This window comes from Erpetoichthys calabaricus, chromosome 9 (assembly GCF_900747795.2).
Source record: "Erpetoichthys calabaricus chromosome 9, fErpCal1.3, whole genome shotgun sequence".
Lineage (NCBI taxonomy): Eukaryota > Metazoa > Chordata > Cladistia > Polypteriformes > Polypteridae > Erpetoichthys > Erpetoichthys calabaricus.
In genome coordinates, this window is record NC_041402.2 from 133982646 (window position 1) to 134054734 (window position 72089).

Genomic DNA, 72089 nt, shown 5'->3' on the forward strand with positions numbered 1-72089 from the left:
GGATAAACCATAGTGTTTAAATGGCACTCTAAATTGTTATTTCATATTGGACGACTTTTATTTTTATGAGTCTCAAAAAAAAATGTGACTTCTGTGTTTACATGTTGTATTATCATGGAATTCCCATCTCCTTACCCTTTACTTATTTTCTTTAGGGATAAGTGTACTCATCTGGTTCATTACTGGGTTGGTCTACTGTTGCACCTTAAGATTAAGACACACATACATAGCGTGATGAACACCACACATGGGTGGGCGTCCCGGCTGGGAAGGAGGATGGTTCATTAACTGGACAGGAAGCCAGCCCTATGGCACCTCAAGAAAAAGGGCAAAGAACATCCTGTCACACCCAGAAGACAGGCAGAAGATGCCAATGCCAGAATGGATTCGATGGTGTCCAGGCTGGGGTAGATGCAGGAACAATGCCCGGCCAGTAGACCCATATAACAGAAAGACTGGGGAGAAGAATTGATTTGATACATTTCCTTGCCCAGGACGTTAGGTGGCAACCTCTCTGGCTTAAAGTTCCCAAACGGATTCTTGCAAATTATGCCGGAACCTGTAGTTTCTTCATGCAGCCTTGTGGTGTTCTGGGGGGTCTGTCAGGGGGACCTGAAGGGGTTAATAATCCCTAAAAGGTGGGACTTCCGATTGACTTGGAAGTACTTCCATTGGGCTGTTCCCTAGCATTGAACGTACTTCTGGATCTAAGATAAAGGGGCCACTCAATCTCACCCAGGTGAGTCGGAGTCAGGTGGAAGTGGACAAAGTTCACCTGGGAAGAAAAGAAAAATAAACTGAGGAGAATTGTGCTGGTTGTGTTACTGGAACCTTTGTAGAAGGTAATTCTGAAAATAAACTGTCTTTATTTGAATGGAACTTGTGTCTGTGAGGTTGTCTGGGGTTTGGGGCTCTCTGGCACCCCTGGTAGTTCACAATAGATTTACACATGCACACAGACCCTAACCTCAAAAGTACCGTATGAACGACGTGTACTGGTGCCGATATTTAAGAATAAGGGGGATGTGCAGGATTGTAATAACTACATGGGGATAAAATTGGTGAGCCACAGCATGAAGTTATGGGAAAGAGTAGTGGAAGATAGGTTAAGAAGTGAGTTTATGATTATTGAGCAGCAGTATGGTTTCATGCCAAGAAAGAGCACCACAGATGCAATGTTTGCTCTGAGAGTGTTGATGGAGAAGTTTAGAGAAGGCCAGAAGGAGTTGCATTGCGTCTTTGTGGACCTGGAGAAAGCATATGACAGGGTACCTTGAGAGGAGTTGTGGTACTGTATGAGGAAGTCGGGAGTGGCAGAGAAGTATGTAAGAGTTGTACAGGATATGTACGAGGGAAGTTTGACAGTGGTGAGGTCTGTGGTAGAAGTGACGGATGCATTCATGGTGGAGGTGGGATTACATCAAGGATCAGCTCTGAGCCCTTTCTTATTTGCAATGGTGATGGACAGGTTGACAGATGAGATTAGACAGGAGTCCCCGTGGACTATGATGTTTGCTGATGACATTGTGATCTGTAGTGAGAGTAGGGAGAGGGTTGAGGAGAAACCTAGAGAGGTGGAGATATGCTCTAGAGAGGAGAGGAATGAAGGTCAGTAGGGACAAGCCAGAATGCATGTGTGTAAATGAGAGGGAGGTCAGTGGGGTGGTGAGGATGCAGGGAGTAGAGTTGGCGAAGGTGGATGAGTTTAAATACTTGGGATCAACAGTACAGAGTAATGGGGATTGTGGAAGAGAGGTGAAAAAGAGAGTGCAGGCAGGGTGGAATGGGTGGGGAAGAGTGTCAGGAGTAATTTGTGACAGACGGGTATCAGCAAGAGTGAAAGGGAAGGTCTACAGGACGGTAGTGAGACCAGCTATGTTATATGGGCTGGAGATGGTGGCACTGACCAGAAAGCAGGAGACAGAGCTGGAGGTAGCAGAGTTAAAGATGTTAAGATTTGCATTGGGTGTGACGAGGATGGATAGAATAAGAAACGAGTACATTAGAGGGTCAGCTCAAGTTGGACGGCAGTTGGGAGACAAAGTCAGAGAGGTGAGATTGCGTTGGTTTGGACATGTGCAGAGGAGAAATGCTGGGTATATTGGGAGAAGGATGCTAAGGATAGAGCTGCCAGGGAAGAGGAAAAGAGGAAGGCCTAAGCGAAGGTTTATGAATGTGGTGAGAGGACATGCAGGTGATGGATGTAACAGAGCAAGATGCAGAGGACAGAAAGATATGGAAGAAGTTGATCCACTGTGGCAACCCCTAACAGGAACAGCCGAAAGAAGAAAAAGAGATGAACCCAGAGATTAACTTAACCCTGTAAAACTGTAGTTCTTTTAGTTATATTTTCTTTTTTATTGACTGCCTTGCCAATAAAATGAAAATGACAAAATCTGGATTAACATGTAGTTCTCAACGTTAAGCTCAAACTGAAAAATTTACCCTCCCATACATTGCCATGTATGTGTCCTTCCTTAACTTTTTGCACTACTGGACCCCTCCTTTGAGCACTTTTTGGTGTAATCAATAACACTTTTTGTTTTGGAACCACTGTCATTGAAAACCTTTAAACTGGCAGTCCTCCTTCGTAGCAAAACAAGCATAAATAAAAGTGAAGAAAAAAAAATTCTTTTTTTTTGCATGGTCTATACCATATTACTGCGGTGGGCTGGCACCCTGCCCGGGGTTTGTTCCTGCCTTGTGCCCTGTGCTGGCTGGGATTGGCTCCAGCAGACCCCCGTGACCCTGTGTTAGGATATAGTGGGTTGGACAATGACTGACTGACTATACCTACTTCCCGATTTAAGTCTTAAGCTAAATGAACTATGTAGGGAGGGAACAGTGGAAGTGAATAGGGAATGACATCAGTACAATTTGTTTAAACTAAAACCTCCTTAAAATGGCACTAATCATCCCTTTGTATGGAGTTTGTATAAGGTCATTTAAATGATCTCATCAGAATAGAATGTTCTGTTTTAAACTGATGAGCTGGGTGATTAAACAACCCCATCTTTGTATGTCTAAGTAAGTTTATACAGTACAATACATTAGGATTCATTAAATTCATGCTGCTTATGATGTTTATGAAGATGGCAAATCATACTGTAAGGTCAGAGATGGTATCTACTTGCTAACAAAAGAAAGAAAAGTATACTTAGTTTGGTAGCACTGTGGTAACATGTATATCTATTTGCTTCTTAGTACCACTACTGCAGAAAAAAATAATTTAAAGTTTGCATTTATTTTGAACTGAGTACTCTCCCAAATGTAATATGTTTGCTTTCTATGGTTTAGAAAGGCCTTGGATTTTTTCACATATTGTTTTAATTAGTTTTTTTATTGTTTCAATTTTCTTGTTTCCCCTCCCCCACAGAAAGTGTTGGCATAAAAAGAGAGACTGCGTCAGGATGAGAAAAAAAGAAAGAGAGAGAGAGAAAACAAAAGACAAACACAGTAACAACTAGAAGAGTGCTGGAACACAGGGAAAGAGAACCACAATAAATTAATGAAAACAAGCACTCTAAGGACATAAGGAGGGTAAGTTCTTTTGATATTTTCATTTTATTTAAATAAAAATTTGATTATATATTTTATTTATAAAGTTTTTTTTTTGCTGTCAGCAGAACAGTACTCTGATTCTTGCATTTTTCATGTTGATCACCCTCCAGTACAGTTCTTCTGGTGTAGTTTTCTTGGGCCAAAAATTTAAACATGCTATAATATCTCTTGTATACCATGCCCCTGAGCAATCAAGAGTGTAGTTTTTATATAAAGTTGTGTAAGCTTTTGTAAATAATACATTTATGTATTCCAGTTGATTTAAGCCAATATTTTCAAGAAATGTCTACACAGAAAGAAGAGGATATGATGTCATTCCTACAAATATGAAATGTTTAAAGTAAAATAGAAAAGCAAGATTACATTTGTTAGTTTTTTTTTTCTTGTACTTAAAGATACAAAGACAGAGATAAGTTACTGTATTGGTTTGGTCAAGATGTATTTAGTCCAAATGAATATGTTAAATAATGTCACTAAATCCCTTAATCAAAGTGGATACATTTACTGATGTGAAATTGAATCTACAGTACATGTTTTTGATTAAAAAAAACAAGCTGTCAGCTGTAGCATACAGTTAACAACTGAGTAAATTTGCATATATAAAATGCAAAGGGCTATTAGTTTACAACGCAAAAACTAGAAGACTCATTGGCCTGATTGCAGCCTCAGTTACACATATAACACAGCATATAAACTGGATGCTACAAAAGCCATGAAATCCGACTTCAGCCCCATGACACATGGCAAGCAGCAATGCCACAGTGCTGTTCCTGCCAATGGTGTGTAGAGCGTTGGTTTTCCTGTTAACCATAGCTCACACCACTGACAGTACAGTACGGTAAAGGCGTCTGGTCCTTCTCATGGCAGGATGTGACACGGCTGTGTCCCTTATGGCAGGCAGCAACACGGACAGGTGCATTGGCTGACAGCCACAGTGTTTACCGCTGTGACAGTGAGGTACATTGCAGAAGGCTTACTGAGAATCATACACAACCTAACAACTGGAAGTGTGTGCTTGTGATAAAACTTGGATTTAGTTTACATAGGATATCTGTTGGGTGGCATGGAGGTGTAGCGTGTACTGCTGGATTTGTATCCTACTTCTAATTGTTATCCAGGTGGAGTTTTACATGTTCTTCTTGTGTATGAACAGGTGTTCTGCCAGTTACTCCAGTTGTCCCTCCACAATTCCCAAGATGTGCTTGTGAGATTGATTAGTAATTCTAAATTGACCCTGTGTGTGTTTGTTTGCATGAGAAGGCTCTGTGATAAATCGGTAAAGTGTTCAGGGCTGTTTCCTGTCTCATATCCAGTTCTGCTAGGATAGGCTATGCCTAGGTTAAGCAAGTTTGAGAATGTTATGTTATCTATCCATCCATCCATGTTCTAACCCTACTTTTCCAGGACAGGGTTGTGGAGAAGATGAAGCCTATCTCAGTAATATAGTAAAACTCAACACATCTTTATTGCAATTTCAGCATGTGTTAATATAAAGGCTTGACATATTTAGAAAAAACAATGAATTTGGTTGCATGATACATAGATTATACATATATTATAATAGCTAATGTACAACAGTGTGTCACCTATAGCAAGTAGTAAAACATAATTAATAATTAGTTTTTTGTACATTTTTGCATTTTAAATATTATATTTTTGCAGTATTACACATATGCTGACCTTATATTCATGTACACATATGTAAAAGTACTTGCCAAATTCCCCCCTGTGGACAAATAAAGTTCTATCTATCTATCTATCTATCTATCTATCTATCTATCTATCTATCTATCTATCTATCTATCTATCTATCTATCTATCTATCTATCTATCTATCTATCTATCTATCTATCTATCTATCTAATATGGTACCAGGGACCCAAAATGGATGGTACACCATGACTTCACTTCGGTATAGTCACATACCTGTGGTTGGCATGTACTGTTGTGTATTTTCTATAGTTGCATGGGTTTGGTGGCTATTCTTCAACATGGCTCTTCAGACAGTCTAAAACATCCCAGACTCCATTCATTGACTAGTTTGTTTAGCTATTTTTCGCTTATTCTTTGACTGCTTGTTCTCATAGTTATGCCACTCATTGAAAATTTTATTTTGTGCTCTATTTCATTTCTTTTTGTTTACAGCAATATCCATTTGAGATTGTTTAAAATAGGAAGATGCTTGTGCTGACTATGAAAGTTGGGGTGGTTTAATTAAGTTTTGACAAACTCTGTGTCAGGTTGCATTTAACTTCTTTAACACAGTGGTTCTTAAACATTTTTTCCCTGTGACCCAATTTTGAATATTGCTTGTCTTCACGACCCATAACTGCTGCTATCGAGTTCCCCTTGAAAATTGCTGCTGATCGTTTTCCTGGGGGGGACTGTCCTTTGTAGAACTGCCGCTGATTGTTGCCCACCTGCTTGGAGAATTTCAGTCAAATGTTATATGCAGGGGGTTTGTTTCAGCCATACATGTGGCGACCCCTCGCAGGGCTTGACACAGAACGTTCATGACCCTTTCTCATTCACTTCACTTGTAATTCTCGACACAGTGAGCTATCTCATGACCCAACCCATAGTGTAAGAAACCATGCTTTACCAGACTACTGTTAACACCTGTTACATTTTTTGTACCATTTACTATTTCCTTTGTTTTGGTCTTTCTGTACTCTTAAATTCAGGTGACTCAGATCCACCATTGTGCTCCTATTGTCACTGGAATCATAGCCTTACTGGAGCAGATAGTTAACCTTACTAAATTTTCAGAAGAAAAATATTCAGTGTTCTACATAGGACAAATTAAGAGACTTCATGCCTCTCAAAGGATCATATTGAGATTGATAAAACTGGAAGCATAATATTAGTGGTCTTGGATGGGCTGTATTATGATAAGGTGTGAATAGTATATAGTATCTCTAAATTAGTTGTGAAAAACTAACAAGGATAGGAATAAGATTGGTCTAAGCTTTTTTCAGGAACTCAATAGCATTTCCATTCACAGTATTTTATATAATTCCTATGATGCAAAGGTTGTCTACAGAGTTCCTGTCTGCCATTTCTTTGCTTTAGCATTCAGTGATGCCACTTGTTCTTCCAGGATAGTGATCTGCTTGTTATGGCAGTTTATTCGGTCAGTGTTCTATACACCAGTGAAATCTTCTGATTGGCTTTAATTTCTTGTATATTAATTTGAACAGTACTGAGCTCAACTTCTAAGCTGAGCTTCAGAGGTTCATATGTGGTGAAAATCTTTTGAGCCAAAACCTGCTCCAAGTTTTCAAAATGAGCATCTATGTTTGACCCTGGTATGGTCGCTTCTATATGCAGAGACTTCTTTACAGGACTGAAGACTTCAACATGACATTTCTGTAATCCAGATACCATCATTGTATTCCAAAAGGTAAGTGAGAGATTTATATATATTTGTTAAAAAGTTCAGGAGGAGTTGAGATTCTAAAAATAAAAAGTAAGTGAGTAAACTTGGAGAACTGCCAGAGAACTACAGGTTTTCATCCATCATCCATCAGAGATTTTATGGGATTCAATTTCCAAAAAGTCTTTAGTAAAAGATGGTACTAGTGTGCCCACAGGAAACAAAAATACCAAGCATTTTCATCCTTCTTCTGGCTCAGAGGTGAAAGCTGTGAACACCTGGAAAGTGGATTTTTAGACCTTCTCCCAGCTAGGTTGGTGGTGATATCTTTATGGTAAAAAATGTTTTCTTAAGCATTGTTTTATTTTTATATATTACTTATTCCATGTAGTTTACACTGATGTCAGAGAAAAATATTTAAATAATAAAAAATATTTAATCTAATGTTTTCATGGAGATAACAAATCCTCTGCCAAAATAGGCATCTATAGTGACCAACATTGGACAACAGTAAGCAATTTAAAAATGTACACGAAATAAATCTTACTGTGCTCATGTTGCATTATGAACATGCCAAGTCATCCAGTCATATGGTCAAAACAGACAAAACACGTGAGGTTTTGAATTGAAGACTGGACTCTTAATCACTGAATGAGAGGAACATGTGGGTTCCCTGATTTTTTACCTGTATTCTGGTTTTATTTATTTTGTTGCTTATTATTTGGCTTTCATTATTCTCTTCATTTCCTTTATTCATTTTCAACTATCCCACTTATGGCAACACTGTTATTTTTGTTTTGAAACACTATAACTCATCCTGAAGAGTGTTGTATTTAGCAATGTATTTAGCAACACAATGATCTGGGATAAGCGGACAATGTTATCTTCTATGGAATTTCCAGGTAGTTGTCATCCCATTTGGAGGTTATAATATCTCCAATGTATCCTGAATCTTCTGCCAGTGAGCCATGTATTGTACTCCTCAATTTAAAGGCACCAAGGGAAAATTCTATTTGCGTACCAAAATCAGGTCAAATGATTCCTCTTGATCCAGAAAATCAGCTGCTCTACTTTTAGATCCTCATGTTTTGCTAAGCACCTTATGCCATTATAAAAAATAAGCCCAGCAACTTTATTCAGGAATCTCATTTTGGCTGCTTGTAGTAACAATCTCATTCTTTTTGTCAGTACCCAAGGATTGAGACCATTGTTTTTATTATTTTGCATGTTTTATTACTTTTTGATGACCGTAAAACTTTTCTTAATATTTTGCCAAAATCCTGTCATGGGTATGATGTTATACTGCATCCGGCCCTGCAAGTGGTCCTCCAACTTGCACGGAAATCTTGGGGATTGGTGACAGAACTAGCACTGCAACCACCGTAAAAAAAATTTCACGCAGCTCAGAAATGGCAGACAGTCCTCCTTTCTGCTGTCCACGGGCGTCGCTCTGCTGCAGCCACCCATTAGAAGGCTGCTTGCATTATGAAGGGGATGGGGAAAGCTCTTGGAAGTCTCACTTGTAGAAGAGTCAAAACCGTCAGAGAGCCAATGGGATGAGGCCTGTAGGGGATTGGAACTGGTGTGTGCTGAGGCGTCACCCACTGCATGGCAGCACTCGGGTCGCAATCTGAGGCAGCTGATCTGAGTAGGCAAGTGGAACATCTTGTCTCTCTGGCATGATGATCATCTTCCTCTGCTGTTGGAGAAGCTTTGTAAACTGTCATTTCAAAGTCAAACCAAACTTTATTGTCATCTCAACCATATACAAGTATACAGATAGACAAAATTGCGAAGCTCAGGGTCCACAGTGTAACATGAAGTTCAAATAAAAATTAAATTTAAATATAAAATTTCAATGGTGGCACTGTCTAAGATGTGCAGACCTGGGACTGGCCAGATCTCTTTTGGTGTATACACCTTTGTCTGGTAGTTCTGATGGCTGTCATACTCAAGGAGTAGCTGAAGCTGTGGTGGATTGGCTCCTTCCAATGGTGTCTGATGTTGCTCCTTTCAATGAGCAAATTATGAGACTTGGAGTAAAGCACTCTCTGGGTGCCTTGACTTTTATTTCAGTGTATTTTCCAACTGCAGTGAGTGTTGTCTTCTTGATAGGTGCCGGCTAGGTATCACTCCTCTGGTCATGGGTGACATCAATGCAAGGGCTGGCTATGAGGATTGTGTTGGTCCCCATGGGTCCATGTTCCTTGACTTTGCAAAAGGTCATGAAGGTTGCTGAGGGTTGTATTGGTGTAGCTGGTGTTCCCAGAAGGAGGTGTTTCATCTCGCAGGGCACCCTGGATATCATCGAGAGAAGTCGCAGCAAATGGCTGGATGGCAAGTATGGTCTCTACCATGAACTGTGAGGAATGGCTGCGAGGGCCGCAGACATTTGTCAGAGGAATCTGTGAGCAAGTGACATGCTAACTATGGTCTAGTTGACCTATGTCCTGCTTACAGAGGAATAGAAGCATTGCGCAGTCAAATCTCTTCATCAGAGAATCACAGTCAGGGTGGGTGATACTACAACTGTGACCCACTGGGCTGGCTACTTTGAGCAGTTGTTTAAATAGGATCCATGATTACTTGCTCACAAACCAGTGACCAAAGCAGTGTGGTTTTTATGTTTAAGTACTCTGACATCAACCGCATCCTGGAACTCAGGGTTTCCATGGAGCACAAACATGAACATCAGCACAGTTTCTTTGCAGCCTTTGTCGATTTTTGTAAAGCATTTGACTAGGTTTATCAAGCTGCCTGTGGGACATCTTGAGACTATGTGGAATCCTCACACAGTTGCTGGATATCATGGCCACCCTGTACACTGGTACTGTGAGTGCTGTGCAGAATGGAGGAAGAACCTCCACGTTTTTCTCAGTTGATTCTGTGATTCATCAGGGGTGTGTTGTTGCTCCTACTCTGTTTAGTACTTGCATGGACTGGGGGTTGGAAAGGATTGTGGAATCCAGCAGCTGTGGGGCGTCTGTTGGTGAAGAAAGATTCACTGATCTTGACCTTACCGATGATGCTGAGATCTTCGTGGAGTTAATCAAGATTCTGATTGAGACTTTGGAGAGACTGAGTGAGGAGTGTGAGTGCCTGGGCTTACAAGAATCCTGGATAAAAACCAAGATCCAAACCTTTAATGACCTCTTGGGCACAGCCATTGGCAGTGTGTCTGTCTGCAGAGAGAATGTTGACATTGTCAGGAGGTTTACTTACTTTGGCAGTGACATTCAAATCTCTGGTGACTCTTCCTATGAAGTCAGTAGACGGATTGAGAGAGCAAGGGGAATCATGAGGTCACTGGAAAGGGGTGTGAGGCGCTCCTGATATCTTTGCAAAAGGACGAAGGTCCAAGTCTTTAGAGTCCTGGTGCTTCCTGTTCTGCTATATGGTTGCGAGACATGGATACTATCCAGTGCTATCCTGTGACCTGAGACAAAGACTGGACTCCTTCAGAGGATCCTTGGGTACTGCTGATTTGGCTTTGTGTCAAATGATCGGTTTCTCACGTAGTACCAAATGAGGCAAATTACGTGCATTGTGAGGAAGCATTAGTTATGAGCATCATATTCCCCAAAGGTGATCCAACTCACAGGATCCTCATTGTTGAGGACCCGTGCGGCTGGACCAAGCCACAGGGATGCCCATGTAACATCTGGCTGTGGCAGATAGATGGTCATTTCTGGGGGAAGGAACTGGACCACGTATCACCCTGGGGGGTTACCAACCAGGATTCTGAGCTGTTTTGTCGTCTGGTAGATGCAGTAACTCACTTTACCAGTGCATGCTCTCCTACCTGACCTGGCCTTGCCAATGAGCCAATGTTACATTTTGTCATGTTTTGAAATTACTACCAGAAATGCAATCCTAAGGTTTCCAGTCTCCAGTCTTTATCTGTGACTTGTCCATAAAAAGGAAAAAAAAGGAAGAGGAGACAGGTTGCAGCCCTGCCAGAAGTCCAAAAACCACATTAAACAGACTCAGTTAAACAGCAAACACTTCACCTTTAAAAATAAACAAGTGCAAGAAAATTAATAATAATAATGGTAATAATAATAATAATAATAATAATAATAATAATAAAAATACAAAAATAGGCAAAGCAGAACCCCAGAAAGCCAAAATCCTGTGCCAAGCACCACTCCACTTTAGATTTTTTTGGGCCAAGAGAGGGGAAAACATGTTTATGTTCATGGTTAATGCTAATTTGAAAGCGTTAACAGTGCAGATAATGGGCTTCATAACCACAAACAAGACCGTTAAAGTGCTGAGAAACATTTTCAACCAGTATGTAAAACCTGAAATCCTTGTTATGAATATTGAACCACAATTACCAGCACAAGAATTCACAACATTTCTAGAGGCAAATATTTGCTTTGCTCCATACCATATGACCTCTACTGAAGCTGAGACATCTATACAAACTCCTTTAAGAAAGTAAGTCCTCTCTGGGCTTGAGTAGGCCTACTTTCAACATGGGGTGGATATGTTTTTTGACACACCGCAACACTTCACAGTGTGTGCCAAAAGGCTCTCCTGCCATGCTTTTTAATGGTCATCGATTATGCACTCATTTGGATGCACTTGAGACCCAGCCCAGTTGGCAGTCTGCTGTGATGCACACATAGGACTTCCAAATCCTACACAGTCCAGACGTAGAGAGTGTACCATTGGTTAGTCTGTACGTGCTCAGGATTATAGAAGGGGAGTAGACCTCTTAAAGCAGACATCTTGGATGTTAGAGCTATAGAGGATTTGTCGTATCATATAGATCAAGTTATGCCTCAGTTGAGCCAGTTGGATCCTTAAAGGTCAGCTGAACCTAAGGAGAAGGAATCATCATCAGATATTGCTGTTGTGTTGTCCAATAAACAAAGGTGGGTTTTACTCACCACTAGCTGCTTTAATGAACAAAAATAATGTAAAATCCCATTCTTTTTTTGAATCTTATGATATACAGGACATGAACTGCCCACTCCTCACTGCACTGTTTTGAAAAATATCAATTGAATGTAATTTCCACCATTAAATAATTTTGAATCATTTAATAGCATTACCAATAACAAACTTCAATACTTCTTCATAGCATTAGCAATTACAAGCTTCATTTCATATATCAGTTTTTGGTAGACCCCTCCATATTCTCCCAGAATGCTTTTCCAGTCATTTTATTTTATTTTAGTTATTTTTATTTTCTTATAATTATGAATGTGATGTTAGCTCCATGCCATATTGTTTTTATGGTTGTCACCATTTTGAATTGTTTTTAATAGAAGCAGCATTATTTATAGTAACAACACCCACTGCCAGTTATGTGACACCAGTATTATATAACATATAATGTCATCATATCCTGCCTCACTAAGGTAAAGATCCTCTCAGTGTAGTTTCCTAACTTTGACATTTTTTCTGATTTACTTCATTTTTGGAGGAGGTAGTTAAAAGGTGCCACCAAGAAACAATTGTTCATAATTTTTCAGTCTTTTCTGACATTGTTTCTAATGTGCATACTGGGATTTGACAGTCACCACTCTAACTGTTTTTCTGGGTTTTTGACTTTCTGACTGTTTCTGAATAGACCCCTGCTCATTCCTTTTAATGTGTTTTTTTTCCTGTCTAAATTGTCTATACTCTTGCAGCAATCTGAGCCATAACATTGCCTGTTGCATACCACCATTCACTGAAGATGTGAGATTCTACTATGATATACATGGTGAAAATATTATTCTTCAAGTATAGTACACTATACAGTGAATTTGGAAAGTATTCAGAACAATTCACTTTCTGCAAAGTTATTGTGTTGTAGGTTTAATTTTTAATGGATAAATTTGCCATTTTTGTCATCAATCTACACTCATAGCCCATAATGTCAAAGTGAAAAACATATTTTCAGAAAGGTCTGCAAAACTATTAAATATGAAAACTGAAATTTCTCAATCATGTAAGTATTCAGACCCTTTGCTGTGGTACTCCAAATTGTGGTCAGGTGCATCCTGTTCGCTTTAATTATCCTTGAGATGTGCCTAGAATTTGATTGGAGTCAATCTGTAGAAAACTGAATTGATCAAACATAGTTTAGAAACGCACAGACCAAAGAGCATAAGGTTCATAATTCCCACTGTATTTCAGGACAAAAACCAAGTCATGATGCCTAAGGAACCCACTGTAGAAATTTTCGAAAAAACACTTTTGAGATATAGTTCAGTACAAGGGTATTAGCCCATTTCTAAAGCTTTAACACTAAAATCCCTGAAGCCTACAAAAAAACTTGTAATCCTGGGCCACCTTAAATTCCCTTGTACCTCTTCATCAATGTCTTTTGTTTTGCAAATGTATCGATCAGCACTGACAGTAGGTAGCCTGCTATCCCATCCCCTGCCAACCCAGCTTTAGTCGTTCACAAAGTTCTCCCAGTTCAAGTCGATTTATCTGGGCCTCAATAATTGTGGAATGGAAGACATTTGGAAACACCAAGACGCTTCCTAGAGTTGGTCATCCGATCAAAATGAGTAACCCAGAAAGAAGAGCTTGGGTCAGGGATGTGACAGAACACCCAATGGTAACACCAACAGAGCTTAAGAATCCTCTTCTGAGATAGGAGAAGCTGTCAGAAGGTTAACAATCTTATTCACACTCCACTGCTCAGACACTTATGGTAGAGAGGTTATATAGAAGACACTCTTACGTAAATGGCATATGATAGTTTAAAGGAATCTGGGAAACAGATTAATGGTATGATGTGACTAAACTTGAACTATTTTGGTAGAACTACAAGAACTATATCAGGTAAAGACCACGCACTGCTCACTGCCTGCTTTAAGCATGGTGATTGAAGCATCATGCTATGGGGGATCTTCTCAGCAGCAGGGACAGACAGGAGTAGATGAAAGCAGCCAAATAAAGAGATGACTGTGAACAAAATCTGCTCCATAAACTGGAGTGATGCACAACAATGACCCAAAGCATACAGCCTAGACAGCTCTGGAGCGGCTTCAGAACAAATCTTTGCCTTGAATGGCCTAGCCAAAGCACAGACTTAAACCCCATAGAGCATCTGTGGAAGACCTGAAGGTGGCAGTTTTTAGGTGCTTCCCATCCAATTAAATGGGGATTAAGAAGATCTTCCAGGAAGAATCTAACCAAATCTAGGTGTGAAAAACTAGAATAGTTAAAGGTGTAATTGCTGCTAAAAGGAATTCTACAAAGTACTTTATGAATTCTTACATGAAAGAAAAAAATCAGTTTTTGATTGTTAATAAATTTGCAAACCTTTCTTAAAACATTTTTACATTGTCATTATGGGTTATTGAGTGTAGATTAATGGGAAAAAACTGCCATCTATTTAAAATTAAATCTACAACACAATAAAGTGCACTAAAAGCGAAGGTGTGTCAATACTTTCTAAGCCCAGTGTACTATGTGCACTGAGTTGCTGTTTTATAAGTTATATCTTTCTAGTAGCATGTTGCACCACCTTTGGCCTTCAGAACGGAATGTATTTGCCTCTGCATAGATTCTGCATAATGCTGGATATGTTCTTCAGAAATTTTGTACCCTACAGAAATGACCATGTTGTGCATTGTCTTGCTGTGTATATTCCTTTACACCTCACCCCAAAGGTGCTTGAGGTTTTTTGAAATCCAGGGACTGTGCAAGTTGTTGAAGTAATTAAAGGTGTCCGACATGAACCATTCTGTGATGATATGTTACTTGTTATATAATGTCATTTTCATGTTTAAAACATTCATCCGAGTGTAGATAAAATGTAGCTATGAAGGGATGAATGTGGTCATGTAAGATGTTTACAATGCTTTGTCATTCAGACATTCTTCAGTGGGAAATATTAATGCCCTAATATGTACCACGAAAACGATCCCTACTCCATGACACTGCTACCACTAGTAAAGAGAGAAACAGCCCAGTGTCTTTTTACATACAGTTTTGCTAAATTGCTCATAAATTTAATTTGGAGTGCAATTTCCCAAATTTAAAATGCTAAATTTTTTTTTTTTTTATGGGTTAAAGTTGTTTGGTGCATAAAGCAAAAAGTAATGCATCCTAAGGGTTTTTTCATAGCTGGAACTATATTTTCCTTCCTTGGGCACCTTCTAACGCTGCTGCTACTGCCTCTCTGAACTTCCACGACTCCTTCCATGTGACTCAATGTGCTGTGGCTTTCCAGAGATCATTTTGAGTCAAGCATGGTGCTGTCTGCCCTGACTTTCTCCGGTTCTGTCAGCCAGGATCTTTCTGGATGCTTACTTGCAGCCACACACCCAGGCCAATGGATTTTAACACTAGTGAAGTGATTCCTTTTCACGCTGTGCACCAGAATAAGTTTTTGCAAAAGGAGAACAAAGACTGCAGATTTGCTGAAAATATGTGATAATGACAAAACTTTTCAATGGTTGCAAAACACAATTTGTTTTTCATTTTTGTGTGAATCCAGATTCTAAGTTTTGCTAAAAATTTTGCATAAGTTCTTTTGCTTTGACTAGCCACCACTTTTGATACCAAACAGAACACCTGTTGTTTTTTTGCTGTCAACATTAGCACCCTACATGGTCCTTGGCTGTTGCAGCTCATTTGAGGCAAAGTCTAAACGGTTGTGCATCCTGAGGTGACATTCTGCACATTAATATTTAATTTCTCTAGAGGTTCCCCTTTGACTTATCCGACCCAGAAGCTGCTTTTTTGCCCACAGAACAGTCAAACACTGGTACTTTTTTGCTTTTCACACCACTCTCAGTAACCCCATGAAATGGTTATGCATGGAATTTTCATGATGACAGCTATTTGGGAGTTGTTAGAACTGCCAGTTCCTTTGTGCTAACTATCATGCCACATTCAGAGTCACTATGTTCACTCATCTTGTCAATTCTGATGGTCAACTGAACATTAACCAGTGCTAGAAATGCTGTTCTTTGTGATTTACATCTAATCACCATCATGTGATACATATCGTGTTGGAATGCAGAATTTATGTAAAAGCAGGGTGTGGTATAGCAGGTCCAGAGCTCAGGAAGTGGCCGTTTTAAATAAATAAATAGGATGTGCATGTGCTGGGGAGTGGAGCAGGCAGCTCGTCTCTGGGTTGGTGCAAGGCAGTCAGCTGTCTGTGTGTTGCCTTGCCAACACATGAGAGTGGTCTGATTTTCTCGTTATCAACCTAGGATGAGCATCAGTCTTCCCCAGCATATAAAAGGAGAGCACAAGGAGGAAACAGTAGGAGACAGAGAACAAGAGGAGAAGAGCTGTGAGAACAGTAGCAGGTGGAGAGCCAGCCAGCCAGCCAGCCAGTGTGGGGAAAGGCAGCACAGTTGTTTGCCCTGCGTAGAAGTAAAGGTTTTGTGCTCTAGGGGCGGATCATGCCCTCTGACTATCCTTGAGGAGCAGGTGCGATTGAGGTGGCATCCTCCCCAGGGATATGAGGGACGACTGCAGGAGAGTGAAGGAAGACAGCAGGATAACCGACCCCGAACAGTCTGGCTGATGCCGCTTGAGGTGGCTAAGACGGAGTTCAGGAGGAGAAGACTGCTGCTGCTAGTGTTTACGCCAGCTGAGTGAGCTATGGGTGAGCTGGGGAGACAAAGAGGGAGCTGTGTTGGGCTTGTCCAAATCTGGAAGGAACAATGACCTGCCGACTGAGGCATGAGTTTCAGTCTCATTTTATTCAATTAATTGTTTTTAATCTCATGGATTTCCACTTTTTTTGATGATTTTTAGGTGCACAGCACTTTAATTGACAATGTTTTGATTTTTGAGTTGTTTTAATAAAAGCACTGAGCACTGTTTCACCTTCTCTTTGCTTTTTACGGTGTCCTCATTTGTTTGACTCATCCCTTGGAAACGTTATTGGTGGTGGCCTGTTCTGGAGTCTCTCGGTGTGACCTGGCAGTGTGGGGTTGACCTGCACTGTCACTCCTGGCTGTTGTACATTATATGACACTTTTTCTCTTTTTTATTAACAATTAAAGTTTTTAAAAGAAATAATCCTTTGCAAATAATTACTATCAGAGTTGCTGGTGAATGGATGAATGCATTGTTCACTGCTTTGACATTGTCAGCATCACCAAGGCAATAAAAGCTATTTCAACATAATAGTGCAGTCAACGTTTAGTGCATTGCTGTTGTTTATGAAGATAATTGTGGATACTATAATCAGAGTTTCAAAGGTGTACGGCAGCTGAGTTTATATTTTGAAATTGTAGTTAGGTCTGTGAATATGAACGGAATTATTATATAGGCAATGGTGAAATTAATTTTTCACATGGTTGTTTAGTGCTTTAACATTTTATTATGATTTATGTACAACAGAAACACAGAAGTTTGCTTTGCTGTGTAAACATTGCTAGGTGTAAACATTGCTAGCAATGATGGGCAGAGGAATCGACAATTTTCCCACAAATGTGTGAGAAGATTATTCAAAAGTTTAAAAACAATGTTTCTCAAAGACAGACTAAGGAATTTGAACATTTCACCTTCATCAGTGCATAATATAATTAAAAGTTTCAAGGAATCTGGTGAACCTTTGGTGTGTACCTCTAAGCTGAATGCTCGTGATCTCTGATCTCTCAGATAGAACTGCACCAAGAATCATCATTCATTAAACATGGGCTTGTGAGTATTTTGGCCAAGCTTCAAGTAACACAGTACCAAGTTACATCCACAAATCAAATCAAATCAAATTTTACTTTCCACATACAAATTGTTCATACAGTACAATATGTAGTGAAATGCTTAGTTGCTCAACTCCAATAACTGTGCCTTTAAGAAGAAAATAAAGGAACAGTCACAATAATGCATGACTTTATAAGTATTCAAAAATCATTAATAGAATTACAAATATCTGATAAATAATAAATAACTAAATAAATAACTTCATGTATGAGTTAGCAATAGGGCATCATATATTTTTAGACACTTTCCTTATTGAACATGTGGAAGGAATGTGGGGAAAAAGCTCCTCCTCAGTTTCTCTCCACTGTACTTTAGGCAGCAATAACGTTTACCTGATCGCAACACAGAACAGAATCTGTTGTTGAGATGGCTGGTGTCACGGATAATTTTTTTTTTGCCCTGGTCCAACATTGCTTGGTGTAAACGTCTTGGAAGTTAAGGAGTGCACACCCAGTGATGCGTTCAGTTAATGCCACCTCTCTCTTTTGAGCCTTGCGGTCCTGCTGCTTGCTGTTCCCAAACCAGGGGGTTATACTTCCTATCAGAATACGTTAATGGTGGATGTGTAGAAGTTCTTTAGAATTTGGGAGGGCAGACTAAAATTCTTGAAGTGTCTGAGGTGGTAAAGATGTTGCCATGCCAAGGTATTGATGTGCTTGGACCAGGTCAGATTTTCCATGATGTGAACACCGAGGTATCAGAAACTGTCCACACTCTTCACCTGAAGACTATTAATACTAAGGGGATTTTTGTGCCTCTATTATTTCCTCCCAATGTCACATTCAGAAGTAGACTGTTGTCTGCTGTTCTAGCACCAGTGTGATAGACTGCCCACTTCACCCAGGTAAGTCTTTTCATTGTTCTTAGGTAGCGGGCCTATCACATCTGTGTCATTAGCAAACTTAACAACGATTTTGGAGTCATTTGCAGCCATGCAGTCATCTGAGTAGTAGTAGTACAGTAGAGAGCTCAGAATACATCCTCCTGGAGCTCCATGTTGAGAGTGAGGAATGATGAAGTGTGGCCACCCACCCAATGGGCTCTGCCTTTCAGGAAGTTAAAATCCAGCTGGACAATGTAGTGCTCAACTGCAGGTCCCAGAGCTTGGTGATGAGCTAATAGGGGTTCATTGTGTTAAATGCAGAGCCATAGTCTATAAATAGCATTCACACATAATTTCTTCTCTTGCTGTCAAGTGGGGGCAGTGCTGTATGAAGGATCAAGGTGATGGCAGGCTTTGTGGGTCTACTAGAGCGATATGTAAAATGTAATTGATGCAATTCTTTTTCCAGAGAAGAGCATATGTGATTTTTGACTATCTTCTCAAAACACTTCATTATAGATGTTAATGCAATGGGACAATAATCATTTATACAGTCTGGATTTGTTTCCTTAGGTGCCAGGACAATGGCGGATTTTTTAAAAGCATTTTTACACAACTGTACTGTGCAAAAAGCAGTCTGTATGTTAGTAATGACCAAAAGTGTTCTTGACTTCTCTGGGCTTGGAGTTATCTGGGATGGAACATCACACAGTGGAGACATACAGTATATTGTGTTTAGACAAATCAATATTTCAGGTCTTTTTTGGAAGGAATACATATTGTGTTCTCTGGTCCAAGGAAGAAAAGGACCATCCAGACTGTTATCAGCTACAAGTTCAGAAGCCAACTTCCGTGATGGTTTAGGTTTGTGTCAGTGCCCTGGGCACTATTAATGCCAAAAAGTACATACAGATTTTGGAGCAACATATGCTGCCTACAGGATTACAACTCTTCCATGGATGGCCATGTATATTTCAGCAAGACAATGCAAAAGCACATTCTGTGCACATTACAAAGGCATGGCTGCATAGGAAGAGGTTGCAGGTGTCCGACTGCTGTCTTGATCTGTCCTCAACTGAGAAAGTGTGGTGCATTTTAAACCCAAAATACGATAAAGAAGAACCCATACTGTTGTACACCTTAAGACATGTTTGCAAGAATGGTACAAAATTAAACCTGAAACACTCAATAAATTGGGGTATTTTGCACCTAAATGTTTATTAAGAAGTATGAGAAGATAAGGCAACGTTATAATGTGATAAATGCTTTACTCTATGATTTTTTTTGGGTTACGTTGCAAGTATCAAAATCAAAATAAGTGTTTATTTTTGAAAAAAATAAAAAATAAAAATCTCTAGTTGTAACATCTAATTATTGGTTGTCACATAGTTTTTAGGTCAAAGATCATTTACTACCATTGACTAATCACTGCTTTCTGCTTTATTTGAAATATCCATACTGTCCCAACTAAATCCATCGCTGTGGAAGGAAATTACTTCGAAGGTGACAGTAGCCACTACTGCACAGATACACACACATTTTTTTTCTACAGGATCATTCCAGGAATTAAATTGTCATACCTCATGTGTTTTTTTTCCTGTGTGTACAGTTTGCATACCAGTGCCACCTGCTGGCTCAGAGCAAACGAAACACACACACATGTAAATTTATATATGCACATGTAAATACATACAGTATATATACTGTACATATGCTACTGTTACAGTATGGATCATTCTTGGTCTGTTTCCTTTTGCCTTTCTGCCACTAGCTCCAAACACCACCATCTTACCAGAATGATTCTTGTCACTATGTGTTGTGACAAATTACTGGGCTGTTAATGAGGTGTCAGGCATGAAGGGAACATTAAAAAATAAGAGAGAAGGCCAGTCTCAACACAGACATTTTAGAGAAGAAAAACATGCATAAGTGTCAGTGTGGGACTGGAAGTGCTATATACGTTTGCACTAACATAGGTAAAACAGAGTTGCAGCCTCAGTGGAGTGGTGCAGTGCTACCTTTAGAGGAATGCCCAGTCCTTTAATCACAGTTAAGTCGAGAAAGTAATACCATCTTGAATCATCTTTTCCATCCAAGACAGCCAACAGCTGCTAAACTGTCTTGAAGACTTGGCCCTATAAATTAATTATTGTAGCTCAAGGGTACAGGGGTACTTGAGGTCTCCCCAGAGTGTGAGCTGGGATACGGCTTAATGCTAAGGAGTAAGTTCACTTAAGCAACATTATCTGTTTGAGTGTCGAGTTGGAGGTGAGCTGTGACAATAATTCAATTAGGAGTAAGTCAGTAGCCAGAAGTGGATGTGCCACTTCATGGGACAGTCCAGGGTTCAATGCCTGTGTAGTCAGGCTCAAATAGCAAAAATTCTCTGTTTATTTATTTATTTTTTTGGTACAGTGTTTCTGTTTTTTCTTTTATCACTCCCTTATGTTTATTTCCAATATTACATATAGTTTAACAAACAATTTTACTGCTTTATTGCTTTTATTTCCTTCTGAGGATTTAGAGGTGCACTGAGAGTCCCTTCATTCCTACTTAGATAATTTTTTGAAATGGTGCAGTTTTTGTTTAGCTGTAATAAAATTTTGCCTGATCTCCATGTACAACTGCTACTATTATAAAGTCCAGGAAAGCTTGTACGAATGTAGACTTTGTTTTTATGTTTTTATATTTCTGCTGCTGTATACATGTGAATTTCCCCTTCTGATTAATAAAGTTAATCTAATCTAATCTAATCTAATCTAATCTAGTCTAGTCTAGTCTAGTCTAGTCTAATCTACTCTAATGAATCATGCAAAATATGTTTTACAGTCTTAATTCCCCAAGGCTTACTACAACCAAAAATATTATTTTTTATGTTACCCCATATACTTTGTAGTGATGGCCAAGAGTAATTTTTAATCTTGCGTTTTTATGAAGAGAAAATAAGTTTGACATAATAGAAAACAATAGTGCTCAGTACTGTAAAATCGCATTAATGAAGGCTCACGTGGACCAAGTTTATCTTTGTTAATGGAATAGTGGATTGTAAGGCATAAAGAACCATACGATGGGTGGTAGTGCAGCAAAAAATGCATGTGGTATAAATTGTGGATTATTAGCATGATACCTAATGGCAGCTCTATATTTAAAGACAACTTTATTTTTCAGATTGTCATCATTGACTGCTAACTAATATTCTGTACGTGACAATATGAACATTTTCGAAGCTGCAGTATTTCTCTGTGGACTCCAAGGTAATTAAAAATAAATAAATATGTACTTATAATTATGCTTCCTGAGGAATTATAGATTTGGGAAAATGTGTATTAATAATCTGTTGACAGTTATAGATTTATAAATCATGATTTTAAAACCGTGAACTATAAAATAGTGAATATTAAAACATAATTAATGCATTGATTCTAGTTCCTTGTAACCATAATTGGATTAGTTGAATTTGAGAATGTATATATGCATGTACATTTGTATGGAGTTATCTTAAAGAATTCTTTTGCAGATAAGGAGGAACTCTTAATGGATAGGTTTGCTTTTTTCTAGTCAGTTATTTCTAAACAACCTTGATGTATATGCATTTGCTACATGAAATTATGTTCTAAAGTTAAGCTTTTTGTATAGATTTAAAAAAAATACATAGCCATTTTATAATGGAGCCTATGGGGCATGGGCCATTCAGAAAACAACAGCCTAAAAACTTACAGAATACATTCATTTATCAAGCCAGGAAAATTGCCAAGCAACCGTTCATCCCCAGAGACTTTTGAGGTTTCCTCTCAAGGGACAAAATCACACTAAACTGTTCATCAGTGAAATCTTTGTAAGTGGTGTACATGTGTACATGCAGTCTACCCAACAAAACAAAGCCTCCAGCTATTCTTTACTTGATGTATCTCTAGTTTAATCAGAAAGCATAGCATAAAAACCACCTTGAATGATTAATGGAACCTTTCTTGGAATGTCATGAGAAATCAGATAGACAAGTTTGCTAATTATGTCATGAGGCATGTATTTCCTCTCTACCAACTAACATTTAATATCGAAGCAGTCCTTGGCCCACAGTAATGGCTCATTTCTATCTATGGCAATACCTTGAATTATTAGAAAACAAACAGATATTAGCTGTTTCATTATCATATCTCTACGGTGGGTTGGCACCCTGCCCGTGATCTGTTCCTGTCTTGCACCCTGTGTTGGCTGGGATTGGCTCCAGTAGACCCCCGTGATCCTGTGTTAGGATATAGCGGGTTGGAAAATGGATGGATGAATGGATTATCATCTCTTGATTGAACTTCTGCTTTATCTTTTAAATGGGTATCTAATTGTGTTGCTATGCAAGGCTGCTGAGACACATACATTTAAAAGTGGACTATGACATCTATATGGTGTTTGTAAGAACATTTTTTCAATTTTGGAAATTGTCTGTTGCAAATGCAGATTCTACTTTTTTAACTGTCTGAAGAAAATGTAGATTTTGCTTTTTTGTTCATTCCTACATCATTCAATACACAGAACCAGCATTGTGTGCAAAGAAGCTATAACTATGTTTCACACAGTGTTAGCCATCTAAAGTCTATAAACCATTTGTGACAACCCAGTTTCTTGTACCTTATTTGTTTCTTTAAGAAGAGTACCTTGGTTGATGAAATGCAACATTCTTGAAAACAATTTATCTGGCCATGTGGATCTTAGGGGCAAGAGAGGAGGGCAGGACTAATGGCAATGGAAGAATGCACTGCATTCTCAGTTGTGGTAGGAACAAAGAAATCTACATGAATGTTAACTTTACTGTCTTTGGTCTATTTTGTTTTTAAAAAATGGTAATTGGTTTCGGAGCTCTTCATCACATTTAACAACATCAGATAATCTGGGTTATTTTTAATTTCCTCCATATTTCTCTTATTGATCATGAACTCACCAAACTACAGAAAGAGCCTGTTCAATTTTAATAAAGTGATTGGCATGTATACAGGATACAATGAAAATTCTTATTTGCATGCTTGGTGAACAAGTGATACTTCACCATTCCATGCAATTCTTGCTTTACAGATTATGTAAGATATAATAACACAAAACACAACAAGTCAATAATAAGTTCTACAGTTCATGCCAACAATTATATCCTTTGCCTGAAGGGGCATGTTTTAATTGGCAATTAGGGCTCACAAGTGACCTGGGGCCTCATGTATAACGCCGTGCGTAGAACTCACACTATAACATGGCGTAAGCACAAAAGCGGGATTGTGTGTACGCACAGAAAAATCCAGATGCAGGAATCTGTGCGCACGCATACTTTCACGTTCTTCCACTACATAAATCCCGATTTGCGTGAAAAGTAACGCACGTGCACGCGCCTTCTGTCCCGCCCCAACTCCTCCCAGAATTACGCCTCTTTGAATATGCAAATCAATATAAATAGCCTTCTGTGAAAAGACAATGGGAAAAGCACAGGGGAAAATATAAGAATTTCAGCGAATACCAAGTGGAGGCAAAGAAAAAACATACTATTTGTTGGTTTAAACAGTGGTATAATCAACAAAAGGAAGCTGATCGAGTGACAGAGTGTCGGAGAAACTCGAAGGCTCAAATTCACAAAGTCGCACAGTGCCTGAAATAAAAAAGAAATCACATATCAAAGTCGCCGTGAAAAAGCGACTCGTAGCCCACCGTCTGAGTGTCATATGAAAGCTTATTAGGGTACAGACAAAAAAAAGGCACACAGTGGGGGAAAAAGCACGAAATGTCAACTTTAATCTCGAAATTTCCACTTTAATCACATAGTTTATTTTGCCATTAAAGTAGAACATCATAAACTTCATCTTAAAATCGTTTAATTTACTAGTTTCTCAAATCCCATTTTAACTAAAGTGGCATGTTAAATGCTTTGTTCTGTATTTGATCTTCTATGTGCTCTATGTGTATGAATCACTACCTGCTTTTTAAACGGGCTTTCTCTTTCTCCGACAGGACACATAATCCATTACATTCTTGATATTACAGCTCTCTGAATAATTAAAATACTGAGATGTATACGTGATATCTTTTTCATGATGATAGGAATGAAAGCATGTTATTAAACATGGGAACACGGTGGCGCAGTGCTTGTTCATGTCTCACGCAAGAGGCTTGCTGCACCATGCGCAACCTTCAATGAAATAATTTATCACAGCAGTACTGTCTCTTTCAAACGTACTAACCTCCAATTCCTGTCCTTACTTTTCTTTCTCCAAAAACTCAATCGCCACACAATAAGCTATGTAATAGACGTGAAGCCATCTGTAAGCTTAGAACTTCGATTCTTCAAAACTTTTAAGGAACATTGAAATATCTTAGTAGTACGTATTAATTATTATATCCGTCTATCTTTCCAGTGTCGCGTCAGCACCAGCAAGAATACAGCGCAAGGCAGGAACAATTACTGAACTAGCTAGCGCTGCGGCACCGTGTCCTCACATGTTTAATTATTAACAATACAGATTATTTAAATGAAGTTAAAGTTTTATCTGTATAATATAATCAACATGTTTTGCTGCATTTCCTCTTAGAAATGAATACCGTCATCACATGTAAATTCGCGCTTTATAAAGTGGCGCAGGTTGTGCAATATTATAACTGTAGTGCAAGTTTACAGTGGGGTAATTGTACTTATAAGTCCAAACATTTCTACAAGGAGCACTTGATGGACTGATTTAGTGCGTTTAGAGTTATTGGGATGAAACTGTTTCTAAACCGCGAAGTCCGTACAGGAACTAAAGCGTTTGCTGTGGCTCAGGCAGCATCTGCTTCATGCTGTATACCGATAATTCTCTTTCCAATCAGCTGCTGCTGTGATTTCCCACTCAGATACAGTGATATAAATACTCCGAGTGGTGCAGTGAGAGTAATGTGGAAAAAGATGATCTGCTGTGGCAACCCTTAACGGGATCAGCTGAAAGAAGATGCAGTGAGAGTTACAACGCTAAAGCAGTTATGGTATTTGGAATACTATGGCTATTCCCTGGACCATTATATTGCTGCAGGTTAATTACAATCAGATGCATTACACTAATAAACAATATGCAGTTAATTTCAGTGTATTTATAAAGCCGCGCCAGGAATGTGGATTTAAGAAAGAAAGGGTGATCACACAGGAACAGTAGCACTGCTTTGACACTGGGTGCCGCCAGTCTGCAAAACCGGGCGGATAAATTGCGTACGCCAAGGAATGAGTTACCGTGGAAATGTGCGTGGCTTTACGCCAAGTTTAGGTTTTATACATCGCGATTTGAGTGTGGAAACGTTCGTACGCAACATTTCTGTGCGTACGCACCGTTTATACATGAGGCCCCTGGTCATGTGGGCCTCAGTTAGCCTTTTAATACTAGAATTACCAATGCTTACGAAAAAACTTGTAAATCCGGCCCACCTTAAATCCGCTCGCACCTCTCCATTCAGAGTCTTTTGTCTTGTAAATGTGTCGATATGCCCAAGGAACAAGCAGCCTGGTATCCCATCCTCCCTCCACAGCAGAAAATGCAAAAAGCTCTCCCAACTGAAGCCTTGTTTACCAGGGAGTCAGGTACCAAGAGCTGTATATGCTAAAAAATATATTGTTATTTGGAACACATGCATTTCATGTGTGTTCTGTGTCTACAAAGATCTATGTAAGTGTAGCATGACAGAAATGTTGAACACATACTGTATCTAAGACACCAACTTTTTTCATGTTTTAGTACTAACAACAAAATCTTAACATGAAGTGTATAATGTGTGAAGACTCAAGTCCAAATATTAAATAAGAACTTTCACAAAAGGTACAAATATAACAGAACAAGTGTGCTTGTTGGCGATACGTTGGCGAGCTCTGTAAGCCGTGCTGTTTCGTTGAAGGACAGATGTGGGACAGACTGACTGGCAGGATGACGCCAGACCTCATCCTGCATCGAAACTGTGCCATCTGTCGCCTTTACACCTGGTGCAGCTGCGTTGTTCTTATATGCAAGTGGATGTTTCTTGAGGGAAGGGCTTCTGTCCTCTTTCTCCAATCTGAGTTCACCACTGTTATAGCTCGTCTTTATTTGAAAACAATAGTGTCAGATCGGGCAAGCGTGAAGGCGACTGAGAGAATAAAACTGAATAAAAAAAAATGCTAACCTTTACAAGTACCATACATTTACACCGGCTGATACAGACTCAAATCAAACGTATGTTTTTATTGTATAATAGTAAGAATAAGAGCAGCTCACTACTCAAAACATTTATTCTGTGACATTTGAAGACTCGAACTGGTGAGCTTTTGAATAGGAGTCAGCAGCTCTAACCACTGTACTACCACAACAGTCGCTACAAGGACGTACACTAATGAGATTTATTTTTCTCCGGTTATAGTCTTGAATAAAAGCACACTTGTTCTGTTATATTTGTACCTTTTGTGAAAGTGGTTATTTGATATTTGGACTTCAGTCTTCACACTTTATACACTTCATGTCAAAATTTTGTCGTTTGCACTAAAACATGGAAAAAGTTTGTTTTAGGTATGTGTTCAACATTTCTGTCATGCTACACTTGCATAGATCTTTGTAGACACGGAACACACATGAAATGCATGTGTTCCAAATAGCGTTATATTTTTTAGCATATACACCTCTAGGTACCTGACTCCTTGATAAAGAAAGCTTCAGTTGGGAGAGCTTTTTGCAGTTTCTGCAGCAGTGGAGGGGATGGGATAGCAGGCTGCTTGCTCCTTGGGCTTATCGACACATTTACAAGACAAAAGACGCTGAATGGAGAGGTGCGAACAGATTTAAGGTGCGCCGGATTTACATGTTTCTTCGTAAGCTTGGTAATTCTAGTGTTAATTAGACAACTGCTGCCTTTGCCACTTTGCTGTTGTATTAGTTATTACCCTCCTTTTTTCTTTGTAAGTCTGTGGTCTTTTAACTGTCCTGAACATTGGATTTCACTGGTCTTGACTTTTACTTTGTTGTTTCTAATTAGAATATATATAATATATAATAATATATATATATTAAGTGTATAAAAATAAAATTTAGAATGTAAAATAAAATAAAATGCAGCTCATAAAATTTGCATATTTTACGTATAGGTATGATTTATGCTACTTTCTTATCATTATTATTCTATATTAGTGTTACCATGAATGATTTGTGAAATTATAATAGAAAAACCTGTCATACAATGTAGCAGTCATTTATGTAATTTTATATAAAGATACTAGCTGAAACTATCCAGTATAGCCCCGGGGTTCTTATGTCTAGAACATCAGCATTTGTGGAAATGTGAAATTGAAACAATAATATATTCAGATTAATTCAGTGACATTTAATTTGCAAATTCAAGGGTATCATTTTGTTCTTGTTTACTAAGTATATATGCATTCAATATACATGAATGTATACACATTATGTATTTTTAATTTTCTCCTCTAATGCGTAAATGTGTAAATATTTTGGCATGCCTATTCTGGACCAAGCAACATACAGTTAACTATGGGAAAAGCAGGGACTTTCTAAGTTAATGCCTGTTACCCTGAGTGACAGTTCTTGAGCCTTATTTAGAGTCATAGCAAATGCAAGTTGCACTGGATCTTGCAGTCGCTTAAAATCAAAAGGCACATCAGTGGGTATCATAAGAATGCGTTGAATAAACAGATCTTATCCTTTAGCACTACCATTTAAAATGATCACTTCCAAGCAAAATTAAGTAATGACCCCCAATACAATACCTACATTTTTTATGTGGAAATTCATAAAAACAATTTAAGATTCGTAATCTGCATCTCAGAATAAAACAATTTAAGATTTGTAATCTGCAACCCAAATATTTTTAAAGAAACAGTATCTACATTTTTCATGTGTCAAGGCAATGAGATTAATGAGATTGAGTTTGGGTGTGTTGGGTGTCCAGGTTTATTGGTAGCCTATCTTGCCTGTAGGCTACAGAGTAACTATGCAAAATCTGGTCCTGATCAGTCAAAGGGATTAGAATTGCACAGGGAACATAGAGACAGATATACAGACATTCTGTTTTATGTATATACTGTAGATATACTGTGCATGTATCTGTTGTGACACTAGAGGGGACTGTCGCTCCTCTAACCCAACAGACAGACAGACAGCTCAGGACACCAGGTAAAAGTACTACAAAGTATTTTAATTCTTTTTCTTCCTTTATAAATAGTGCCCTTAAGCACCACAGCCACTATACACAGGCAAGTAAATACACTAATAACACATATCATTCTATCTCTGTCTCCCCACACCTCTCAGCAAGCGTTGTCTACTACCTCCCGACTATGGCTCATTTGCTGGGTCTTGATCTGGAAGTGGTTCTGTTCTTTCTCCCACCGGATTTGCCACCACTTCCGGGTCAGATGGAGAATCCCAGTTCTTTAATCGGTCCGGAAGTACTTCGGGACTTCCGTCCTAATGACTTTATACTTCTGGGCTATGGGGAATACCTGACTCCCCAGGTTCTCTTGCAGCATCCCCTGGTGACACCCAAGGTACCCAGCAGGGCTGTGGTATAAAACCACATGTCTCATGGTACACAGTGGGAATTTGGAGCACCACTACACTGCAGGGAAGCTGCCATCTAACATCCTGGGGAAAGTATTGTCCCAAAATGGTTGCCTTGCCCCATCTTTCCATTATATGGGCGTCCCAGATGGGTTGAGCTGCCGGCCGACTATTACACTGTATAATATGTCCTTATGATGCCTCATCAGTGGAGGGTGAACTAACTGAAACAAAGATGAAATCAAGAAAAATGTAGTTATGAATGTCACTGATTTGTATTTTTATATTTTCAAAGATTTTAATCAAACATATTATCATTTATTTTTTAAAACCTGTATTCTCTTTGTAAATTTAAACTACAATTATGCAATTACTATGTTACATTGTTTTTATATATATATATATATACACACACACACTGTACTGTATATATATACAGTATATATATATATATATATATAATTTTTGTTTACATTTTTTGTAAATAACACATGCACACCTCCAAAATGCATACATTATTTTACCTTGTATCTGTAGTAAACTGATAGTTTTCTTTGGCATCATATACAAGAATTGATAAATTCATTAAAACAAATATATAGTCCACATAAAATTTATATTATTGTCAACATATAAACCAATTCATAATACATTTAAACTACCAGAAATTTAGGTTATCCAATATCAAAGGGTAAAATAGCAATAGCTCTACATTTATGAAACTCATATGTCATACAATTGGCTACGTAATTTACAGCTTTGCGTAGGGCAGCAAAAATGCTAGCGCTCCAACCATACAGGGTCTGCTTTACAGCTGCTGTTTTCTGGGAAACTCATGCAGCGACAGTGGAATGGAGACGACATTTGCTCCAGCCTGGGGGAATCGCTACTGCTGCTGCTGCTGCTACTGCTGCATGCACAAATCCAGGGTGCTCAGCTGATTTCCCAGCCCAGTGACTTTATGCAGAATAAATTAACTTGTCTATTCTAATTTGTCATTGATGTTTATTTCACATAATTTGATTTATAATGTTAATTCTGCACACAAAAGTTTTGATGTTCATTTCACGCATACATTTTTAGATAATTTAATTAACTATTTTTATTTTATTTTATGCTCTAATTTGTATTTTAATGTAGTGACTTTTTGTCATTTTTTGCACTCATGTTTTATTTCACACATTTTGTGATAATTTTATGTATTTGTTTTGTAACGTTAATTTAACAACCTTTTTCATTGTATGCACTTTTTAAAAATGCTTTGTTAATTTTAAGCAATCATTTTTGTGTTCATGTATTGAAATAATTAGGTTTAGAAAATTAAGGAAATTTAATATGACTAATCCAAATTAATGTCTTTTTTCCAGCATTCTTGTCAGGAGTAGTTACAGCTCAAGAAACCCATATAGGTATTTTTCTTTCCTTCTTCTCTCTTGAAATGAACAATAATTTATTCCAATTTAAATAAAAAAGTAAAAATATTTTTTATAGTTAATAGTCTTACATTTCAAGAAAACTGCACAATGAAAGCCACTGAAAATATCAAAATGTATTTTACTTTTACATAGTACAAAGAAAAGGATAAATCAAAGAAGGACACAAAACAATAAACAAAAGCAATTTTAAAAACTGCATTCCCATTAAACCTAATTGCATAGGTTGCTTTCATCTTCATTTGTCCATTTTCTAAGAACCCAAAAGCACACTACACTCTCACCACCAATGTGTCTCTGTTTCTGTTGGTGTTTGTCATGACTCACCTATCACACTCCACTGTCACAGAGTGCTCTTACCCTAACCCTAACCCTTACAGGACTTTCTCTAGTGATGGTTAACTTATCTCTACATTTTATTAGTTCATTGTTCTCTTCTTTCAGGGTTAATTCATCTCAGGTGTATTTATTTTGCTAACATTTGAACAAAAAGGTTGTTAAGATGAAAGAAAAAAAATCACTTTGATGTCCTAATATAAGCTAGATAATTTTTAGTTTCTTTGTTACACCTTGCCTGATGAAGGGGCCTTAGCTGCCTTGAAAGCTTGCATTTGTAATCTATTTAATTAGCCAATAAAAGGTGTCATTTCACCCTACTTTCTCCAAGATAGATAGATAGATAGATAGATAGATAGATAGATAGATAGATAGATAGATAGATAGATAGATAGATAGATAGATAGATACTTTATTAATCCCAAGGGGAAATTCATATACTCCAGCAGCAGCATACTGATACAAAAAACAATATTAAATTAAAGATTGAGACAATGTAGGAAAAAAACAGACAATAACTCTTGTATCAATCTATGGCTAACACGGTACAACACTCTTAACCCACAGGTGAGGTTCAGGGCTGGGCCTAGCCAAGTCCTGCACATATCTCTGGAGTCAGGGACAGACTGCTATGGTTATAAAGCAAACAGATTAGCTCTCCACTTAGTAATCCTTGGTGTCCTTGCCACTGAGCCCTGACTTGCCCTTAAGGGGCGTGGCTTTCAATGTGACTTCTGCAATAAAGTAAGTTGGTAATGCTCATTTAATGTCTCACCAAAATATGGTACCGTGATTAGTCCACGTAAATAAGATTTCATTTTATATATGAGACAAAAATGGTTCTATAAGCCACCTTCCCTTACATTAATGCGGAACGATGTCAGCTGTTCAAAGTGGAATCTCTCTGCTGTCACCTGTCATCCAGTGGAGCTAAGGTAACCTTCTTATTTTTTTTACTTTTTGTCTTGACCTGCATCTCTAGCTTTGACTTGTTTTTCCTCTTTATTGTATATCATCATTTTATTCCATCAGAGAGTTTTTGGAACCAAGATTTTTCATGTTTAATTTGGAGTTCTCTTTTCTGGGTTACAAATTGGTGCTGGATTTTGGCAATCCAAACATAAAACACTCAGTTTGTCTTAGTAAAAGGGCAGGTGCATACATATGTATTTAATTACAAACTGGTACAAGTGAGATATTCCAAAGGGTAAGATGTTTATTTCTACTTGAAAGTTGTATTCACATGATTTTGGTATTATTTTCATTTCTTGTGGGTTTCTTTTTGTCAGGACCTACAGATGTTTTACCAGCTACAGCAGAGGACCAGCTCTCTCCAGGTGCGTGAAATAATTTTATAAATTAATATCAGCTTTCAAAAAGCTTTAATTGTAGTTGTAAAGATTATAGAACCTAGATTAACTCCCTCATGCCTGACCCTTTAAATGGAAAGACTGGGAAAATGACTCAGGAATACTGAGGAGCTATTGATTGTACCAAGATTTTATATGGCAAAACTGTAGTGAGAAAAGGTTCAAAGTACATCAAGGAAATAAACTACAGAAAAGGGCAAAAACAGATATCTTTGGCCAGAGCTCATTGAACTTAGAGCATGAAGCATAGGAAAGGCAATTCAAAGAAAGTGAGAGATAGAAACAGCAGGTAGGTATAAGTTAAAAAGAGAGCTAGATCAGGAATGGGGAATACTGTTCCATAACTAGACTGGGTTCCTAACAACTTTTAAAGAGGGTATCAAAGGAATCTTTCTTTCACTGTATGGCATTTTATTGGCTGAAACATTAATGCATTTATGCACAAATTTGTAATGGTAATTTTGGTAACAGTTTAATATTTCTATAGATTTAGACTTCTCCAGCAATCAAAGGTTCCTTAAGCCGCTCATGGAATTTCATGTTATGGTTGGATATTGCTCCATTTATGTAACATGTGCTGGCCTGGGAACAAGGCTGTCGTGGCACTGCATGCAGTGATTAGCAACAGCCTGTGCTGTAATGTAGTTGGCAAGTCTGGCCCAGAAGATTTTTTTTTTCTCTGCATGCCATTTGTTAACTCTATCTCTCTCACTCTGGATTTGTTTTAGTCTTTTTTCTATTGAATACTCATTTTTATTTAATCAGAGTTATAATTATACAAGGCTGCAGATGAAGTGAGTGTGATCCCTTACTGACATTTTCAGTTACTATTTAAGTAACAGAACATAATGACAAAACACACTGTAATCAAATAAAGAGAATGTGGAAAATGCAATAATAGAGTATATTCCAAAGACAATCCAGAAAACTCAGTCCTCAACCCTCATTTGACTGAGAGAGCAATATAAAATAATAAAATAATTCTTTCTACAGTATATAGGAGTGTTTCCGGTCGCTGCTCTGTAGCAGACCTCTCAGTGCATCTCTCCGTGTTTTGTACCTTTTTTTTTGTTTTTTTTTTTTGGTATAGATATGTTTTATCTAACTGCCTTACCTTAACCTTTCTTATTTCTATTTGTATGTTTTATTTCATTCTGTCTGTTACTTGTTATTAGATGCAACTGAGAAGGCAAATTTCATGTTTTCCTGTGTAAACATGACTAAATAAAGAAACCTAACCTAACCTAACCTAATAGCATATATATATATATACGTATATATAATATATATATATATACTGTATATATATAAATATATATATATTATATATTACATTGTTTACTGTCAAATAATGCAAAAAGTACGCAACACGTGTTTCACTCTTATTTGGGCTCATCAGGCGTACACACTCCACTGCATCCCCTCATGGGGAATCGAACCTCAGAATCATAAAGGATTATCAGCCTGGATGGGTGGGCATCCCAAGTGGAAGGATTTTGTGTGTGTACACCAGTGTGTGACACCATGCTTCAGCCTTCTGTTTGGATACACACCAAGTTGCTTGGGAATTTTAATTGTGGAGGGCAGTCTTGCTGGGGTCCATGAGTGCCAACATGTGAAGTGTAAAAAAAATCTAAAACATAATAATTAAAGATAATTAAATTAATAGAATTCCCATGGGCTCACCACCTATGGGAGGGGCCAAGGAGGTCGGGTGCAGTGTGAGTTGGGTGGTGGCCGAAGGCAGGGACCTTGGCGGTCCGATCCTCGGCAACAGAAGCTGGCTTTTGGGACGTGGAATGTCACCTATCTGAAGGGGAAGGAGCCTGAGCTAGTGCGCGAGGTCGAGAGGTATAGTCGGGTTCACCTGGATGCACAGCTTGGACTCTGGAACCAATCTTCTTGAGAGGGGCTGGACTTTCTACCACTCTAGAGTTGCCCCCGGTGAGAGGCACAGAGCAGGTGTGGGCATACTTATTGCCCTCCGACTTGGATCCTGTTCATTGGGGTTTACCTCGGTGGACGAGAGGGTAGCCTCCCTCCGCCTTCAGGTCCTAACTGTTGTTTGTGCATATGCGCCAAACAGCAGTTTGGAGTACCCACCCTTTTTGGAGTCCCTGGAGGATGTGTAGAGGGCATACGTTCTGGGGACTCCCTTGTACTGCTGCGTGACTTCAATGCTCACATGGGCAATGACAGTGAGACTTGGAAGAGCATGATTGGGAGGAATGGCCCCCCTGATATGTACCCGAGCAGTGTTTTTTTATTTGACGTCTGTGCTCGTCACGGATTGTCCATAACAAACACCATGTTCAAGCATAAGGGTGTTCCTATGTGCACTTGGCACCAGGACACCCTAGGCCTCAGTTCAATGATCGACTTTGTGGTCGTGTCGTCGGACTTGTGGCCACATGTCTTGGACACTCGGGTGAAGAGAGGGGAGGAGCTGTCAACTGATCACCACCTGGTGGTGAGTTGGCTTCGATGGTGGGGGAGGATGCCGGTCAGGCCTAGTAGGCCCAAACGTGTTGTGAGAGTCTGCTGGGAACATCTGGCAGAGTCCCCTGTCAGAAGTAGCTTCAACCCCCATCTCCGGCAGAACTTCGACCACGTCCTGTGGGAGGTGGGGGATATTGAGTCCGAATGGGCCATGTTCCGTGCATCTGTTGTTGAGGCGGCTGACCAGAGCTGTGGCCGTAAGGTAGTCGGTGCCTGTCGTGGCAGCAATCCCCGAACCCGTTGGTGGACACCGGTGGTGAGGGATGCCGTCAAGCTGAAGAAGGAGTCCTACAGGACCCTTTTGTCCTGTGGGACTCTGGAGGCAGCTAATAGGTACCGGCAGGCGAAGCGGAATGCGGCTTCAGTGGTTGCTGAGGCAAAAACTCGGGCGTGGAAGGAGTTTGGGGAGGCCATGGAGAATGACTTTCGGACGGCTTTGAGGAGATTCTTGTCCACCATCCGGCGTCTCAGGAGGGGGAAGCAGTGCAGTGTCAACACTGTATATGGTGGGGATGGTGCGCTGCTGACCTCGACTTGGGACATTGTGGGTCACTGGGGGGAGTACTTCGAAGACCTCCTCAATCCCACTAACCTGCCTTCCAATGAGAAAGCAGATCCTGGGGACTTGGAGGTGGGCTCCCCCATCTCTGGGACTGAGGTCACCGAGGTGGTCAAAAACCTCCTTGGTGGCAGGGCCCCAGGGGTGGATGAGATACGCACGGAGTTCCTCAGGGTTCTGGATGTTGTAAGACTGTCTTGGTTGACACGCCTCTGCAACATCGCATGGACATAGGGGACGGTGCCTCTGGATTGGCAGACCGGGGTGGTGGTCCCCCTCTTTAAGAAGGGGGACTGGAGGGTGTGTTCCAACTACAGATGGATCATACTCCTCAGCCTCCCTGGAAAAGTCTATTCGGGGGTCCTGGAGAGGAGGGTCCATCAGATAGTCGAACCTCGGATTCAGGAGGAACAGTGTGGTTTTCATCCTGGTCGCAGAACAGTGGACCAGCTCTACACCCTTAGCAGGGTCCTGGAGGGTGCATGGGAGTTTGCCCAACCAGTCTACATGTGTTTTGTGGACTTGGAAAAGGTGTTCAGCCATGTTCCTCTGGGAATCCTGTGGGGGGTGCTCTGGGAGTATGGGGTACCGGACCCCCTGATAAGGGCTGTTCGGTCCCTGTACAACCGGTGTCAGATCTTGGTTCGCATTGCCGGCAGTAAGTCGAACCCATTTCCAGTGAGAGTTGGACTCCGCCAGGGCTGCCCTTTGTCACAGATTCTGTTCATAACTTTTATGGACAGAATTTCTAGGCACAGCCAGGGCGTTGAGGGGCTCCGGTTTGGTGGACTCAGGATTGGGTCACTGCTTTTTGCAGATGATGTTGTCCTGTTTGCTTCATCAGGCCATGACCTTCAGCTCTCTCTGGATCCATTTGCAGCTGAGTGTGAAGCGGCTGGGATGGGACTCAGCACCTCCAAATCCGAGACAATGGTCCTCAGCCGGAAAAGGGTGGAGTGCCCTCTCAGGGTTGGGGGTGAGATCCTGCCCCAAGTGAAGGAGTTCATGTATCTCGGGGTCTTGTTCATGAGTGAGGGAAGAATAGAGCGTTAGATCGACAGGCGGATCGGTGTGTCATCCGCAGTGATGCGGGCTCTGCATCGGTCTGTCGTGGTGAAAAAGGAGCTGAGCCGTAAGGCAAAGCTCTTAATTTACCATTCGATCTATGTTCCTACCCTCACCTATGGTCATGAGCTATGGGTAGTGACCGAAAGAATGAGATCGCGAATACAAGGGGCTGAAATGAGTTTCCTCCGCAGGGTGTCTGGGCTTTCCCTTAAAGATAGGGTGAGAAGCTCAGTCATCCAGGAGGGGCTCAGAGTAGAGCCGCTGCTCCTCCGCATCCGCAAGTCTAACCGGGAGGAGCCCCCTGGGAAGACCCAGGACACGCTGCAGGGACTATATCTCCCAGGTGGCCTGGGAATGCCTCTGTATTCCCCCGGAAAAGCTAGAAGAAGTGGCCGGGGAGAGGGAAGTCTGGGCATCTCTGCTCAAGCTGCTGCCCCTCGCGACCCGATCTCAGATAAGCAGAAGAAGGTGGATGGATAAATTAATGGATAATTAATTAGGGTATATTCAGAAATTATATGTAAGTTTGAGCTTTAATCAATTCTTTATTTACAATCCTCTTCTTCAGGATGGCTTGATGACAAACTGGATAGTGTTGTCACTCGAAGTTCAGTTTGACTCCTGTTGTTCATGTAGGTTTCTTTTAGATACTCTTATTTTCTCTTACAGTCCAAAGACATTAAAAATTAAGTTGGTCATTTGGGATTGAGCCTGGGGGGTTTAATTTGTCTCCTGCAATAGGCTAAAACCATCCAGATGATGCAAAGAATGTCCTAGTCTTCCTGGGATTCTATTCTGAATTAACCCAGTTAAAAGACATTAACAAGATAAACAGTCAGACAAAAGTGAGTATTGGTTGTCGTAGAGCTGAAAGTTGAAAAGCTGTGGGTGAATATTCACATTTGTGAAGAAAATTTGTGGAATCTCTCTTGGCAAACAAACAGGGTGCAACAAGACAGACAGAAGTTCCACATCCTTTTGTGCACACTTTCTCTCTAATATTAACCAATTTACAATATAGTCTATTTATATAAAGTGTAAAAGAAGTAGTCTCAACACATGAAAAAGGTTTGGGGCAGCCACCTGTATATTGTCCCTGGCTGCAAAAAGGGCAAAGAAAATATCAATGATGTGCTTCAGTTGATTTCCAAAACTGAACTGAACTTGTTAGGAAAAGATGACGGCTTTAAAAGCCAAAAGTAGAAGTGATGTCATCTAGCCAGAACCAGATGTGATGTCAGTCTGTCCGATTGAACCGGAAGTGACATCAGTCTGTGCGCTGGAGCTGGAATTTGGCCTGCAGAGATAACAGAGGTAGGGTTAGTGCTCCCCGCCACCCCCTGGCCTGGCGAGTAATTACCTCCACTTGGTCCATTCAGCTCCCTCCTAGTCGAACGTGTGTGACAAAAGGTATACCCCTTTGCCATGTGACTTTCTCTGTCCAAACAAATTGTTGCACCAAATCCATTGCTTTTCAACTAATCTGAATCATTTTCATTCAGTCAGGTTTCTGTTAATGATATAATGCACACATCTCTGTAATCGGCCTGAAAGCATGCTTGTGCTTGAAGTTCAGCCTCTCCATATTTAGTCTATTATGGTGTGAACACTGATTCAATGGAAAGGCTTCAGGTTAGCGTCAGAAGATGTGTTTCTCTGACAACATCTTTTCTGAGGTGTTTTGGAGTTTAAGTTATGATTTTGTTTTGCTTACTCCTTCGGGCTTGTGTAATTTTTTTAGAAGTCTTATTTTGTAGATCTCTGTGAGCAGACTACTGCTCTGTCCAAACTATATTTATTAATTTGTTCATAAAAGACCCTTTCTTCAGCCTAGGAAATATATTGTTGTTTTCAGTTCACTTTTTTAGAAAGATTAAAGTGATTGAAAGAAAAGTTCAGACCAAAAAATGTGTGATCCCAGAATAGCAGCAGATTATTTCCATGGCTGTCCAGCCAACAAAAATAAGCACTCTAGTCAAACGTTTCTGAACTAACAACCAAATAGGAACATTTAATGGGTGAGTTAAGTGCACTAAAACAGATTATATATTGTGGATCTTTTGCAGCAACACTCGAATAGTTGTGGTTGGTTTTCAAATCAGTGTAGGCTTCTTCCTGATAAACATTTGAGCTTCTTTTATTCATAGAAGTCCAAAATTGCCTTAATTATTTAACTTTTTGCTAGAAACGTCCCTGAAAACATAGATCATGGAAATTCCTGCTGCAGTGATTTAAACAAGTAAATGTAGAATGATAAAGACATTTGTACCAAAATCCTTTATACCAGTAGAATCTTAAGATCTAAAGACCCTTAATTATTTAATTATCCCAGCACTAATGAGAAACTAATAAGCTTATCTATACATGAGGTTTTTGAGGTGATTGGGTATTTTCATCCTCAGTAACCCCTCATTTTTATTCCTTGCTGCCTAGAAGAAAGATTGAATACTGTGGCTATGATTGATTCAGAAGCAGCTGATACTTCTATGAGTTTTATATTAAAAGAGACATATCCTGTTTCACAACTAATTTTGGATCATCTTTGGTTTTAAAGCTCATAATCCTTCATTTAAATAAGTAATGTGTGAATGAATTTCTTGGGGAATTAATTATATACAACAGCAGCAACATTTACGTGTATATGAAAGTCACTCAAAGTGCTTTACATTACTAATAATTTAATAGTTACAAAAGGAAAGTAAAAATTAAACAATAGCTTCTGTATTTATAACAATGGAGACTCTTAAAGTCCCGCTTATTTACAGATATAGTTAAATGACCAGGGTGGACAGAAAAATAAAAACTCCAGTTGATGGGATGTTGGAGAAAATAAACCCGTGGGGTTTCAAGCCCAAAAGACTACCCAGTCCCATCTGGGCATTCTATTGTTCATTAGTGTGTCACTATTAACACAGTACTCTTGTGAAGCTCTTTTCATCTTCTCTGGATCTGCAGCATACTTAGGACAGGGGACACTGGCACATAATGCCACCACCATGTACTGGAAAAAGAATGAAAAAATCTAACACACACAAAAGAAGTGATTAATGACTAGTCTATAAAACAGCCAAAAGAATTACTTTTAATAAAAAGAACCAGTTTGCTCCTGCCTTTAGTATAAAGGAATACTCCTATACTCCTATATTGACAGCGTATCTCTAATGGTAAAGTGTTCCAGATTTTTGGTGTGTAGAAACAGAAAGCCGCTGTAACAGTTCTTTTATGCTGAGCAAGTCAGTGTTAGAGGAGTTAGGATTACAATTAGGAATGTATGGAGATAAACAGTTCCAAATATAAGAAGGTGCTAGATTGTTCAGAGTCTTGTATACAATTATGGTATTTTTAACGCTGTCCTAACAACACAGGGAACCAGGGTAATGATGCTAAGACTGGTGATATATGCTGAGATTTTCTCTTTTTAGTTAAATTCTTTTCTGGTGCACTTTGGAATAATTGCAGCCAATATATTTGTTTTTTGTTATTCTAATAGGTGTTCACTACAATGATTCATATGGCTAAAGATAAATGCATGTATTAATTTATCAGCAGTGATATAAAAGATCTAATTAATGCAGTGTTTCCATAGCCAAAGAATGCAGCATGTGTAATATGCTTAACATGCGATTTGAAGTTTAGCTCTGAATCTAAAATGAAACCTTGATTCTTTACTTCTAGCCTTATTTGTATAACCAGCTGTCCTAGTTTAGTTCTAAGGTCCTCACTTTTTTTGCTGCCAAGAATTAAAATTTATGTTTTGCATGGATCAATGTAAGGTAGCCCGAGCTAAGAGGAAGGTGCCATCGGGCAGATATCTCTCATCAATAGTCTAACTTTCTGCCCAACTTTAAAATCTATCACAAGTCTCCTTTTATGGTCAGTAAATGTCTTGGCAGAGGCTCCATCAGTCAACAGGTTTTTCTGTTGCACTGACCGCTTGTTCTTCAAATGTGAGCCAAAAGACCTAGCATGGAAAAAGATGTGAGAAAACCATTAAAATATTTTAGTCCCAGCATGACTAGATAATCATGAACCATGACCCCACTCTACAAACTTCAATCCTAAGTTTTTCTGGGACAAAAAATAGTCCTGGGGGAGTTGCTGGAGAAACGTCAGCAGCAGATTTAACTTTTTACAAATGTCTGATGGAGTGATTTAATAGGATATAAGTAACAAAACTCTCCACTTAAGTTATGAAGTATAAACTCTTAAAACAATTCCTGGTTGTGGAATGTATTTATGACTACTTTGCCCACAACAAGTTTTCCACAACAACAATGCCTTAGCAGCCCAGTACATTTTAGAATTGGGATCTTGCGCAGAGGTAACCCAAAATTATGTGAAGGGCAGCACAAAGACATGCAAAAAATGTAGTTCCTTCTGTATGTAAAAGACCTACCTTAAGATGAGATTTGTTTTCCATTACCCCATCACCAGTGGGGATACCATGAATTGAATAGATTTTTATATTGTTTTTGAAATGGAAGAGGTGTGTGCTATAATAGTTTGAAAAAATCTGAACTTTCTGCTTACTTCAAATTCAGGTTCTGATCTCATTATCACAAATCAATTAAACAATTTCAAAATGATCTGGTCTACAACAACAACAACACTTATTTATATAGCATGTTTTCATACAAATGATGTAGCTCCCAGTGCTTTACAAGATGAAGAAAGAAAAAAGAAAAAAGCATAATAATAAAATTAGACAATACTAATTAACAAAGAATAAAGTACAGTATGCATGAACCATAAGAAAACCAGTACTTCTGTAAAAAAAATTCTGATCATTGTTGTAAAGGCCACAGTAATTTGGAAAAATACATTTGCTGTCCTTGTGAGATCTCTAGTTAAGGATTCTGTTGCAGAAATCGTCTCTGACATTTTTTGATCCTTTCAAAGTTAATAAACAGATCGTTAAAAACTGTCTTTTCCAACAAACAATACAGTATATGGAATGGTCATCCAGAGTATACATTCCCCAAAACATTGGATTTACTGTATGTCCAGTTGGTTCTTGCATACAATTTTTCACCCTTCAGACTGATTACTTAGGAGAAGGAGCATAACTTGCAAACACATGCCATGTCCTGTATAAAACAAATCAATAATGATACTTTTTACATCATTTATTTAAAACAAATCAGAATCAATTTGTTTAACTGTCTGGTAAAATTGTAATTATTACCTCTAGTGAAAAGAAAATTGCTATTAATAAAATAATAAAGTGAGTAGGAGGAATTAGAAATCGTCCATTCTTTGTGGCATTCAGTACCATCACGGTAAATGTGAAAATCATAAAATCCTAAAGAGATGTAAAGACCACTCAATCAATCTGGCTTTCTAAAATTGTTTCGCACAATCTTGTAAAGTACAAACAGATTTTGAAAGTGGTTTGATTTGGTTTGTTTTTGTAATATTAAAGATATAATTGTTAGGTTTTTGTTTTTCAGACTGCCGTGAGGAGCAGTATCCCTGCACCAGAATGTACTCTGTTCACTACCCCTTGAAACAATGCATTCACACATTGTGCTTTTACAGGTAAGCCTTTATGTATAGCCCCATTCGAATATATATATATATACAGTATATATACTGTATCTGTTATATAAAAAAACTTGGGACGAGACCTGTTCAGACAGACGATACGTGACCTTCTCAGAAAGACATTTTCACATCCTGTGAGACTAGACTTTGTGCCAAAAGATTTAACTACGCCTGGGGCAGGAAAAAGACAAAGAGTAGATGACAAGGTAGAACATCGTAAAGAATTCAGAAATGTTGGTGTGATACATATGCAGAGCAGGTTAGAGATAATGGAAGTAGGAAAATTCGAAAGTCTCAAAAAAATGATAGTAAAGATCGCATTAGCGCAAACAAACAGAAAATATTACTCAGTAAAATAACGGAACAGCAAAAAGAGATCGAACAGTGTTTGAGGATGTCTGGGGGAGAAGAGAGGCAAGGCAGTGAGACAAAAGGACAGCTGCTGTATAGGCTTTTAAACGTTCGAAGTGCCACACGAGATACAGATCACTTGGCACAGCAGCTGATCAAGCAGAGAGGAGGCTAAAAAATAACTGTACTTGAAATGTTAAATATGGGTTTCGGAAGAGTGACTGCATCTTCTTGGGGCGTGTTCAGCCTCCCTCTTCACAATGGCACGTAGAAGTGAAGGTTCGTGAGAACGGTTTGCATATTTATAGCTAGAAATTCACCAAGGGAGAAGATGACTCATGTATCTTAAAATAGTATTTTATTTCTAAGCTTTCATCTCCTACCAGGAGTCATCATCAGTGGAAAACAATTAGACATATAGGAATCAAAGGCAATATATAGCAAGTGAAGAAGGGGGTAGGTGAGTGTAAGAGATGGGTAGATTAATAAGGTGGGGTTCGGAAGGTATTGGTCATAGAGTCTTACTTAATATGCAGATTTTTTCTTTTTAAGCCTGCATATTTTGGGTTCAAGTCCAAGTGTCTGTTGATGGAGTTTTTGTTTGATAGCTTTGAATCTTATTTGCATCCATGTCCCAGTTAAGCATGTGTCCAGTTGAAGTTCTATGTGCATATAATAGAGGCTGTGGGTCCTTCCTTCTGACAGCTTTGCGATTCTCTTGTATACATGTTGTGAGTGTTTTAGATGTTTGTCCTATGTATACAACTAGGCATGTGCTGCATGGTATATTGTATACTGCGTTCCTTGTCTCTGCTGTCGATTTCCTGCTTTTAGCATTAAAAAGAACTGTCCATAGAGTGTTTGCCAGTTTATGTGCTATTTTGATGCATAATCTAGAGAGGATGCGAGCTGTATGCTCTGATACACCACGTTGATAAGGAAGGCTGTGCTAGGTGGAATGGGGTTTCAGGTTGGAGTTGATTGTTTGCTGTGGCGTCTCCTATGTAAGCATTGTTTCATAAATGACTTAGGGTAGCCGTTTGATGTGAACAGATAGAAAATATAAAGTTTTTCTTTTTTTTTTTGTTTCCTTCATATTATAATTGATATAGATCCTTCTGATGTCTTAACACAACTATACACATATTAAACACATTCACAAGAACACAAAGAAGAGTTGTGGATACCGTTGTGGTATCCCCATATACTTGGTTCAGTCAAAAAATAACAGTCTTTACAGACACTCATAACAGAACTGAAGGACAAAAGTGGTAGAGCAGAAATCGAAAATTACATCGGCTGTAGAAGGGTCAGTGAGAGAGAAAGGATTAGACCTACAGTATATATTGTGGAACGAGCCCCAGACACAGACAGGTAGACATGGTAAATTCACCACCTCACGTTTATTTACAGTCTATTTACAAATGTCAATAAGTGCACACACAACAACCCCCAAGACTCCCCCAAAGTCCAGGCCTCTCACACTCTCTGCCTTTCTTCTCTTCAGGCCGCCTCCACTCCTCTCCACCAAGCTCAGTCCTTCTCCTCACCCGACTCCAGCCCTGAATGAAGGGATTTGGCCCCTTTTATTGTCCCCTGGATGTGCTCCAGGTCTCCCACCGACACGCCCCAGTGTGGCGGAAGTGCCGGCTGCATCCCCGGAAGCACTCCAGGTGTCCCTGCTCCTCTTCCCCCCAGCACTTCCTGGTGTGGCGGAAGTGCTGAGGTCCAGGGCTTTCCAGGCATTGGGGCGCCCCCTGGCGGTGACCACGGGCCCCTACAGGGTTGAGCTTCAAAGCTCTGTACCCGTGGTCACCACAGCAACCAGGGCGGTCACCCCCTCGTGGTCTGGAGGAGGCATGAGCCCTCCTCCGGTCCTCTTGGGCGTCCCGGCTGGGTACCACCCCCAGCCGCGAGCCACAATATATATAGGGTGATTCAAAAAGATTCATCCGATTTCAAAATGATATATTTTCACTTGTACATCATCACACAACAATGCAGTAAATTGTAAATGGTTTAAGTAAGCATAAAGTTTATTATGTAATTTTACAAGTGCTCAATATGACCTCCACCAGCTGTACAGACAACATCAACGCGATAGCCAGCCATGACAGATTCACTCTTATTGAAGTGGAGAAAACACTTTCTGCTCAGGGGTCGCCATCTCCTGAAGGGAGCCATCTTCCGGTGACAGTCAGAAACTCTATGACTCCTTCTTTCAATTTATATGTAACTGGTTCCTAGGCACCTCACGGTTGTAAAAATATGGGACTTTGGAATCAAATTAATCTTTTTTAATCACCCTGGCTATATATACATTTTATAAATAGATTCTTTTAAAACTTCTTTAATTGGTGAAATGTTTACTTTGGTGTCCTGAGCAAGCACTTTACTGGATTGAATTCTATCCATTAAGAGAGTAACCTGTATGTTCATCAGATGTAGACATCTCTCTGGGTCTTCCACTGTGTGTTTTTCCCTCAGCTTGCCCGGTTTTGTTTAAATTTCTTTATTGTGACTTTATTTGTGTCAAAGTGTGTTACGTTAGCCATTTTAAACTTTTTCTTGATGGTACCTTAGCATTTGTGGTTATCATCTAGTATCCCCATGGATTTGTTAAACTGCATGACAACCATGCCTGGCTTTAGCCAATCATTACCTCATTCATTTAAATAGGGTGGAGGAATTTAACAAATATATGAAGTGACTGGGGTGCCTTAAGGCATGATTTGGGAGTCCAAAACTCGGTAATTCTAGCTATCTCACAAGAAATTCTTGCAACATTTTATGGCATCAATTCCCATTTTTATTTATTCTAATAGTGTGCTTTAACAAGCACATAAATACTGTCCAAATAACTAGCTTTTAATATAATTGTATTGGCTTGTTTAAGTCTTTTGCACTATACTGTATATGTCAGTTATGTATTGTAAATTACCTAATTCTGGATAGAGAGTATGGGCATGTTACCACGGAGCAGGACAGGAACATGGCTGTAAAAGACTATGAGGTGGACTGCACCAGCAATGAAAAATTAGGGGCCTATATATTGTTATATTAATATATCTTTTTTTCCTTTAACCAGTTCCTTTTTTACAATTTGATAAAGACTGTCAGGTATTGTTGAATGTTTTGCCATAGTTTTTCCTCCCATATGCTGCTATCCTGGCCTCACCTGTCTTTTTGTATCTTCCATCCTAAGCAACAGATAGTTTTAAAATTCTAGTAAAAATGAACTGTTGGCTGCATACACTGTCACAAAAAGCTGTAATCATGTCTCTCAACATCACTATACCTTGGTTGCAAGTGATGTTGAGTGTTTTCTAAACCATTCAAACTCAAATTGTAGACCCCAGTGGCATGACAAAAGACCATGGTGACAAATGCATGCAAGACAAATGCACTCAGTAATATTTTCATGCAGCGAGTAAATCCCCATATCACACCCTACCTTCCTTACCCTGCCTTGAGATTAGTTTTATTAACTGGAAATATATATAATGCATATGTTTATACATTTTTAAATAATCTATATATATAATTCACTAAGGCACGCAAGACACCATGGAGCATGCAAGACAGAGACAGAGCCACGCCCACTAACTCACAGTGCCCCGCCCACCAACAATTCACTAAGACAGAGACCATTCGATACGCACGATGAAGCCATGCCCACCAACTCACAGATACCCGCCCACCAACTCTAAGACCATGGGATACCCCTCGCAAACTGTTTTACACGCTGCATACAGCGATTCACATCCATGACAAACATGCTTCTTCTTAGCTGGTCATGCCGCGTCCACCCTCGCTCTCGAAGCATACACACTGCCTGGTCATGTGCCGGCTCGCAAGAGCTCACCAAACACCGCCCCAGTCGCTTTCATCTCTGCTGCAGTCCACATGCACCTCTGAGCCACGTTGACTTTTCATTGTTCATTTCGGATCCGGCTGCTTTTGTATATATAATCCACCACGTTGTCCGACCATGGGATACAAATGACAGAGACCCGCCCGTCAACTCTAACCCTCCTCCCACGTCATGGGGAATGCACGACAGAGCCCCACCCACCCACGTCCACTTTCGCTTTCGAGGCACTGCTTGCTCTTGTGCCCGCCCCCAACACCTCACCAAACACATCCTCACTCTCTTTGGTCTGTGCTACAGTCCACATGCAGCTGTGAGCCACGTTGACTGTTCATTTGACTACCATGGCCACCGCTTCGCAAAGCTGAAACTTGACTCCCTCCTGCTAAATAGTTACGCAACCCCCGAGCTGTCGGAGTCCAACTTCTTAGAGGGACAAGTAGCTTTCAGCCACGTGAGATTGAGCAATAACAGGTCTGTGATGCCCTTAGATGTCCGGGCCTGCACGCGCGCTACACTGAATGGATCAACGTGTGTCTACCCGGCGCCGAGAGGCATGGGTAAGCCGTTGAACCCCATTCGTGATGGGGACCGGGGCTTGCAATTGTTCCCCACAAACGAGGAATTCCCAGTAAGTGCGGGTCATAAGTTCGCACTGATTACGTCCCTGCCCTTTGTACACACCACCTGTCGCTACTACCGATTGGATGGTTTAGTGAGGTCCTCGGATCGGCCCTGCCGCGGTCGGTCGCGGCCTCTGGTGGAGTGCCGAGAAGACGATCGAACTTGACTATCTAGAGGAAGTACAAGTCGCAACAAGGTTTCCGTGGGTGATAGCTGCAAGTCGAAGTCCCATTTTACTTATGTTGTCAAGCAGAGTTGTGTTGCAGGGCAGCAGTCTATTAGCCTGTGAAAGAGCTCTGAAGAAGCTGTCTTTTGTTACGGTTCTGCCTCTGTCCAATCTGATAGTGGTCACGGGACATCATATCTTTGATTACCGGTACAAAAAATAGTTCTGAGCAGGCATCAACCACAGCACCAACTGTGGTCACCGCTGCTCTTGTGAAATGAATAGAGATAAACGCAATCAACTCAGAGAGGGAGAGGCAAGTTCGTTGTACCGTGTGAACATCACTGACAGAATATAACTGAATAATAAAAAAAGAGTTAACTTTTACAAGTAACCAATATTTACACCAGGTGTTACAGACCCGTCGTTGGACGGTTAGGACCCGAAACCTCTCGGGCCTGCTTCCTCACCCTCTCTCCGGAGAGGCGGATGGGGCGGAATTGGCGTCCTTCCCGTCTCCCCTCGTTCAGCCCTCCGCGCCCGAGCGCCATCCAGCCCCATCCCTCGCTCTGGAAGGTGGAGGCGCTGCAGCGGTCCTCCAGTTTTCAGTCACGGACAATTGTATGTTGCTCTCTCCAGAGTTCCATCTTTTCATTCACTTACAGTCGTATCCTCAAACCCACCCCATTTGGACAACTGTGTCTTTCAGGATGTATTCACCCATCAATACATAATAATGCGGTGTATGCTACGCCACGGGTTGGCTAGTATAAATTAAATGTATATTGTCAAAGATGAGACAAAAGAGTCGCAAAAAAGTTTGGGGCAGCCACCCGTATAATTTTTCCTGGCTGCAAAAGTGTTGAAATAAGAGTACATATGTGTACAGATTCGACTCCAAAACAGAACTGAACTTGATGAGGCAAAGATGGTGGTTTTAAGAGAGAGTAGTGGAAATGAGGTCATTGGGGCCGGAACCAGAAGTGAGGTCATCAGGCCCGGAAATGAAAGTGACGTTATTGAGAGCAGGCGGAATTTCCCGTAATCGGTCTGTAGTGGAAAGCGAGAAGGGATCAGTACACTTTGCCACCCCCTGGTTTGGCATGAAATTACCCTCGTTCAGGCCCTTTAGCTGCCTCCCATGCGCATGTGTGTGACAATATTTAGCACAGGAAGACATACAATGCAATAAAAAACACTATAGACATAACACAAATAAAAAAGAGCCACATACCCAAGAAAATAAAAAGGTACCTGTACTGTAGAACCCATCCATATTCTGGCATTAACTATTGCACATAAGAGTGAGTGGTATAGCCAAAAATAAATGTTAGGTTAAAAGTGAAAATTCACATACTTTCTGTTGATACTACAATAACATATTTGTATATACTTTCCAGCCTGAAACATGTCTAACAAATAACACAAATATTAATAAATGTCTTCACAGTAAATATTAAAAAAATATTAAATTTAACTAAGCTCAAACAAGAATCTCATAAGAAAGGATGGTATTTTGATACCTCTTTATTTCAAAGTATAAAAAAGATAATAAATTGTACCAGAAAAATTCCTGAAGGCCAGGAGAATTTTATATAAACACAGTAATCATAATGTGAGCAATTTCACATTATAACCATACTTCAACAGGATCATCCAGAGTGTTTTGGTCAGGCCAGATAGGCCATATGCATATGCAAAGACACGGGTGTTATTCCAAAATACTTAACTAAAGTGATTGAGAATGTTATTTTATTTTCTCTTATATTCTTTCTCTTATTTATTTTTCTTTAGTCTTCGGCGCATGTATGTAGTGAACAAAGAAATCTGTTCTCGGGTTGTTTGTCTTCAGGATGATTTCCTCAAAGGTGAGAGCTGTTTTTTTTTTCTTATTTTATATATATACATGAAACGTCGCAGAACAACCCTATAATGAACCAGTGCCCTGTACAAAAATGTGTATTTTAAGGTGTTTTCTTACTCATAGTCAATTTGCTTTGTGAAGAATCAGAAGGTTATCAGTCACTTTGTTTCAATCACACGTTAGGTTGGTTGTCTTGGACTTCTTTCATCGGGCAGATGCAATATTTTCCAAAGAAAACTCTTCATGGAAGGTTGATAACAGTTTTATATGTGTACAACAGGGTTTGATTGGTATCACACCAAGGCCATCATTTCTAAAGGGTCTCGGGCCAGTTGTTTTTATCAACATGCCAAATCCATTCCAGTAAATTGAAGGCAAATAATGTACTTAAGACATGTACAAAAAAATGGAAACAAAACAATAAAACCTATGTACTCTGGGAATTACTAAACAATCTAGCTAGATAGCCTTTATAACACTGAGCCTACCTGACCTCATCTGGTCTCCTTCCCATCCTCCTCCTCTTCATCAGGGAAGCACTTCTCACTTCTCCTCTACTGACCTTGTGCGACTGAAGAGGTTCTTATAAGGTTAGACCTGGGAGCCATTCTAATTCTAGACCAGCATATTGAGAAGCACTTCCATCTAATTTTACTTACTACAGAGACTCCTGCAGACACCACATCTCCCAGGAGCCCCTGCAGGAGGTTTAACTAGTGTAGTAGTACAGAATGTGTATTGCCTCTAATTTTTTCTGTGTCTCATTGCTCTCATCCTTAAAACACACATGCACATACACACACATATATATAAACACATTTAAAATTTTCAGCTCTTTCAGGTGGTGCAGCCCAAACATACTCCTTGTATAGCCATGGTATACACTGAACATACATATTAAGCATTTTCAAGCTATGAACAATAGCAAAGTTCCTAATAACACTAAGACTATGATTGACGGCTTTCACCTTATCTCTCTATATATAAAAGAAAATCCTGGAATGGAAAGCAAAAAGCAAGTCTACAATACGTGATCTTCTCGTAAGACATTTTAAAGACCCGCGAGACCAAAGACACGCCCTACTTACAATCTATCAAATAGGACAATAGGCAGCAAAACATTTAGTCTTGTGAAGGATTTGAGCACACACAGATCCAGGGCTCTCAGCGCATATAAAGCGTATAAGGTACGTTATAAATTAAATGTCGACATCTAAGCGAAGAAGAAAGCAGTGTGGAGAAAAGAGACTCAAATGCGTTGGACAGAAAAAAGAGCAAAAAAGAATAATTGAGGTGCAAATTCAGAAAATAAGGAAAGTAATTGTCAGCCCGGAACAAGTGGAATTGAAAAAAAAGCACGTCCAATCTGGTTCAGAATTAAAAGACAATGAGTAAAAGGAATTAGAACTTCATAAAGACATTTACAAATGTTGGCGCTAAACACATGCAGAGCAAGTTAGAGACTATGAAACCAGGGAAATTAGAAAGGCTCAAAAAAAAAGTGTGCTATACACATGTGGAGAAAGTTAAAGTATATGAAAGTAGGAAAATTAGAAAATATAAAAAAAGAAAGTAAAGATCGCAGTAGCGCAAACAAACAAACTGCCTCATTTAAGTATGCACCAGTCTAACTTTGGTTTTGCACAATAATTACTACACTATTGCACCTTAACACTTAATTCTACTTTATTCACATAATTGTACTTATTTATTATGTTCTACTATACTGTTACCTTTCAATCTATGACTTTTTGTTAATCTAACTGATATTCTTCTAATTTTGCACAGTTTTTGATAAGCGGATCAGGATGCATTTCATTGCGTGTTGTCCTGTATAACTATGCATGTGACAAATAAAGAATCTTGAGAATTTCAAAAATGGAGTTTACCGCACATGCATTTATTGGTTACTTTGTTCATGTATATATATTTATCTGTCTGCTTATTTAAAAAGCTACATTTACCCGAGGAGTCAAAAACATTCTGTCTAGCCCTTGTACAAAAACCTAGAAAAAAGCTGGGGTATCACCTTGGTAACCCCATGTACTTTTGGAACTGTGAGAGGAAAATAGCACGACTTTACAGACAGGAGTCCAATGCAGAACTCTACTTATTTTTTTACTTTGTAAAAAAAAATGATTAACTGCTGATGATGTAGATCGTTTTGTCTGGGCTGAAATTCCAAACAGAGAAACCTATCCTGACCTCATTAAAAAGATTCAGCATATTGGGACTCACAAGTTTTTACAGAAATTCTGAAATAAAAGTGAAACTAATGAAAAAGCAACAATTCAAAGAAAAAAAAATCTTAAAAGTGTGTATCCAGAAAACCAAACATGGGGGTTGGCGAGCGAAGCGAGCAGGTGGCGAAGCCCCCTAGTCTATTATATATAGAATTAAAGAAAATACTTGACTGAAACAGACCTTAGCAGGATTTAAAACAAACATGCATTTATCATGGGTACTTGTACCTAAAGAGATGAATGTTCCTAAGCAATCTAAACAACACATTATCTTTGTGTTCTCGAAGTGTTGGAATAACAATTAAAACCCTTAAACGGATGCAGATCAGTAAGCTACAGTTCAGAAATACAAAAGATATGTACACACATAGTAATATTATCTAAAATCATCACTGACCATCACATCCAGGCCGCAACCTTTTTGAACTTCTTCCATTGGCCAGGTGTTATAAATTAATATACACCAAAAAAATCAAATATAAGAACATTTTTTTCAACAGGCCATCAAGCTCACAAATGGTTAATTCAACTTAATCAGGATGGCCCTCCCGGGCTCTTGCAATACTGTTTGTATATTGCTAATACTTGTTTTTCAGTGTTTATTTCAGCATTTCTTGCACTGAGTTGCACTCTGCACTTTGTTTGCATATATATTTACATTCTCTGTCTTATTTTTTTTTACCTCAAGTGTGTGATTAACAGTTGTGTGTATGTCAATTATGTAACTTATACTTGGAGAGTCACCAAAATCGGAGTCAAATTCCTTGTATGTGTGCATACTTGGCCAATAAATGTGATTCTGATATGAATTTTTTTTTGTTAGAGTGAATGATATCATACAAAACAAAATTTAATAATTGCTATATTCTTGGTTACCGGGTTAAAACCTGTGTCTTATAAACTTACAAGAATATTGGTTTAAGTTTCTCTCCTAAATTACAAAAATGATAATAAAATGTTAACTCATTTTGTTATACGGTCTTCTTTTTTCACAGCTGAATTGTGTCGTGAGAAGGCAGGCTGGCCACGAAGGATGCAGAGGTCAGCTAAATAAAACTGACTCCTGAAGCCATGGTGGATGTTCTTGAAGCCAGACTGGAGGCAAATTGGTCATCACTGATAAATTGCTGTCAATATATCTTACAAAATTATACAGTTTTGTGTCTTTGATCTGCCTAGAATCATTAACACAGTATCTTTCTTGCTTTGCTACAACAAAAATGGTTTATATTTGAGAGCCTGCAGACTAATATTTCCTGAAGTATTAACTGTTGACTTTTGGCGTGGTTTAATGCTAAAAAGTATATAATATATTCAGTAGATGGTCATTTATGAAGATCCCAATAGAAAGAAAATGAGACCACTGAATCTTTTGACTGGCAGAGGTTTGGAGATGCTATGCTGAATTTGTGATATAAAAAACAGGTCAAGTATGTCTGATGGGTTGTAAAATGTGTAAAGTGACAAAACTAACCCCAAATCCAGAAACAAGCAGAGTCAAAACCTTAGATTGTTATTTGATTCTATAATGATGTAAAATTATACTTATTCCAGTAAGTTAGAAATTGACATGGGTGTCATGGGTGAGCTGGTTCAATATGTGGAGCATTTTAACATTTCAAATACACCTGGAATTAATAAAATGTGTAAAAATCATATTGCAATTTAGAAATGTCCATGTGATATAAACCAAAAGCCAAACCTGGCAGAGATGGTCGCAAAATGTCTTTATAAAATCATGGTTCATTTAATTCATGGGTACTGCCAGAGGATGAAAATCAATTATTTAGTCCTCACCTATTCATAATACAGGGAATCTTACAGATATAATTATCATGACTGACTTTACAAAAAGATCAATGCATATATAAAGAGTTCAATCTAAAGGCATTGGATATCTGTACATTAATTGTAATGTTTTAATGGAGGTGGAACTAGTAAAGTCTAAGCATTGCATGAATTACTAGAACATGAATGTGCATAAGGATATGAAATGTTGCACTGATAAATTATTGGTAGAAAAACATTTCTCTTTCAGTCCGATTTTGAAAGTTAAAATTTGAGGAGACAAACAGAATGTTAGACAGAAAGTCTTACAGGTTTCAATAGTTTTTATTTAAAGTATAGCCTTGGGACATTTAATGATATATAAAGTATTTTGACTTAAAAATGACAGCTTACATGTATCCTTTTTATAACAAAAGAAAAAATAAATAATGCTGTCAAACTTAAATGTTTCTGTATTTTTTTTAATTATGTGTATTAAACAAAAAAACACTGTGGCACCTTGAAGAAGTCTTACCCTGATTATTTCATGTGCACAAAGATCCTGCAGATTGTCGTTTATATTGTTAGACAGCTGAAATATTGAAGGCTTTTGATTGGAGAAAGTAACCATAACTATATCAGAGGCATATGAGACATAACAGTTGTGGTGAACTTGGTGACTTTATTTTTGAAAAAATAGAGGAATCTTCTTTTGAAACATTTTAAGTGTGACCAATAAGTGATAGTTGAGCCATAATGTAGCAGTAATGATTCATTCACAACAATCTGGTAACTGTCCGTGCAGACATTGAATGTTCTCCTTGGGTTTTGTTTTTTTTTTTAATTTCAAAGGAAAAGTATTTTGTGCCTAGAAATGTTTGAAATGCCATGTGGTAGTACTACTACCTCTCAGTAAGGAGAATGGGGTCTGTGTCTCAGGTGCTCCTCACATTATTATTATTATTTGCATGTTCTTCCCTGTCTGTGTTGGTTTCCCTAGGACACTCCAGTTTTCTCCCACAATTCCAAGATTTTCAGGTTAAGTGGATTGGTGATGCTAGAGAGTGTGTCTGTATGTGTCTGTATGTGTGTGTGTGTGTTCACCCTACAAATGGACTGGCGCCCTGTTCAGTGATTTTTCTTGCCTTGTCCCTGAAGATTGCTAGAATTGGCTCCAGCTTCTCTGCTTTGGATATGCAGGTTTGGAAGATGGATGGATATTTCTGAAAACTCTCTTGAGCTAACTGCACTCATTTTGACTTTTCCATTGCATTTTTCACAACAAACAAACTGGTTGCAATAAAAAAGAAACACTATGATACTGTGCTATCTACCACAACAACCCTGTAACACTGAATTATAAAATCTTTTTTATTTAATACAACATAGAACACAATATGCAGTATAATATGAATATTTCTGTTTAAATAATAATAATAATAATAATAATAATTCATTACATTTATATAGCGCTTTTCTCAGTACTCAAAGTGCTAATAAATCCACTTTTAACCTCTCAAGGTAATTATAACATAAAATGTAATTTTTCCACACCCAGATGTCCTAGAAATAAAGGGTTATTTTATTTAAAGGAAAGAAATGAATGATGCTTGTTATTATAATATAATATATTACAATTCATTGTAGCACCAGCTCTGACCCCCCATGCATATGGAAAGTCTCTACTTGACAGGCCCACAACATTTGTTTTAGAACATTAGGACACACTGGACAAGAACAGGCCATTCAGCCCAACAAAGCTCGCCAGTCCTATCCACTTATTTCTTCCAAAAAAACATCAAGTCGCGTTTTGAAAGTCCCTAAAGTCTTACTGTCTACCACACTACTTGGTAGCTTATTCCAAGTGTCTATCGTTCTTTGTGTAGAGAAAAACTTCCTAATTTTTGTGTGAAATTTACCCTTAACAAGTTACCAACTGTTGCTGCTTGAGTACTCCCTACTGACTTCACTTATTAAATAAAAAGTTATTCCTAGATTGTTCATATGCCTTTGTCAAAATCTTACAATGCCTGCTATTTATAGGATTTTCTTCATTAATATTTCATCTTTTTTTAATGTCTCTCAAATGGCTTCTTCACAACAACAACTAAATTTAATTTTCATTACAAATCCAATGCTACTTGGAGGCGTACTTTACTTTTGACCAAAATCCTTACCTACAAAACACTGTAAAGAAATAAAGAGTGAAAGATTTACAATGAAAACATCACTAAAATTATGTGAAATTAAAAATGGTGAATATATATTACCCTACAACCCCGCTCAGGATTAAGCAGGCTTAGAAAATGGTATTTTATGGAATATACAGTATATTACTACAGCATAAAAAAGAAGCAAGGTAAAAATTTTTTCCATTTTTTATAAAACGGACCAATAATAAAATGATGAAATCATATGAATATGTAGGAAATAATATTGTGAGTAGTATAATAACCATAAAGGTCTTTTCAGTTTTTAGGCTCAAGCTGTACTCCTCCTAAAAAGAATTGGTGCCAGCATTAAAGTTATTCCAGAAGTTTCTGAATCCATTGCCATAAAGTGCATTGGAACAATTTTGTGGACAGTTCCTAAGTAAACATGGCTCTCCGATCCCTCGTGCCAAAGCCGAACCTATGTCAAAGACCACATCCTTCATTTGCCGGATAACGGAAAAGTATTTTACAGTGCAAGAGAGTAGGAAAAATTGTGAAAGAATTATTACACATCTTTTTTATTTTTCTCATCATAAACTTACCACACAAATGAATCTCTTTTAATGACATTAAAAAACAACTAGAATCCTATATGTATTGCTTTACATCAAAGAAGATTACCCTCAAGGATAACATTCATTCTGCAGATTCAGCATATATTAATGAAATAATTATACTTGCGTAATTGTGTTTAACATTAATAGGTTTATATGGGCATTAATATAATGTGTACAGAGTATAGTGAAATTCTTATTTGCATGTGCTTATCAGCATGCAACTGGTAATTATGTAGGTGAAAATTTCTATTGAGGTACTTAGCCTCTAGTTTAATTCCATTTATTTATTTACTCAAATATTTTAATAAACTATTTCATTAGATTTTCTCCCATAATTGAAATGTATAATCCTTTATGACATGTGATATTGCTGTACTGAGATACATAGTGAAATATAACAATGAGTTTTACTAGTTAAGGTGTGAAAACATTGAGGTGTTTTTCACATCTCTGTCTATAAAAAAAATCCAACATCTGTCTGTCTGTCTGTCAGATTTTCACGAGAGGACTACTTAACGGATTTAGATTGTTTTTTTTTCTTTAATTTGCTTGAACATTCTGTTTGATTTTGCGACTTCTCTCATCGTGCCAAGTATTATAGTTTGGTTGCTTCACTGATTTATTTGTGTGAATCCGAGAGACAGGCTGCGGGACCTCAGGAGTAGGGATCCGGGCGGGGCCATCCTCACTCACACACCAGCCTCTGTTCAAGTTGCTCTACCTCTCACCACATGTTGGAGTGTACATTGCCTCCACTTAGCTAGTGATAAATGTTTGTTCAGCAGACGTTATCAACAAGAGATTTATAAAGAGTAACGTTTAACATTTTTGATAGAAAGATCACAACTACGTGTGTTTTAGAGTGTACCTGGTCATTGGCAGAGGTATCACAGCCATGTGCTCTTCTCCCCATGTTGCTCTCCCATCAGACCTGAACACGATCAGATACAGTGCTAACGTCTATTGATTTTTTATGTTTGTCCTGTTTCATTGCTATGTGGGCACAGCCAAGGGGGACAGCTAATATATATATATAATATATATATATATATATATATATAATAATATATATATATATATATATATATATATATATATATATATATATATATATATATATATATATATATGTATATATATATATATATATATATATATATATATATATATATATATATGTATATATGTGTATATATATATATATATATATATATATATATATATATATATATATATATATATATATATATATATATATATATATATATATATATATACACGGTGGTGCAGTGGTAGTGCTGCTGCCTCGCAGTTAGGAGACCCTGGTTCGCTTCCCGGGTCCTCCCTGCGTGGAGTTTGCATGTTCTCCCTGTGTCTGCGTGGGTTTCCTCCAGGCGCTCCGGTTTCCTCCCACAGTCCAAACACATGCAGGTTAGGTGGATTGGCGATTCTAGATTCGCCCTAGTGTGTGCTTGGTGTGTGAGTGTGTTTGTGTGTGTGTCCTGTGGTGGGTTGGCACCCTGCCCAGGATTGGTTCCTGCCTTGTGCCCTATGTTGGCTGGGACTGGCTCCAGTAGACCCCCGTGACCCTGTGTTTGGATTCAGCGGGTTGGAGGTGTCCCGAATGCCAGCAGGGAATCATGGACACTGGAGTTATAATGCACAGCCCTGCTGGATACCATGGGGGCCGCCAGGAGTCGCTGCAGGGAGGCCCAGGGATTTATATTTTCCGTATAGCCCGGAAATATTTCCAACTCACGGGAACGGAAGAAATGATATATTTCTGGGCTGAAGAAAAGAGAAATTTTTACCTGACCCGGAAGTGCTGGATAATCACATGGACTGAGGGCTCAGAAGCACTTCCGGGTCGAGGACTATAAAGAACTGTGGGAGATCTCAGACAGATGAGCATGAGTTGGGAGGCAGGGTGGCTAAACGTCTGGGAGTGGAGGATTGTTTATTGGTTATTAGATTTATTGAGTATTGTGGAGAGGAGGGTGCTTTGTGCACTTATTTATAATAATAAAAATTATTATTGGTGTCTGACGTCTGGTCTGAGGGTTCAAGGGGTCGACAGTGCCTCTAATTATCACAATATATGTATATATATTGTCACGCACAAGCACTTGGGGAACAGCTGATCGACCTGGTTTGCTGCGGGGTGACAACGGCAGTGTACTAATCTTTCTTTCTTTACTTCCTTTAGAAAGGCAGAGACGGCGCAACCATAAAGAGCGCCCGGACGGCTCTAAAAAGCGCACACTTCCGGGTTCACTCCTTCCCTCTGCTGACCCATGATGACGTCATGCTCCCAGAATCCACCACGACTCTTCCCAGCATCCCTCACGTTAATTTCCTGTCCGCCAGCATAAAATGTCTGTCCTCCCTCCCTTCAATGTCTTTTGAGTTTATGAAAACAAAACTGACAATTTACTTTACAGTATACGGGGCTAAGAACCCCAAAACTTTATCGTTGTTTGTGTCCTTATTCCACAATATATATATATGGTATACGTGGGACAATCATCTAAAAGTGTCGCAACATGTATACAGGAACATTGCAATGCCATCAGAAGGAAAGACCCAGACTGATTTACATACATATAAGTTCCACCGGACACACGTCAAACACGATCAGATACAGTCGCAGCGTTTGACGTTGGAGCATACTTGCAGAACTGCAGGGGACAGCTAGTATTTAATAAATGAACTGTGTGTTTGTTTAATCCTTTTAGTTGTGTTGTGGCATTTGTATAATAACAGAGTGATGCATACATTTGCCTATGTATAGTACGTATCTGTTGGGAGGAGAAGCAGTCTGTAAGGCTCGTAGCACCACCCACAAGGAACAGTTCTGTCCTCTTCTCTTTTCGACATGTACACCTTTGACTGCTGTGGTACTATAACACAAGGTCACTAGCAGAAATTTTCAGATGTTTCTGCACTAATGGGCTGTATTGACAAGGGGGGATGAAACAGTGTATATGAATCAGGTGGAGAACTTTGTTTCTTGGTGCTGAAAGAATTGTCAGCAACTCACCATCAGCAAAACCAAGGAACTGGTTATTGACTTTTGCTGCACCAAAGAGACTTTACACCTAGTCACCATTCATGGAACAGATGTGGAAGTGTTACTGTTACAAATGCTTAGGGGTCCACATCAATGACAGGTTGGACTGGTCTTGTAATTCAGAGGAACTATATTAAAAAGGCAGAGTAGACATATGTTTTTTTGGAGACTGTACTCCTTTAATGTGGGTAATGACATTCTATACATCATCTACAACTTTGTGATGGTAATTGCAGTTTCTGAAGACAGGGCCTGAGTCGCCTCAAAGCTTGCTTATTGTAATCTTTTTAGTTAGCCAATAAAAGATGTAATTTTGCTTGACTTCTCATTACATCTGTAATGGCTAACACAGTACAACACCCTAGTACTACAGAGCTAAATAAAGAAAAGTAATGCCCGTCATGGAGGTTAAATTGGCCCTGGCTTTGGGCTTGCAACAAAAGAAATACTGTATACTTCTGTTTAGCAGCAGCTTCCTTCAATAACTGATGTATCCTTCCAGGAATCCAGTGGCTTTACTCTCCCCGGAGAAGAAGAGGCAGAGTCAAAAGCCCTCATGGGGCAGAATCAGGTACCCTCATGCGGCAGATTCTTAGTGCTGTGGGGAGATAAGGGGACGATATTAGTGGTAGTCCCACAGGTCATTACATACCTTAACAGAACCCGTGAGAGTCACAGACACACATACTTCACAACAGTCATAAAGTTATTAGAATGTTTATTTGTACTCAATTTATTATAAAGCTTGTAGTTACAGATCTTTTCCAATACTGCTTTTGGCATTTTAATCCCCTTTTATTTGCAAACGACAATGTTAAATACTAATATTTTAACATATACACTTTTGCAATAAGTCTAATTATACTTCTAATATCTTATGTCTGAATCCATAAAAGCATATCAGAGAAGACAAATTATACTTCTCAGCTATGAAGAAGCAAAATATAAAAAGAAAACTAGATGTCAGTGATCTCATCTAAAAGTTGTTGATGACGAATATACACAAACACCCACCGCCGATCTCTTAAAAAAAGGACTCAAACTCTAGAATGAAGTTAATTTTTTTCTACCAGAAAGGCTAAACCACTGTTACTACACTAGGTGATTCACATTAAAAATATGCAGAAAAGGTACAGACAATTTTATCACTCAAAATGCTAGAGGGGCTGAACTGTAATAAAAATTAATGACATGCCAAAAACTATAAAAATGAAACAGGATGTTTATGAACTTTGGACCACTAAATCCATAAGAATGCAGGAATGATCCAGCTTTAATGATTAGCATCCTTAATAGTTATGACACTAACAGAATAGGAACCGTTTCAAACTGCATTGAGGAACCACCAACCTATCTAAAATTGCTGAAACTATAATGTCTTTGCACAATGGGGAAAAAAAAACTGAGCTCAAACAGATCACAGAATTTTGTATATATATTTAAATCAATTAAAATTACCACTACTAATTTCACAAAGCCCCGAACAATGCTTATTACCAGAATCACTTCAATCAGATTTCATGTCTGTTTCTCTAAAATAGAAAAAACGAAAACCAAAGTGAGTTTAAAAACCATATCATAAATAGTGTCTGTTTAACAGAACTTTAACAGGACCAGGCCAAACTCACTAAGGGTGAACACTGACTTCTAAATCTTCACTGTGAGTTTAATTTAGTGATGTCTCAGCATTCAGATTATTTTTTATATTCTCTTGAATCAGATGCCAAAATCATAGCTTGAATGAAAACACTGCATTTTACGCATGAAACATCAAATCATACAGATTATGTTACTGACTTATCATACAGACTATTTTACTGTAAGGCATGGTACAAGACAAGAATGCCCTGTTTGCCTTCTTCATGCCTTTGTCATTGAACGGCTCACCATTAGCTTGCACAATGCTGTGGATGTTATGGGTAGTTTGATAGGAAATTCACAATGAAAGAAACTTTTATTTTATTTTAAAAAAGTAGAGTTTGAGAATAGCATACTAGTCATTCAAGCAAATAACAACAGAATCCAACCATTTACTTCAAAATCAATACAGAGAAAACAAAAGACAGGCAGTAATACAAAAGAAAAAAGAAGAAAAACAACATTCAGTCCCCACCCAAGAGAAAGAGAAAAGGAAGAGCTGCATAAGCAAAAAAAATGTAAGTTTTCAAATAAAACATAACTATTAACAACATAAGTGAGTCAATCACAGGCCCAGCATGCTTAATGTAAAACAGTGTTAATGAATTCTTGCCATGCTTTAAAAATGTTGTTGACATAACCTTTAAGTGATTATCTGATTTTTTCTGATTTTAGATAATATAGAACATCACTTACCCACGAGTTATAGAAGGGGGGTTTGAATCCATCCAGTCTGTGTGCCTGTAGTATGGTGTAGGGTATTACAATGGATTTATACCTATACACTTTAAACCAATCTAGGAGTACGCCAATTATTGCTGTTAATAGGTAATTCAGGGTGATTGTGACAGCAGGTATGTAAATATTTTGTCCAAAATGTTTTAAATTTAGTGCATTCCTATATCTGATTGCCAAGTAATGTTGAGCCTAGCAATGCTCACAGGGTGGATCTTGCCTTGGGTTCATTTTATACCATTTTAAAGGAGATATATGAGATAGATGGAAGATTTTTAACTGAATTATGGAATGTTTGTCACATATAAAACTAGACTGCATTTTGTGTGTGTCTGAGTTCCACTCCTTTTCTGAGATGCTAATTGAAAGGTCCCTTTCCCATCTTTCCCCTAGGATCATTGAAGGGTACTGTAGATTCTTTGAAATAAATATATATTGTCACAAAAAGCAGACACAAGAGTCATAAAAAGGTTTGGGGCAGCCACCCATTTAATATTCCCTGCACTGATGTGTTCAGAATGGAGTCCAAAACAGAACTGATTAGGTTAGTCAAATATGGAAGCTTTAAAGGCCAGAAAAGGATGTGATATCATCAAAAGGGCCAGAACAGGAAGTCTCTTCGTTCATGGGTTCTTCACCAGAAGTGACATCATTCAAGGGTCCAGAACCGGACATGACGTCACTAGGGCCAAGTGGAATTTCCCGTGAACGGTCTGCAGGAAAGTGAGAAAAAGGTCAGTGCACTCCGCCACTCCCTGGTCTGGCATGGAATTGCTCTCATTTAGACCCTTTAGCTGCCTCTCATGCTAAAGTGTGTGACAATATTTATATATAAGAAATGCACTCTGAGATAGACAAGGGTGTTAGAAGTGAAAAGTTGGGTAGTTTTTTTTAACAAAAGTTCATAGCTGTATATAGAAGCATTTTCAACTTTTCTGGTGTTACAACCCACTTTTTTCCATTGAGTGGTGATCGTTATTGGTGAATCGAGTATGATTTTTGGAGTTGTGACCTACTTGCATTCCACCACAATACAAAATAGCAACTTGTAGAGTTGCCTTTTGTACGCATGACCATTTTGAATTACAGATGAATGATGCTGTGATTTTTTAAACCTCTTTAAGAATGATTTATTGATGTACTGTATATAAGGATACCATGGAATATATATAGCAGCTTAGGAAGAATGTTCATTTTGACACTATTAATTCTCCCTGCTAAGGTGAGATGGAGGGTGGACCATCTGTTAACACCTTATTTTTTTCCATAGTGTAGTATATTGTAAGTCTGAACTTTTGGGGATTCCGTAGTAATAAGGAATTTTGGGTATTGGGGAGCTGTTAGGAAGTAGATAATTATAATAAGGTGGTGTAATATGTACTCAGAAATGATCTTAGTAAAAGGACCTCTTAAAGTTTATCACTTTGAACCTGTCTCCGTCTTCTTCCTTTTTATTAGTACAATCTTATTGCCTATAGATATAACACTGGTGACGTGGATGCAACAGACTTAAAAGTGCACCTCTATTGCTACACAACGTCAAAATTAAGTCAAATTAAGTCAAATTAAGTTTTTTTTTTTCTTTCCGCCAGAGAGGAAAGAGAAAAGCTGCGACTTTTTGTTCTATATCTCTGGTAAAGTGCCTTCGCCATTCACTGAAGTTAAGCACAGGAGATAAAATGGCAATAATAACGGAACATTTCGGGCCATTCAATGAATCAGTTGAGCAATGTGGCGCTTATACAGAGCGATTTCAGTTTTTTTTGAAAGCCAACGCCATTGACGATGACCTGAAAGTGGCAACATTTCTTAGCATTATCGCGGCAAAGACATTTGGTCTGCTGAGAAATTTGGTACAGCCTGAAAAAACCCGGTGACAAGTCATTTATTGATATTGTAAGGATTCTGGAATCACATGTTTCACCTAAGCCATTATTAATAGCTGAAAGATTTAGGTTTCACAAACGGAGCCAGGAAGAAGGCGAGTCTATTGCTCAATATGTAGCAGTGCTCAAGAAACTTACAGAACATTGTGAATTTGGTGCTAATTTTGGATGATGCCTTATGGGACAGGCTAGTGTGCGGATTAAGAAGTGAGGGCATTCAGAAGTGGTTACTCACTAAGGCCAACCTCACATTGTAGAAAGCAATTCAGATAGCAGTGTCTTTGGAGCTGGCTGCTAAAGAAGCTCAGCAGGTAGGGGCAGCTGCTAGAATACACAGAGTTCAAGCAGACCCAAGCAAATAAAAAGGGGGCACCAAACAGTGTCACAGATGTGGAAAGATGGATCACCATCCAGCGAATTGCTGGGCAAAAGAACTCATATGCCGTAGAGGCAGTGGTGCTGTAAGAATTATGTTTCTAGACTTCTCTAGCGCCTTCAACACCATCCAACCTATGCTCCTTAGGGTCAAGCTGACAGAGATGGGAGTAGATTCATACCTGGTGGCATGGATTGTGGACTATCTTACAGACAGACCTCAGTATGTGCGTCTTGGGAACTGCAGGTCTGACATTGTGGTCAGCAAAACAGGAGCACCGCAGGGGACTGTACTTTCTCCGGTCCTGTTCAGCCTATATACATTGGACTTCCAATACAACTCGGAGTCCTGCCACATGCAAAAGTTCGCTGACAACACTGCTATCATGGGCTGCATCAGCAGTGGGCAGGAGGAGGAGTATAGGAACCTAATCAATGACTTTGTTAAATGGTGCGACTCAAACCACCTACAACTGAACACCAGCAAAACCAAGGAGCTGATGGTGGATTTTAGGAGGACCAGGCCCCTCATGGACCCTGTGATCATCAGAGGTGACTGTGTGCAGAGGGTGCAGACCTATAAATACCTGGGAGTGCAGCTGGATGATAAATTGGACTGGACTGCCAATACTGATGCTCTGTGTAAGAAAGGACAGAGCCGACTATACTTCCTTAGAAGACTGGCGTCCTTCAACATCTGCAATAAGATGCTGCAGATTTTCTATTAGACGGTTGTGGCCAGTGCCCTCTTCTACACAGTGGTGTGCTGGGGATGCAGCATAAAGAAGAAGGACGCCTCACGCCTTGGCAAACTGGTGAGGAAGGCAGGTTGTATTGTAGGCATGGAGCTGGACAGTTTGACATCTGTGGCAGAGCAACGGGCACTGAGCAGGCTACTGTCAATAATGGAGAATCCACTGCATCCACTAAACAGTATCATCTCCAGACAGAGGAGCAGCTTCAGCGACAGACTGCTGTCAATGTCCTGCTCCACTGACAGACTGAGGAGATCGTTCCTCCCCCACACTATACGACTCTTCAATTCTACCCTGGGTATACGTTAACATTATACAAAGTTATTGTCTGTATGTATACCTGCATTGTTATCACTCTTTAATTTAATATTATTCTTTATCAGTATGCTGCTGCTTGAGTATGTGAATTTCCCCTTGGGATTAATAAAGTATCTATCTATCTATCTATCTATCTATCTATCTATCTATCTATCTATCTATCTATCTATCTATCTATCTATCTATCTATCTATCTATCTATCTATCTATCTATCTATCTATCTATCTATCTATCTATCTATCTATCTAGCTGTAAAAAAAGGACATGTGGAGCGTGCATGTAAAGCAAAGAGAAAGGAAGGCACAGACAAGGGGGAAACAGGGAAAGATAAAAAGGCATCCTGGTCTTGTAAAAAAAAAATTGCACGTGGTACAGGAAGAAAATAAAACTGACAGTGAGACTGATTCTGAGGCCAAGCTACTAATTAAAACACTGAATAAAAGAGAGGCTCAGCAGCATATACTATTACTGCCACGCTGGAAGGGCACCCTGTGAAAATGGAGGTGGATACTGGAGCAGCTGTCTCCCTAATATCAGAGAAACTGTTTAAGGAAAAATTAAATCACCTCCCACTGAAACACCATAAGATTATAATAAAGACATAAACTGGGGAGAGTGTTCCCATGTTGGGTAAAACAAAGGTTCAGGTTGAACTAAATGGGCAAAGAACCAATTTGCCCATATATATAGTAAAAGGTGATTATCCAGCTCTGATGGGCAGGTCATGGCTTGAAAAAGTACAGTTGGATTGGACCAAGGTGAATGCTATGTTTGTTGAACAGTCCGAGATGAATTTGGTCCTGAGAAAGCACCAAGCTGTCTTCCAAAAGGAACTGGGAAGTATGACAGGGATTAAAGTGACACTCCAGGTGCAACCGAATTGTCGACTAAGGTTTTTGAAGGCAAGGAGTGTTCCTTACACTTTAAGATCTAAGGTGGAGGCGGACATTGACCGGCTTGTCATACTAGGAGTACTAGAACCTGTTTCTCATTCTGAGTGGGCCACACCTGTGGTTCTGATTATGTGGGGACTTTAAGGTAGCAGTTAACCCTGTACTCATAGTTGAGCAGTACCCTCTTCCTGTGACTGAAGATCTTTTTGATGGATTAGCTGGGGGAAACAAATTTAGTAAAAAAGACCTCAGCCAAGCATACTTGCAAATGCATGTAGATGAGGACTCACAAAAGTACCTCACCATAGCAACACATAAAGGGCTCTACTGCTATCGTCGCTTACCTTTTGGAATTACTTCAGCACCAGCTTTATTCCAGTGTGCCATGGACCAGATACTTAGTGAATTGCCAGGGGTATAGTGTTACCTGGATGACATCCTGGTCACAGGATGAGATGACAAGGAGCACATGGCCAATCTGGATAAAACCTTAAGCAGGCTAGAAAAGTATGGCTGAATGTAAACAAGGACAAATGTGACTTTTTCAAAATGTCTGTGGAGTACTTAGGGCATGTTATTGATTCTGATGGGTTGTACACAGCTCCTTCAAAAGTGAAGGCAATAGTAGATGCCCCTGCTCCAAGCAATGTCAGCCAACTGAGATCATTCTTGGGTCTCGTGAACTATTATGGGCGTTTCATTTCACAGCTAGCAACATTGTTGAAACCACTCCATGAGTTGCTGTGTGAGAGTAGACCCTGGAAATGGTAACAGGAATGTAAAATGGCATTTAGCAAACCCAAGGCTGCGCTGGCTGATAAAACAGTTTTAACACATTTTGACCCATCCTTACAAATTCAGTTAACTTGCGATGCATCCCCTTAGGGTGTTGGGGCTGTTGTGTCGCATATTATGTCAACAGGTGAGGAGCGACCAATTGCATTTGCCTCAATAACATTGAGTAAAACTGAGACAAAATATCCTCAAATTGAAAAAGAGGCTTTAAGCATGATTTTTTGAATAAAAAAATTCCACACTTGTCTGTTTGGTAGAAAACCTACCCTGCTAACAGACCATCGACCTCTCACATCTATTTTTGGCTCACATACTGGAGTGCCATCTATGGCAGCAAGCTGACTTCAGTGCTGGGCATTGCTCCTTGGGGCTCACAATTTTGAGATGAAATACAGGCGTTCTGAGGCCCGTGGAAACACAGATGATTTGTCAAGACTCCCCCTACATGAACAACTCAGAGAACAAGGGAAAAAAGATTTTGTACTTTAAGATGGCGGAAAATGCACCTATAACCCACCACATTAAGCAGGAAACCAAGGGCGATTACAATCTTTCAAAACTATTCAACTGCATTCTTAGAGGGAAGGACCTTAGCGCCCTTAATGTACTGCCTGATGTTCAGCCTTACCTTTCACGGGGGAAGGAGCTATCTGTGACAGCAGGATGCCTCATGTGGGGCATGCGAGTATTTATACCACAAAGGTTGAGGAAACCCATTCTGGATGAGTTACATCTTGGACACTCTGGCATAGTCCGAATGAAAGAGCTAGCCTGGAGTTACTTCTGGTGGCCTGGACTTGATCGTGATATTGAGGAAAAGGCAACTTCATGTTCATCATGTCAAGGCCTCAGAAATATGCCAAGTCCAGCACCATTGCATCCATGGGAATGGCCTGCCAGTTCTTGGCAACATGTTCATTTAGATTTTGCAGGACCTGTAGAGGGTGTTATGCTTCTGGTCGCAGTGGAGGCACATTCTAAGTGGCCTGAGGTCACTATCATGCCCATCATCACATCAGAAAAGACAATCCAAACCTTAAGAGAGATGTTTGCATGTTTTGGACTGCCAGAGCAGATCCTTATGGACAATGGGCCTTTTTTGGTGTCCCAAGAAATGGAAGTACAGTAATCCCTCCTCCATCGCGGGGGTTGCGTTCCAGAGCCACCCGCGAAATAAGAAAATCCGCGAAGTAGAAACCATATGTTTATATGGTTATTTTTATATTGTCATGCTTGGGTCACAGATTTGCGCAGAAACACAGGAGGTTGTAGAGAGACAGGAACGTTATTCAAACACTGCAAACAAACATTTGTCTCTTTTTCAAAAGTTTAAACTGTGCTCCATGACAAGACAGAGATGACAGTTCTGTCTCACAATTAAAAGAATGCAAACATATCTTCCTTTTCAAAGGAGTGCGCGTCAGGAGAGAGAGAGAGAACAAAGCAATAGGACTATTTGGCTTTTAAGTATGCGAAGCACCGCCGGTACAAAGCTGTTGAAGGCGGCAGCTCACACCCCCTCCGTCAGGAGCAGGAAGAGAGAGAGAGCCAGAGAAAAACAAAGTCAAAAATCAATACGTGCCCTTTGAGCTTTTAAGTATGCGAAGCACCATGCAGCATGTCCTTCAGGGAGCAGCTGCACACAGACGGTAGCAACGTCCCTATCGTCTAGGTGTGCGAACATCCCCCCTGCTCACACCCCCCTACGTCAGCGCAAGAGAGAGAGAGAGAGAGAGAAAGTAAGTTGGGTAGCTTCTCAGCCATCTGCCAATAGCGTCCCTTGTATGAAATCAACTGGGCAAACCAACTGAGGAAGCATATACCAGAAATTAAAAGACCCATTGTCCACAGAAACCCGCGAAGCAGCGAAAAATCCGCGATATATATTTAAATATGCTTACATATAAAATCCGCGATGGAGTGAAGCCACGAAAGGCGAAGCGTGATATAGCGAGGGATCACTGTATTCCTAAAAGGTAATGGTATTAAACATCTCCTATCCAGCCCTTATCACCCTTCTACTAATGGCCTGGCTGAAAGAATGATGCAAACCCTTAAACATGTTCTTAAAGCATACAAAAGTGAAGCACCTTTCAAGCAACGACTTTATACATTTCTTCTTAAATATCGTAACACACACCATGCAACAACAGTTATGTCACCAGCTGATCTGTTTCTAAAATGGCAGCTGAGAACACGTCTTGATTTGTTGAGACCAGCTACCACTCAAATGAGAGGTTATGATGAGCAGCACAATCAAGTAAAATAACGTGCCAAGCGGGCTAAAGATCGTGAGTTTTTCAGTGGAGATGCTGTCCTTGCTCGTAACTACTCCACCACTTAGAAATGGGTACCAGCAACCATTCTTCAAAAGACTGGACCTGTCTCTTATGAGGTATGCACACGAGACAGACAGACATGGAGACGACATGTTGAACAGTTGTTACCCGCTATATCTGATGAAACAGCTGGTAGCACAGAACCATCTGAGGAACCATGTTCTAGTGAGTTGACCCAAAGCCAGCCGGGGATACCACCAGACTCTCCTGTTTCAACTCCGGCTGATACTGTATGCCAAAGTTACCTGAGGCTGCCTATATAAATGTAATGAATTATTATTATTATTATTATTATTATTAGGGGATGAACATACATCAGCTGTACGATGTAACCCTCTCAGAACTGGGAAGCCCCCAACCGTCTTAACTTATAGTAACTAACTGTATGTATATATATATATATATATATATGTGTGTGTATATATATATATATGTGTGTGTATATATATATATATATATGTGTATATATATATATATATATATATATATATATATATATATATATATATATATATATATATATATATATATATATATATATATATATATATACATATATATATTGTCATGCACGCGCGAATGGGGAGCTGCGGAAAGACCCGACAAGCAGCGTAACACATCGTGCCAGGGGATCAAGGCAGGGTACTAACCTTTCTTTCTCTTGTTCCCACAGAAAGACAGAAACAACGCCGCCATAACCCTCCCTGGACTCATTAAACCACGCGCTGCCACTTCCGCATTCCAACCCTTCCTCTAGTTCCACCTTGATGACATCAGAACTCCCATACTACACCTCGGTTCCTCCCAGCATTCCTGTCACCAGTTTCCGGTCCCTCCCTATTTAAGTTCCCTATATACAGTACGAGGGTGTCTCTTGTAATGATTGAATGTCAGAGCATTGACCGTATTTTTTGTTTCAAATATCGCCTTTCTGTACAGTATACGGGGCCAGAAACTCCAAACCTTCATAAGTTTCTGTCTCTTTATTACAATATATATATAGATATAGAGTATGTGGATATATAAAGGTATAGAATAATACCTTATGTTAGCAGGATGTAGAGGTCGTTTATCCTCTCTCCTTTGTTAGAATGTAATTGCATTGACAACAGTATGTGTTCTGTTTCATGTTTATATTCCTGTTTCTAATAGCAGATGTTTTTTGTTTATTTGTTAACCGTGTTTACAATTTTAAGGGGGAGGAATATGTAGTATATTGAAAGTCTGAACTTTTGGGGATTAGGAAGTAGATAATAATAATATGGTGGTGTAACGTGTACTCAGAAATGATCTTAGTAAAAGGACCTGTTAAAGTTTATCACATTGAACCTGTCTCCGTCTTCTTCCTTTTTATGAGTACAATATTATTACCTATAGCCTATTGCCTAATTGTAAAATTGTATAGAAAAAGATCTTCATACTTACTTGTAATGGTTATCCCAGAGTATTTAAACTGTTTTGAAATTTTGAACAAATAGGTATCCAATCTGGTATGATGTCCTAGGGAAAAGCACACTTTTGTGCAGACCTTAATGAACTGATAGACGCTGTAAACTGTTGTTATATAACATTCTGCAAGGATGCCATAATTCCCGTGGAATCAGTCAAAATATAACCTAACAACAAGCCATGGATTACCAGAGATTTAAAAGAACTGATAACCAAAAACAAATGAGCATTTCAGCATTGAACATTAACTGAACAGAAAGGATTCCAGAAAGGGTTGAAATGTGAAATCAAGCAGGCAAAGTATAAGGACAGAGCTGAGAATGAAATGTGTACTGATAACATGGATTCATTGTGGAATAGCATAAAGATGATGGCTGACATTCATACAAAAAATCAATAATCATGTTGAACTTCCAGTAGTTAAAACTTACTATCAGTTGGCTTAGAACTTCAATGAATTCTATACAAGGTTTGAGACAAAGGTTTTTGCTTCAGAAACTAGTCAGCAAAAGAACAGGCTAAGGACCAGAACCAGAAGTCAGCCCTTCTTTGATCAGAATGATGTCAGAAAGGTCCTTAAACAAACTAAAATCAAAAAGAGCTCAGGTCCGCACAAGATTAGTGGATGTCACTCCTGTGTAAAGCAGCTCTCTCCAATATTCCACTCCTTATTTGAGATGTCTTTGGGTTTACAGCAAGTTTCCAGTTTATGGAGACAGATGAATGTTATTCCATTAGCAAAAACTACACACCCAAAGCATTAAGCGACTTCAGACTGGTGGCATTAACCTCTCATGTCATGAAATCCTTTGAGAAGTTACTTAAGAAACAACTGCTTAACAAAACCCAGGCCTGTCTGGACCCCAAAGCAGAAAGGGGGATGGGGGGATGCCACTGCAATACTTCAGTTCATTGCATGAGTACTTGGAAGGATCAAAAAACAACTTTTAATAATGTTACAATCCAGCCCTACATTTTAGTTGAAACTGGTTGATCAGTTCTGTTAAGGCTAACTTGGTGGGGAGGAAAATACATTTTTTAACAAACAAAACATAAAGAGTAAGTGTAAATGGCTGTTTTTCTGATAGCTTAAGTTTATCTATCAACACCCCCCAAGGTTGCTGTTTATCACTTCTTTTGTTTATCTTATATACAAATGACTACAGGTGCACACACAAGGACAGGCATTATCCTGACATTTGCTGACAACTTTGTCATTGTGAACCTTTTTCAAGATAAGGAGGTTAGCCATGGACCTGTGGTTGGTGATTTTGTGCAATGGTATGATTGTTCCCTTTTATCTCTAAAACAAAGGTTATGGTTGTAGATCTCAGGCACTCCCCTTCTTCCACAGTCTCAGTTTTAATTAAAGGAGAGACTGTGTAAATAGTAGAGCACTACAAATAGCTGGGGAAAATCATTGATAACAGACTAAACTTTGATCTTAACCCAGAACAAATTTGTAGGAAGGGGCAGACATAGATGTCCTTTATTAGGAAACTCGATTGTTTTAAATTGGACAAAATAATAATGACAGCCTTTTATAAATCTTTATTGAATCTGTTGTCACATTTGCTTTTATATGTTGGTTTGGCAATCTCAACATTAGGAATATAAACCATCTTAACAATTAAAAATTAAGAGTAACATTATTGGTTTTGCGCAGACCCCTATTACTGAACTGTATTATAAACATGTTATAAATAAGCCCATCTCGAATCTGTCAGACAGTAGCCTTCCTGTTTTCCAAAATTTTAGTTCTTGCCATCAATCTGCAGATTTAGATTTCTGAGGATAAGAGCAACAGATTTAATAATTATTTTATTCCTAGAGCTATAATCATTTTGAATTATGTTACTTGAAGAAATGCTGCTACATGCTAAATTCTATATTATTACTTTATTTACAGTTAAAATCAGTTATTTTTGTTTGTACTAATCTTGAGTGTGTGTATATATGATAACACTGACTGTCAGTAGATGCACCTTTGTTGATTTTATTTGATCTGTGTAAAAATGTCTTATGTTTTTGTACTTTCCTGCTACATACAATTCTCCTAACACATTTAAAACTATTGGTAGAGATGATCGTTGCTGCACTGTAAAAAGCACCATATTGTCTGCATATAGTGACATTTTCTTCTCAACCCTCTGATGATCCCCTTGATCTCTGGTTTGTTTCTAGATAAATAGCCAATGATTAATTGGCTTGCTTGAAAGGCATTGCTGATAGAGGGCACCCTTGTCAAATACCTTGTTATAATTTAAAGCAATCTGAGTTTGTGTTATTGTGCGGCTTTCCTACTTTGGAGTGAGTTCATGGAACCCTGTAATTCTAAAAGTGTCAGAGGTTTATCAGTTTCTTTTGTATTAATAATAGCAACCTGTTTATT

At 39.0% G+C, this 72089-nt stretch overlaps 1 protein-coding gene across 1 annotated transcript; it reads left to right on the forward strand.

The window, feature by feature from the left end:
- Window positions 1–3398: 3398 nt before the first annotated feature.
- mfap5 (microfibril associated protein 5) lies at window positions 3399–52610 on the forward strand. Its single transcript, XM_028810182.2, has 7 exons — window positions 3399–3540; window positions 21615–21700; window positions 30346–30387; window positions 32037–32084; window positions 41694–41781; window positions 48594–48667; window positions 51902–52610. The coding sequence occupies exons 2-7, from the start codon at window positions 21658–21660 to the stop codon at window positions 51958–51960; spliced, it is 354 nt and encodes a 117-aa protein (XP_028666015.1). The 5' UTR covers window positions 3399–3540; window positions 21615–21657; the 3' UTR covers window positions 51961–52610.
- The last annotated feature ends 19479 nt before the right edge of the window (window positions 52611–72089 follow it).

Bases quoted from the DNA above. Each gene is read 5' to 3' on its own strand.
- mfap5 (XM_028810182.2), top strand. From the start codon at position 21,658: ATGAACATTTTCGAAGCTGCAGTATTTCTCTGTGGACTCCAAG. The intron at 21,701-30,345 runs GTAATTAAAAAT...TCTTTTTTCCAG, and splicing joins ATTTCTCTGTGGACTCCAAG to CATTCTTGTCAGGAGTAGTT. The intron at 48,668-51,901 runs GTGAGAGCTGTT...CTTTTTTCACAG, and splicing joins TCAGGATGATTTCCTCAAAG to CTGAATTGTGTCGTGAGAAG.